A 72,089-nucleotide genomic window follows, 5' to 3' on the forward strand; every position below is an offset into this window, starting at 1 on the left:
TCAGGCCCAGCGCTTCCTGGAATGTATCACATCATATGCCCTGTATCAGGTGGTAACCTCCCTAATGTGGGGTGGAAACTACTAGATGTGGTCATCACCAAAATGGGCAACAGGTGCACCACAGCGGAGGTTAACCGATCACTGGTTAGATCTGACCATTCACTGTTTTCACACCCTAGCATCTCCCCCACCCATGGATACCACAGTGTATACCTTTCCTACAGCTAAATTTACACTACTAGTGACAGGGTTGGGGGGTTTCTCAGCCCCCACACTAAGGGGAAACACTGCTCAAGATACAGACAGATTTATGAATGCAGTCTATAAGCATCTACACGGATGTGTGTATCATGCCATCACTGGTAAACCAAGACTCACTCCTCCTAGACAAGGACCAGTCTGGTGGACCTCTGCAATAAAAAGGCTATAATACAGAAGTAGGTCAGTGTTCCAGACACACAGCAAATCCCACGAAGGGCAGACATCCATGACCACTATTAGTATGATAAGTAGGTCCCTCATGACATCATCCAAGGCTAACATCAGCAGGAGAATAAGCAAGGATTTGAAAGATAACCTCAGAGCCTTCTTTGGCTATGTCAAGGATCTACGTGGTGACACACAGATTTGCACTGTGCCGGTGAAATATAGCACAAAATATGCTGACCCTATTGATATCGCCAACATCTTTGCAGATACATTCGGTGCATACTTCACCCCCTAAAGAGCCCAGAACACTTCCCGAAATGTACAGTATCCCAACCATCAGAGACACACAGGTGGAAATGGCCCTCTCTAACATCAGAACACAGCATCGATGAAGGCAGATGTTGACCCAGACTGCATCTTGCAAACTGTACAAGACAACCTGCCCCCCACCTAATTAAGCATTCCTACCTCAGCCTCTCCATAGGCTACATGCCCATGCAATGGCACCTGGTAACAGTTATTCCACTCCATCAAGGTGGAATCACAACTGACCATGGTAACTACCACCCCATAAGCCTGACTAGCCTGGTCTGCAATGGTATGGTTCGCATCCTCATGGCACTCATTAACAATGACATTGGTAAACTCTGAACACGTGACCCAACCCAGGTCAGCTTGGTTGAGTGCAGTTCATGCCTACTGAACCTGTTTGACATCTTACATACAGTCACCAAGACATTAGATGATGGGGGAGGTGGTTCACACATACTACCTGGACCTCACCAAGGCTTTTGACACCATGCCCCACTCAGGTATTATTGATAATCACACCAGCTTGTACATTCACCCATACATCACAGATTGTGTTGCCAGCGGGCTTACACACAGAACCCATGTGGTACGACTAGCGGTCTCCAGGTCCAACTCTTGAACAGTCACGACTGGTGTCCCACAGGACTCAGTCCTGGGAGCCCTACTGTTTGGCATATACGTCTCAGAGGTACAGGCAAACACAGGTGGACTATAGCAGACCATGTTTGGCAATGACTGCAAACTGGGAGCCATGATTGATAGTCCAGCTGACACAGACATCCCTCAAGGGGCCTCACAGAGAACGTCACAGGGTGTCAACAACATGGCCTCCAGCCAAGTGCCACTAACTGCATGGTCATTCCATTGTGGAATTGGCATCCACATATTAACACATAAGTGGCAGCCACTTTAATACAGATGAGGTAATGGGGTATCTGGGGACTAAGGTAGATAGTGATTTCCCCTTTCACAATCATATCTCCACTGTAGTTAGGACATCCTTTTATGTAGGCCATCTGATTACTAAAGGATTCCCATCTAGGCATACTGGGGTTATAGTGCCCCTTTACTCATCACTCATCAGTCCCATCATAGGGTATAATAACCCATGTGGGATATACCTCGGAGGACACATCCAACAGCTGGAGGGTCCACAAATGTACCTCACCAAGGGGAATACTGGCCTCCAACATATAGCCTATGCAGCCAGATTGAATAAACTCCTGCTTTACTCAGTGGTATCTCTTTTACCCAGAGATGATCTCTGCTGGCCAACACAGCCATGTCAAACTCAGGCTAGATGGATATGCTCCACCTATGGGAATCCATGTCACAGTGAGCCACACACTGTAGTGAGCTGCACCTTGCCACAACAATAACTGGAAGATGCTGGAGGGACAGACTCCTGTCACAGACACTCCCCATACTTTGGAACAACATCCCTAACTACATTATACAGAGCCCCTCACTAACACTCTGCAAGAGAAACCTTGAAAGGTGGATGGGGAACAGTAGATGCACTACAGGAGTCCCGCCATTGGCTCTGCTCCACAGAAGGACAGTTAATGAACCAACGGGGTGGCAAAAGCTGACACATTTTGGCTGGCCTTATGAATGGACTCTGGCAGTTGACCAAGTACCTACCTATGAATATATACATACAGTATCTGCATATGCTGATAGCTTAATTTACTGTTCAGGTGTTGACTTACCTTGTGCCAATGGCTGTTGTGTGTGCAATAGTTCAGTGCTGCCTATGTTGGATGCACACAGTAGACTGCCTATACATGACAATTTATAGGTAGTCTTGTGTGTGTGCCATCCATTTTTACTGTGTGCAGGTAGAGAAAGGTATCAGTCCCTAGGTGCCTACACTCAGTGTGTGTGTGCTAGGCATACTGGGCATGCCTCTGTCTACCTACTGGGGATGGCTCAGGGTGCTCATGGTCTGAGTACATCTGTGCCTGTGGGGCCCTTGGCAATGGTGGTGGGCTGTGAGGGCCTTCACCATTCTGTCCCTGCTGCAGCTGTTTCCACAGGACCATATTGTGTAGTATGGCACACACTATGAAGATGTGGGCACATGTGCCTGGAGAGTACTGCAAGGCTCCACCAGATATGTCCAAGCAACGGAACTGTGATTTCAGCATCCCAAACACACACTCTATGATGATTCTGGTTTGTGCGTGTGCCTCATTATGGCATTCCTGCATGGGTGTGTGTGCATTTCTGATGGGAGTCATCATCCACAGTTCCAGTGCATAGCCAGCATCCCCCACCAGGTGGCCATTTGGGATGTTGCTCCTGGAAAATAATGAATACAGCTGTGAGGCATGCAAGATGTGGGAGTCATGATAGCTTCCAGGGCTGCCAGCACACACATCCATGATAATGCCCTGGGCATTGCACACGACCTGTCAGTTGATGGAGGGATATCCCTTGAGGTTTATGTAGCTCCTACCCTGCTTGCTGGTGACTTGATGTGTATGTGCATGCAGTCTATTGCACCCAGTACCTTTGGGTATTCTGCCACATGGTGGAAGAGATGCATATTGCTTGCCAACTCCTCCTACATTCGGTGGAAGTATATGTGCTCATTGGCATGTGGTAACATGGCATCCAGGAACTGGTGTAGTACCCTGGATGCTGATGCCTGTGCGATCCCCACGATATCCCCAGTTGGTCTTTGAAAGGTACCTGTAGCTAGTATTCTCAGGCTTACACATACCTTTGTATCCACTGGGATGGGTTCCCCTCTGTTTGTTCTGGCTCTGAGGCGTGGCCGGCAAAGCTCCACAAGTTGCTGTAGGGTGTCCCTGTCCACCCTGTAACACTCTACTATCTCCAGGTCATGTAGCCCCTGGTATGTTACTCTGGGTCTGAACACTCTCCTCCTCCTCTGGTGCCTGCGGTGGTAGTGTGCATCATCCTTCACACCACCTTCAGTCTCCAACACATGCTGGTGGATCAAAGCTATGCAGCCCATAACATGTACATAATAAAAGTTCCCCGTCTGTATACACCACTGGTGCAGAGTGTATGGGAATACACAAATGTGTGTGAGGTGCTTTCACACTTTATAGTATTGTGCTATGGATGCTGCTGATGTAACTGGGTGTGTATGAGTTATTCCAGCTGCTGCATGTCTTATTTATGGGTTTTGCAATGAGTACTGCAAGTGTGGGGCCTTTACTGAGGAGATCTACTTGCTTGCCTTGATTAATCTGTTGCCCTTTAATTCACTTTTACACCTGGATCCCCTCCCATTATCAGGCATGCATCCACCTGCCGTCTTTCTTGTTTTGTACTTTCCCTACCCAGTCATGGCAAAATGTGTCTTGTAACTGATATACTGCATATTGGCTTTGTTCTGCTTTGACACTTTGCTGTTTTCTTTGCAGTACAGCCCCTCCCCTTCCCTGTTCTGCAGGTAGCTGCTTGCAGCCTTGTTAGCTGTTGTCAGTGGCCCACTGTAGGCTCCTAGGTGTTAATTAGTCATTTGTACTCCAATTTCACTGCTGCAGCATTTCCTTATTTCTTTCCTATATCCTTCCTGTTTCAGCTGTAGTGAGTGCCGCGCATACCCGTTTACCAGGTTTATGTACATTTTCATCTCCGTTCACATGCATACTCGGTTACCTTGTGTACTCTCAGCTAAGCATAGCTATGGGCAATTCGACACACCCCTATCCTGCAGCTTTGCCTAGCTAGTGGCAGACCAGTTTAGCGATGCTCCAATGTGCTTACAGCAATGGTGACACACCCCTCTCTTGATGTCATCTTTATCTCAAGGGCTCACCTCGGTGTTATAACACTATGCTGTGAGGTGCATCCTTACACCAGCAGGGAATCTGCGATTCACTATTGCTCCTCTCATTTGCATGGCATTGCCTACTAATTCCTAGCTACTGCGCATAACACTGTCACTGCCCATTAGCAACCCTTGCGCCGTGAGTATGGTGTAGCATGCCTGCCATTGACTATTATGGGGAAATCATGATATGTGTTTCATTGCAGTTTTATTCTATATTTTTATATATTCCTTGCGATCCCCTTTGCGCACCGCTGCCCTGCTTGTCTACGTCGCGATAATGCGACTATACATATTAAATGTTAATTTTATATTTTGTACATTTTTTTATGCCAGATTCTATATATTTAGCCATTGGCATATATTAACAATATAATACATGTGTTTGGTTGACTGTCACGGCTCCGATTTTATGTTTGCAAAAATGCAAACCGTTTTCTACAGTTTACAATTTCTGCGTGCTTACACTACACCTGCACCACTGAATCACTACATACCTTCATTTTCATGCTACACTGCTGCACATGGGGTAATTAGCATACAAGGCTCGGGAGTTGTGCGGGCGTAGCATACGCAGGTAGTGCACATGGGAACAGCTCATACCTGAATCCCTCAACAGCCATCTTTGATGTTAGAACGCTGATGCTACGCCTACACCTGGCGCAAGCTTCATGAATCCCGGGGAATGTTTGGCTAAAGCGTTAGTGAAATCCCTTCTTTTAATAGCCAGTTGGTGTTCATAAATCTTCCTATATAGGATTCTAGTTTAGAGTTTGGTGCAAGACCACACTATGCAGAGGTTAGCGGTCCTAAGGGAACATACCCCTGTCACGATTGTAAGCAATGTAGATTTATTAATTCTTCACAAAGTGTTTATTTTAAACACATAAAACTATACATAGTAAAAAGAGATTTAGCTGTAAGAGCACTGGAATAGTTTACTTAGCTTCTTGTACAGATTGTGAAAGTTATTATATAGGGAAAACTACTAGAGCCCTATATAATAGGATTTATGAACACCGGCTGGCTATTAAGAGAAGGTATTTCACTAACACTTTAGCCAAACATGCTCATGATTGTATTAATTTTAGAAAATTTATTTTTTTTGTTTTGCATTTTGTAGACCCAGGGCCCTATGTAGCTGTCTCTAACACTGCCTTTGAGATCAAGGAATAAAAATGGCAAGTGTTTCTCAGTGCAGATTACACCCCAGGATTAAATGGGACTAAAAGTATTAAGTGTTTGCTGAAAAATATGGTTATTTATTGAATTATACATGGTGCTGCGGTAGCGTTGTTGCCTCACAGTAAGACGTTGTCCTGTTCGATTCTCAGCTAAAGCGTCTTCTGTGTGGAGACATGTGTGAATGGGCGTACCTTCTTTGAAGGTTGTGCATCAGAGCTGGCAACTCGGTACTTAAAAATCTACTGCCAATCATTAGCAGACCGGAGTTCCGCTGTGGCGACCCCTAACTGAGAAAAGCCGAAAGATACAACAACAACAACATAGTTTTACACTTGATCAACTGTTTTATTGGAATGTTTTACAGATTCTTCTAGTTTTATGTTCTTATTCAAATACTTAATTGGCTGTGATTGTTCATTGGTCAGTCAGTTAACAGACTTTTTGTATATAAGTGTGGTATTATACTTTATTGTCATCTGTTCTAAGGAAGTTCATGTTAAGAAATGAATGAAAGCGCTAAACATACTTTTGGCTACAGTGGTCTTTGTAGCTATCCAGCACTTTTTTATTTTATGTAGTGAACACTCTAGCTTGGCTGGGTATTTTTTGCAGTATGAACAGAAAAGAGAGAGGATGAGGAAGGACATGGGCAACAGAGTGAAGAGGCCAGGTACTCTGGATGTTTAAGGTATTAGACAGTGAATACTCAAACTTGATTGGATCTTTCTTGCAGTTTAACAGAATGATTTGTCTCTGTGATCTTTTTACCCTTTAGTTTGGATTTTCATTTTCAGAACAACTCCTATACACATCCATGACTGAGTCATGTTCACCAATGTCATGTGTGTGTCCATGGCTTTTCGCAGGATTTCCTTCATCAGAAAAAATATTTCTTTATAAGATGAGATTATTTATGTTTTTATAATTAATAATGATACTTTATCAACAGTTTATTTGCTGCACAATGACATTTTATATCAGTTTTCTAACAGATTACTTAGTTTACAGAATGCAAATTTGGTAATTTCAGGATGAAGAAACTTTGTTGTTTTTATTTGCCAAACACTGGCCCTAAAAAGCCTGCTTTTCTTTAAACAAGACTTTAAAGATTATTCTGATCATGTTAGTTTATTATTATTTTCAAGAAGAAATAGGCTAAGATATGAAAAAAATAACTGAGTTACACAGTGATGTAAGTGCATAAAGGCACACCCAGAGTAGTACACTGTGGCTCAACTGTGGCCACATATGCATTAGAAGGGATGTTGAGTGATGGGTTTTGAAAAAATCAGTTAATTTGCTGGTCAAAACATAGCAGGTTGTGCAGTGACTGGCACTGCACCAAGGCAGGTCTTTTGACTGTCTGGGCAAAGTAGCATGCATTTCGCCTGCTTACAACACCATGTACTCATGTAAAGTGATGCATCTCTGTGATCATAGCTAATTACAGCTAAGAACCCAGGTAAGTACTAAGCAGTGAAGTACCTACTATGATTTTAACATAAATGGGAGAGAAATGCATTTTTAGAACAGGCAGAAAGGGGGAAGAACAGGTAGGGAAACAGAGAAAGGCAAGGGAAAAAAAGACTGATATGGAGGTAGGAGAATATGGACAAACATCTATATATCTGCTGTCTATAGATAGATATATATATCCATCTCCAACCCCTTTTTCCCATTTTTGCACATGGGGTTGGAGTGTCACTTCAACAGTCACAATCATCTAGAGCCAGGGTTTACACCAATGGGTGGTTAGCCCTGCCACAGGAATTCTTCCACACCACACACTTACACTCACATCTATGGCCAGTTAAAGTGCCCAATCTACCTACTGCATGTCTTTGGAATGTGGGATGAAACCCACAAGAATACAGGGAGGACATGCAAACTCCACACTGAAGGCACCCCAGATGAGAACTGAACTAGGAAACCTTCTGCTGTGTGGTGATAATGCTATCCGTTGTGCCACCGTGCTGCACTACACACACACACACACACACACACACACACACACACACACACACACACACACACACACACACACACACATATATATATATATATATATATATATATATATATATATATATATATGTATATATACATATACACAAGTGCCCATTTAGGAAAGATGAAGGTCATATAGATGTCAGCAGGAGCCAAATAAAAACATGCAAATTCTGATAAGAAAGGTGTTGATGCAGAGAGGCAGTACCAGAAAGGAGAGCTGTAGACAGACAGAGGGAGAACAATCTGTGATGAAAAAGACTAGATTATAAAGTGTGAAGGATAAGGAAATACAAGGGCAGGGAGTAACATGACAAGTAATAGGTTGAAGAGGACAGCAACCTGACAGAAAGCAGAATGCAAAATCCAACATGAAGTCAGTCACGTCCATGGCCATCTTCCTGCATTGGTTCAGCCACTGATGACAACTCGCCAGTGTCAGGCATCTATACAACCCTGACATTCAGATAAGGACATGCTCTAGGCTACCATTGTGGGTTCCCAGCCACCAGTCCACCATGACCATTACCAAGCATTGTACCTCCTGCTGGGTGACATACCAGTAGACCCCACTGACACCAACAGATGGGGGCCTATACTCCTCAACAGAGACCTACCATGAGTGGGCATCATGAAACTGTGCAGGTCCCCCCCCACACACACACACACACACAGACATCACCACCACCACCATTAGATAGCTTACATCCCTCTGCAAAAGCGACCTTGGAGATAACTGGTAACCTAGCAGGTGATGGGAAGGCAAGTGCATGCCATGAAGCAACTATATGTCACATCTACTAGTGATGATATTTCAAAAATATGAACATTAATGGTGAAAAGCAAAACAACAAAGGACAATGAAAACAAAAAGAAGCATTAATAAACAAAAAGACAAAACTGAAGTAATTTTCAGTACTGTGTACTACATCAGGAAGCAGAACAGGCCCTGGAAGAGTAAATTACATTTGACCAAGTAATGGTAAACCAAAAACAACACAGTGCCCTGACATAAAGGTACGTGTGCCATGGGGACAAGAATTTATTCCAGTTTACCAGTCTAACATGTGCAGGATGTTAGCTCTATCCATGAGTTACAAACAGTTTGTCTACAACGAGCAGTGAAATTATGCTGAACCAAAGGCCCGAATGTGCAGTGTCCAGCCTGGAGAAGCTAAGCAGCAGATGGCATATATTGCCAACCAGATATTTTCTTGTATGGCACTGAGGAGCAAATCTCTCACCCTCTAAGCACATCAAACCTAGACAAAGCCAAAAATAACACAGGGACGCAGGCCCAGAATCAGGTTCAATTTTTAAATAATGTTTTTATAGACTTAGAACTTTGCTAGAATAACAAATTTTGCATGAATAACAGATTTTGCATTAACATGCATTTTCTGAAAGATATGGAGTCTGAAACTCAAATGGTTGCCATTATTTAATGACTTCAATCAGCAATGATTTGCCAAAAAAACACAAATTTTGTGAGGAACAGCCAAAAATATAAAGTAAACATTTGGACATTCTGCAAAAATCTGGACAGTTGAGAGGTATGCCTTGGAGACAATGCTATATTACCTTGTGACAAAGTTCCAAACAGAACACAAGGTGAGCAACTAAACCCTGTTATAATACCATACTCTGACATATAACAGCCACCATAAAATATCATCTGACTGCCTTTTAATTGCATGTCCATGGTATGACAACAGAAAAGGACATAGGTGGAGGTGGTACAATGACCATTGTTAGAGGAAATGGCAGGTTACTTAGGACATAATGTATTAACAGCAGAGTGGCTGGGAAGGAACATTACAGTGAAAGCAGCCAGTCAGACATATCAACAGCAGACAGTGACACCCAGGGTGATAGTGTCTTGCCTACAGTCAGCCCAGTCTGCATCACCATGACATTCTTGAGAATTGCTGGTGGTAGGAAGGACAGTAGAACACTTCAACTTACAGTTACAAAGTATGTGACACATAAAGCAAATTAAATTTATAAGCAATGATAAATGTGACTATCAGCATTACAAACATGGATAGTGAAGCAGGTGATGAAGGCACATTCACTTATATCATCAGTTCTTTATACTTACCCAAACACATGTACAGACATGCATGCTTCCTCTGGCATATTAGCCTAGTTTCCCCAGTATCTCAAGGTGCTGTAAAACAAAGCAAAAAAGACAGAAAGAGAATGTCTCATGACATCAATAACTACATACAGCTGAATAAATATCTAACTATAAAGGCAATAACACCAGCTACTCGTATTTACTGTAGAGTTCTGGCTTCCTCCCCAACTTCTTCTTTCCATTGGAGTAACTATTTGGGTCATGATAATGATGCTGGTACTGCTCATTAGAGCAGTTCTCACTGCCTTATCAAGGTAGCATGTATCCACCTTGTACTGAGGGCCTTCAAAGCTGCTCACCGACAGAAGCTTGCAATGATACCAGTGAAGGAGGCAGAGAATTTGTTGTGTCTCTTCTACATCATGCAGGTGTCTTTCCAAATTCAGACTATTCAGAAATGTTCTCCATTTCACAGAGTGATGTGAGGAGGGGAATGATGGCAGTTATGCAGTGAGATTATGGAGACACTGCATTAAAGTCATGCAACTTTTTTAATGACAAGGTGTATAAAGTTCTGAAAAATTCTAACAATGGCAATGGATATGCAGAAACCTCAAGGTCTGCACATATTGTGGAGTTCTATAACATAAAATCAAGATGAACGAGTGGAAAGTTTGGTGAAAATGTTACAACAGTCTATTGTAAAGCTATTTTACAGTTTGAGAATGACGTGTGATAACTGCAACTAGGTTTTAAATATCAAACATCAGGAATTGTACGTAGCAGATGAGATGCATAGGACAGAATATAATCCAGATGGTAGAGACCTTTAGTCATGTTATGGATTGGGTAATGTAAAGAAAATAAAGAATATAGCAGTGTGGCAGGAAAGCTGGGTGATATAAGTCACATGAAGAAAATGTAAAAGCATTTTATTGGTGCATTATGCAGTTTAACTGTTCCTGTGAAGAAACTTGGATGGAAAATTTGACTTTGAATACATTTCCTGAAATATGCAGTGCAAGCTATTAGAGAAGCCATCACCATTCCTTAAAACCAAGGAACTACCTTAGTGAAGAGAATAGAAACCTAGTCTACCATGACATTACAGGGCAGTGACCTCTTGATACCACAAACGTAGTCCACTATTACAGGACACTGAACCTGTGCTAATGTAAACTTAATATATCGTTACAGGACACTGAGCTCCTGCTACAATAAATCTAGTAAACTATTACAGGAAACAGAGCTCCTGCTACCAAACTTAGTCCAACATTACAGGACATTGAGCTCCTGCTACCATAAACCTAGTCCACATTACAGGAAACTGAGCTCCTGCTACCATAAACTTAGTCCACATTACAGGACACTAAGCTCCTGTTACCATAATCCTAGTCCAACATTACAGGAAACTGAGCTCCTGCTACCATAAACTTAGTCCATATTACAGGACACTGAGAGCTCCTGCTACCATAAGTCTAGTCTACATTACAGGACACTGGGCTCTTGATACCATAAACCTAATCCAGCATTACAGGATAATGAGCTTCTGTTACTGTAAATCTAGTTAATCATTACAGGATACTGGGCTCCCGTTACCATAAACCATGCAACTATTATCAGCAACATTATTAAAGATCATCGATACACTACATCTTGGAGGGATCCCAGTTTTCTGAAATTATTTAGGAGCGTCTGTGCTTACTTATTGATGACTGTTAAGAAATGGTAGCTGTAACTTGATAACCTTGTCTATCATTCCTGTAACAGTTTTAAATAAATGACAGCATTCATGCTGACCTCTGCCTTGTCTGTTGGCAGATGAATTCACATTTGTGGCAAGTGAATGGTACTTTAGTGTGCAGCAGAGAAACATCTCCTGCACTACTTCCCAACCAGTGGAATACTCAATTAAAAAATGGAATTGTCAATGAGCTGTAGTCAGTGCAATGCATTTCTGCTATACACCAGCCTGATACAATGCATTTCTGCTATGCACCAGCCTGATACAATGCATTTCTGCTATACACCAGCCTGATACAATGCATTTCTGCTATACACCAGCCTGATACAATGCATTTCTGCTATACACCAGCCTGATACAATGCATTTCTGCTATGCACCAGCCTGATACAATGCATTTCTGCTATGCACCAGCCTGACAGTGTTTATTCAGACAGTGTGCAACAGACAAACATAACCTGCACAATTTCCCACAGAGTGGATTAAAATGAATAAAAGAAAACAGGAATTCAAAATCAGCTGCATTTCTTCTATGTACCAACCTGGCAGGAATAATTCACATGTGACAGCAAACTGTGCTTATTAAATGCTATGTTGAGGAATACAATTTCCACTGTGTGAATGAAGCCAAATTCCCTATAAAAGATGTATTTAGCCTGAAGTATAGTATTTGGCACTACAGAGCAAACAAATTAAATTCAGAACACAGTCATACGTAATCTATACTGTATTAAACATAGCTCTCTTCTGCTGTCATTCCTTCAGAGATAGTTTTCTATTCAAACAATTGGTCACTATCACTTGAATAGTTAGAGGCATGTACCTGGATCCAGGATGAGTCACTGTTCTTTATATTTTTTAATTAGTTTAAACAGAACAGAATGACTGGTGGTGCAAACTTCAGTTCAACTGCAGTACAATAAATATGAGGTTGCATTTGTATAATACATTAATCATTCCACGGTTGTATTATTTGTATGCTGAAGTGACGTATTTATGTTCTGCGGAAATATCTGCCTGTGTAAGCAATAATTTTATCAAAGCATGTTAGCTTGTCATATACTGTTGAAAGAGAAAAGTAGAGGTGCAAGACTCATTTGATATTTCTAGATCACATTAAATGTTTTTAATCAATATAAATCTCATGCACCTATCTATTGTGTCTTGAAGCGACAGAACATAATTGTGTAATGTTTCTCAACATATAAAATGGATCCCAGATACAATCCACATAGTTTCTTCATCAGCTCTTAAACAAGAACCTGATATTTGTCACTGAGACATTGTGACTATTGCCAATGGCAACAATGATAAAAATGAAGATAATCAAGATGCAAATTCAACTGGAATGATTGAAAATCTCAGTAGACTTTGCTTTTTAAAGCTGGTTATTTGGTAATTGTGTAGAAATATGACCACTTAGCTGTAATTAAATATGTGATTAAGCAAACATGAAGGCACACTATTTGTCATATCACACATAATAATGTTTATTCAGTGCCAAACAAATTGCATACTGTTGACTGGACCTACATAGAAATACATTTGCTGAAATATAAGGCAAATTATGGATTATAATGCATTGTTTTGATGGTTCATCATATGACATCATCTAAGTCAGTTAAATGGTTCAGATGAAAGACCTTCTCTGTGGAGTATCCTTTCCACCAATCCCCACCTCATATTCATATGGATTTTTGTTGGAGTCTTCCCAGATTTCAAAAACATGATAATAGTAAAATTGCAATACTACTAATTGCCTGTGTGTGTGTGTGTGTGTGTGTGTGTGTATACACATACATGTGTGCGTATGCCTGTGTGTGCCCACATGTGTTTGTATATAGACTAGTATATGGTATGCAAACATAGTTCCCTGGCAGCCTGGCAGCATGTTAAACATATAGTTTGGCAACAGCATACCTCTCAGCTTCTAAGCACAAGAAATCTGGACAAACACAAAACTAATGGGAGGGCAAAGGCCCAGAAACAGTGAACAGTTTTAAATATTGCTCATATAAACTTAGAAAGCTGCTACAATGATAAGTTTTGCATTGACATGCATTCTCTGAAGGATATGAAGTCTGAAACTCAAATGTATGCCATTATTTAATGATTTCAATCGTCAATGATTTTTCAGAAAACTACACATTTTATGGGCAACAGGCTAAAAATATGAGGTAAAAATTTGGACATTCTGCAGATATCTGGACAGCTGAGAGCTATGGTTAAGAGGTAGTTTTACTGTCACAAGATATTGACTGCATAACATTATGAGTGTATGATTTACTAAGCTACATTAGCAGCAGCTTTGTCTCTCTTAATGGTCATTCCCTTGTGGTCAGAGTTGTGCAGCTCAGGAGTCAGTATTATATATATATATATATATATATATATATATATATATATATATGTGTGTGTGTGTGTGTGTGTGTGTGTGTGTGTGTGTGTGTGTATGTATGTATCTATGTGGGTGATTGTTCCCACATAAAGCATGCATGTTTCTTTTTGTATTACGGCTTACAGAAGGATTTCCTTTTGCAATCATATAGTAGATGTTCCAGAATGTTGAGGTGATAGATCATTTACTCTTAATGCGTGTTGGTGTACAAATGTGGTGTGTGTGTGTGGCTGTGAATGCTCATGCGTGGGGGTGAGTGGGTGTGATCGTGTTTTGTAGGCCAGGCATAAAACATCCTTTCAGAGACCGAGTATAAGAATAAGGCTTTGTGGCAGTCTATATTGGATATGTTAACTGCTAAATGTTTCTTTTGTGAGGAATTGCTGCGGATGCCCCACTTATTGCATATGTCTAATCAGGTACATAACGAAGGAGGCATTATAGTCAGTAACTGATCTAAGGACTGAGTACAATGGAACCATACCATGTTTGGTCCTGGATGCCATACCTTTGCTTTTAAGTTGCACAACATAGAATGACTACCTTACTACATTAGACACCTGGTGGTCAAAGGCTAAGGAACTGCTGACATATGCTATGAAATTCCTGACGAGTGGATCTACCCTTAGGGTGTAAGTAAGTGTAGTAATTTGCAGGGGTGGCCATCTTTCTGAAAGAGACAGTTATGTACTTCCTGGTGCTGAGTTTTAGACGGCAATGGCACCAGTTATTAGTCTGTGTCAGGCCTTCTTGAAGTGTATTTGTGTCACTGGGAGATTGTATGACTACCTAGTTTACCTTCATCTATGAACATAGTCAGACTGAAGTCTTTGATGTTAGCCTTGACTTCATTGAAGAAGATGCCAAAAGAGAGTGTTTCAAGGATTAGGACCCAGATGACCCCATTACTTACCAGACATATAGTGTAGTAGACTCCCCTATCTTCACTTCTTGGGTCCTACCTGTGAGCCAGCTGGCTATTCATTGGGTAAAACGGGATTATGCCTTCATATTGTGAGCTTATCTAAATGCCTTAATAGGGTATTGAATCAAATGCCTTGACCAAGTGGAGGTAGGCAGTGGGCATAATTTTGTCTTCATCCATTGCTTTGGTGACTTACTCAAAGAAGTCCCCCAGGTTGAGTAGGCATGACCTTCCCTGAATGAACCCAAACTGATTTGGATCAAGTGTCTGAAGGTTACCGATATCGTCATTTCTCATACCCATGATTATTCTTTCCTTGGCTTTACATATGAGACTAGTCAGGCTTACAGATCTATAGTTTCTTGTGTCCATGTATGGCCTCCCTTGTTCAGAGGGACAGCAGCTGCAGTGTTCCATTTGCTCAGAACAAAGACTATTTGTAGGCTCCAGATGAATAGTAATTTTAGTGGACCTGATGGGTCATATTTCATACTATTAAGGAGGCAAGCTGAGATGTTATCAGGTCCCATGCACACAGGGTTTATGGCACTGGAGAAAACATTTAGGACCTGTTCCCTAGTGAAAATTGGAAGAATTATGGTTTTGGGTATTTCTTGACAGATGTCTGGTGTGGAAATCTGTGTAAACTTATCAGACAGTAGATCATATCCTCTGGCTCCATGTCCAATTAGTTTGGCACAGTGTTGTCCATTGCTTTTGAGGTAGTTGACATACCTTGTATTGGATGCCTTATGATTGTCCTTGGCCTGGGAGGCTACCTTTATCTTGAATTTGGATTTGCTAGGCTTACTTAGTTCCCTGAACATTGCATTTCCTATTGCTTTGTCACCAGTGTGGCTTGTTGTTTGAGCTTGTCCTGTGCTTATTTCGGGTAGATACCACTGCCTCTATGCAGCTGTATACATGGTCGCACAGTGACTTTGTAAATGATTAAACATAGGCAGTGGTATTTCCTGGGGGGGGGGGGTTGGGGGAGTGGCTTGAAATTTAGCCAGGGTGTCAAATAAAAGTAGGATGTTTACCGTGGAATAATTCTTAAAAGCTCCAGGAATAGGTAGTGTCTCAAGCTTTATTTTTATTCCAAAAGAGACAGCTTTGTGGTCAAAAGGCATAAGGGTTGCCCTTCTAGAGAGCAAGGAAATTACAGACCCACAAGTCTGACCAGTCTCATGCACAATGGAAAGAATTATCATGGAATTAATCAATCAGGACATAGGGAACCTCCAAACAGTGGGCCCATCTCAGCTGGGATTCATCAAGGGCAGGTCATGCTTACTCAACCTAGTAGATTTTTTTGAAAAGGTCACCAAAGCCATGGATAAGACAAAATGGTACACAGCACATACCTTGACCTGGCAAAGCTTTTGACACAATTCCACATTCAGGCATAGGAGAAAAGCCAAATAAACTAGGAATAAACACTTATATCACCTATTGGATTGCCAACTGGCTGAAAGAGAGGTTGCAGATAATCAAAATTCGGGAATTTATCTCCACAAAAAGAAGTAGCCAGTGAAGCCCCCCAGCATTCTGTGTTGAGACCTCTCTTATTTGGCATCTACTTTTCTGAAGTAAAGGCCGGTATCAGAAGACAGGAAGCTAGTAGCAGTCACTGAATCCCCAAATGACATACCCATCCTTTAGGAAGGCTTATCTCAAATAAATAATGGGTGTCAAAATCCTGGTCTGAAACGTAATGCCAAAAATGCATTATTGTATCCTTTGGGAAGTCATGTGCCCCAGGGAAAGAGCACACTGATAATACACTCCTGAGAGTTGACCCAGTTGTTTGGGAATGAGGAACTTATGTGGAGAGTGACCTAACTTTTGACCAACATATGTCTGTTGTTTTTAGAAAGATCTTCTATACAGCACAGCTTATAAACAAAGAAACTGTGTCTAGATCTAGGGATGTCATTGTCCTCCTTTACTCAGCCTTCATTAGGCCAGTCATTGTATATAATGCCCCCTCTGGCATGTATCTATCCAGACACATCCAATGCCCACAGAGATACCTTACTAAAAGTATACAAGACTTAAACATCATGCCCTACATGGACTGACTCAAAGCTCTGTCACTATACTTCATATCCTACAGACTGCTAAGAGGTGGCCTGGGTCTGGCATACAAGGCATCCTCCGACCCATTGCTAATGCACTTACTGCACATTAACAAGTCAAACTACATCTGAAATACTCGATCTAGAGATCTAATGCTCTTCTGAAACATCAACAGAATGGTTTGGAGGGACAGATATATCCCACAGAGGATAGCGCTGCTATGGAACAGACTTCCCAACCAGTTATTCTTATTAGGAGTAATATATAACTGTCAACAATGGAATAGGTAAGGCCAGTCTATAACCAAACAGGATAAGTTGTTTCAAGCACAACAAGTAAATTGGCTAGGCTTACAATGGCACACAAGGGCAGCTAGCGAGACAGTCCTGTATTTCCTCAATTTTATAGGGACCCTACTTTACAGCCACCATATACATTCTTGTATTCCTTATTCCCATATTTTCCAAGAAGGCTCAGTCAACAGTCTTCAGATACTCCTTCCCCTCCAGGACCTCCTTCAATAGCACCCACAAATGTTGCTGCACTCTATCACTTCCCCCAGAGATCCCACTCTTCAGTCTTTGTAAGTCTTTCTGTATCCCATCAGTCCTTAATGGCTTCCAGTTTGCCAATTACCTGGATGTTGTAGCTGAACACTGACCACTCCATGTATTAGAGGAACTGCTCAAGGTAACAGACTTCAGGATTAAAATCTATAGAACAGGATTTTATCATTTAACTATCCACCTGCTTGGATATAGATTTCACTGATGCTGAGCACACAGAAGCATATATGTTAATGTAGGGCATGCAGAAAGCAGCTGCTGCTATTAATGTAGCACATGCTGAAAGCAGCTGCTGCTGTTAATGTAGCACATGCAGAAAGTAGCTGCTGCTGTTAATGTAGCACCATGCTGAAAGCAGCTGCTGGACACCAAGTTGACCATACATCTCTAGTACTGGTAGATTCAAACCAGCCATCTCTTCTTGACCACAGCAAAGTGGTTGGAATTCCCTGCATACTATGTCTGACCACAATTGTCCTTCTAGAAAGAAACAATAATCAACTAGTCTGATCCTTACATCTGGGTATTCCATTCTCCAATCCACATATGGAACCTAGGTAGCTGTTACTGCATGACTTGGGTCAATGGATTCATTTCTGAAATAGAAAGTTATAAAAAAACAGTTTTTGCAATGTCAGCACTAGCAGCAGAACATATCCTGTATCCTGATACCTTCTGCCCACCTCCACTGTCCATTTACCCTCTATTTAGATTTACACTTCAGTCGGATCTAAAACTAGCTACTTTTCCTCATTTTGAGTAGAAGAACATCATTCCAACTTCTGGGCTTTAGGTCACTCCACATAAGAAAAAGACAACTGAAGGCAATACAACTTACCATGCTCATGTTTCAAAGTTCCTTTATACACCCTGCATATCTGTTCCACCGGATCATCCTCATCAACTCCCTTTTCCTATATTTTCTACAGTGGGTTGGGGTGTGGTACCAGCTGTTGCTATCTCTCTCTCAATTCAGTGTTGCTCTCCTAACTTCTTTGACAGTCACACCTGACTGTCACAGGTGTTCTCTCACACAATCCATCCATCCATTTAATGGATGCCCTTGTTTCCTCTTGTATTCTTCCTGTTTGTTCCAAATATTCTTCACCAGATTGCCTTCTGCTTTTCTACACATGTGCCTGAACCACAGTAATCTGTTCTCTTTGACCTTCACAACAGTTAGAACTACTTTGGCTTTTTTTCTGATGTCTTGATTTTTGTCTCCTGTCCTTCAGAGTACATCCTACCCCCCATCTCAGGCACTTCATCACTATCACCTTTAGCTTCCTCGACTACTCTACCTTTACTGCTCAGGTTTCTGTACCATGCAGTAGTACTGGATGTACCACTGTTTTGTACACCTTGCTTTTCAGCTTCTTTGACATTTTTCTGTCATACATTATCCCTGATATTCTGTGCCAACTGGCTGCAGCCCCTCTGATTCTAGCTTTAATCTCTTCATTCAGACCTTTCTTCTCCTCAACCAATGTTTCTGTGGCTTTGAACAACTGCAGGACTGCCCAAATCAGCTTTCATGGGACCTCGTTGAATGCTTCCTCCAAGTCTAGAAATGCCTTATTGGACTCTTTTTTTAATGACCTGTCTCACTACAAACATTAGATCCATTGTGCAGCATCCTGATCTAAATCCAAACTGTTCATCTCCAGTCTTACTTTTTACTACTTTGCATATTCATTTGTACCCTCTTCAGAACTTTTCATGAAGTGTGACAGGAGTTTAATACCTCTATGCTGTCCACAGTTGTGTAAAAACGTATTTATTAAAATTCAAACGCACTTGTAAAGGCACTAAAAACAAGAAATGAGCGGTTTTGGCTTTTTACCTTCTTCAGATCTGCATTTACAAATCTAATGGTCAATTAAATACTAAAATTATCCAATAAAATTCAAAATGCATCATCACTAACATCATTTCCTATGGAAGTTACATAATCACTGACATAATTTCCTGTGCAGATTTCACTTCTGTTAATCACATAGGCAAAAAGAGAGGCGTGCCCAATCAGTGTCATCATCTAAACCAACACCTTCTCAGAATAGGTTTCATAGGTCACACTTCATTAAGTCTTGGTGCTTCATCTGCCCTCAAGTCAGCAATCCATTTAGTTTCTTCAAGTTCAGTTAGACCTTTAAGATTCCCTCTTCTCATACTGGGATCTATTACTTGTAGAGCCAAGAGCCATAAAGCGGAAAATATGATCTGTATTCACACTGATATGTTTGTACAAAGCATTAGTGAGAACTTTATGTTTAATATCCCATATATGTGCCTGTATCCTAACCCTAAAAGGGCAGTTCGTTTTGCCAACATAAAAACATGTACATTTCATACACTTGGCGACATATATAATGTTCTTTGAAGTGCAATTCACAAAAGCGGGGGTTTTGTATAGCTTCCCTGTAACTGGATGCTGGAAATTCTGACCTGTTAACAAATACTAGCATGCCTTGCACTGTCCGCATTTAAAGGTGCCTTGTCTCTGTGAATGTGTATGATTCATTATCACCTTATCTCCGCATAATAATTGTTTCAAGTTCTTTCTGTTTTTATAACAGAACTGTATCTCCTACTATATGTTGTATGGATTCATCGGATGTCAATATTTGCCAATTTCTCCTGATCACATCACATATTTGCTTGGCTTCTTTACTATAGGTCAACGTGCATCAAATGGTATGCGGTTCTGTTTTTGATCATATTTGCTGTGACCTAATCTGAGCCTGCTGCTTTCGCTGACTTCATTTTCCTTAGTGCTATTCTTACTTCTTCTAGGGTAGGCTCCTCTTTTTTATCATAGGCTGTATTTGGGACAGTACAGCTTCTGTTTGTTTTTTTTTTTTTATTCAAAAGCTGCTGTAAGTACTCCTTGCATCTGCCTTTGATTTCCTATGGACTTGTGAAAAGGTTGTTGCAGGCATCCCTTATGTGGATTGTCTGACTATCTTATTTATCTTGCCATCTTTGCCTTACAAAGTGATGTAGTTTCTTTGTGCCATCTGCTGAATTTCTCTCTGGAAGATGATAAAGTGTCGCTGATGCCTTATTCTTTGTTATTGCAACTCAACACCCAGACTACTTGTTATCCAACTGGTATTTTCTCTTAGCCTAGCCTAGCTTTTAAATCACTCACATTTCCTTACACATCTTTGCTCTTTTGATGACTTTCAAACTTTTGCATTCCGCCACCAGCTTTCCTTATGTATCTTGATTCCATGCCTGGCTTGGCCACATATCTGTTCTATAGCTCTTACACGTTTTGAGATGCGGCCATTCTTGTTCAACTCCAGCTATTTCATTTTTCTCCTGAGGTGCTACAGCCTTGACTAATTCCTTGAAATCTTGTGCTTTTTCTCCAGTCAACGTTCAGGTCTTCAGTCTACTCTCTATTGAACTTAGGGCTTTCTATGACTATGGCAATCAGTGGCTTATGTTGTGGCCCAAGGGTTTCACTAGAGATGACTTTGCTATCTTTGATACTGTCCCAATTACCTTTCCTTAATAGGAGACAGTCTTCCTACATTGCAGGCTGGGTATTCTTGTATGTGATCTTGCAAATGTCTTTTTTGCTAAACCATGTGTTGGCAACCATCATGCCATTTGCCAGAGAGAAGACTAGAATTCCTTTTCCTTTCTTGTTTCTGTTGTCCCATCCATGTGGACCCAGGCAACCCTTATATCCTGTTCTGTCTGTCTTGATATGTGCATTTAAGCCATCCATTATAAACACTAATTCATGCTGTCCTGCTTTATCTAGTAGGTCGCACAACTGCTGTCTGGATGCATTCTTTTTCACACTATCAAAACCCTGCTGTGGGGCACAGGCTAGAATTATGAATGGTGCCCTATCCTTACATTACAGGCCAACTGGCATGAGTCTGTCACTAATTCTGATAACATCTCTTATTGTATTCTGAAGCCTCTCCCTCACCACGATTCTGAAACAATTTCTAGTCTATCCTCCCCATGAGTAGTAGACTCTGGATCCCAAGCAAAGTGGATTTTCTGCACTGCCCTTCCATCTTGCCTCCTGGATACATAGGATATCAAGCCTTCTCCTTACCATCATGTCAGCCAGTTCAAATCTGCATCACACCAGTGAATCCACAATGAGTGTAGCGATCCTTCATTCATGTTTAGCATGTTGATTGGTTTTATGTCCATCTTTCTCTCAACAGAGCTCTCTTGAATAACCCAAGCTGAGCAACTGGATTCTAGTCAGCCAGTAGCTTATTAAACCAGGGCTGTTGAACATTCTGGCATGCATACAGTGGCCAAAAGAGGAATGAACACCAATCCTACTATAAACAGGGATCTCTGGTGTAGTTCAAAGCAGGCCAGGTCTTTAATTCACTTATAACTGGCAAATAACCATACCCATTTTTTGGAAACATTACTCAACATGACCAAATTAACTACAGCCAGTTTATACACCATAGAGAGGCTAGCCCTGATAAGCCATGCAATCTGTGATCCATGTTGTCCTATCTAGAAGATACTGCACACTTCATTTGAAGTGCCCAAAGCAGTTAGTTTTGTACCACTTTTCCCTCTACAAAGCAACATCTAGAGTCAGTGCTACTGCCCACAACTCCATTCCTGGGTGAATTCAAGGTGGAATTACTCAGCATTTTTTGGGGGAGGGGTTCCCCACTGAGATACAGGGAGATCATACAAACTCCATAAGGCATTGGTTGAAGGTCAGGATTGAAGCTTGTACATTGTGTATGGGAGGTGTAGGCTTTAACCATTATGCCAACTGTTCCACAGGATGCAGCTAGGTACTGGCTTCAGTATACATTGACTAACCTTCCATGTATGCAGTGCCGAACATCTAAATGCATCCATTCTGTGTGTGGCCTGCTAATTCTCAACCTGGTTTCCACCAGGGAATTATATGGCAGTGGTCAGTCCCCACCTGTCCTGCAATATAAGTGATCTAGCCTCTGACCACTCATGTTTATCCCATCATGCGATCTTCGTTAAATGGATTGTAGATAATACTTTGTCACAGTTACTGCTTACAAACTGTTTTTCCTTCCTTTTAACACTTTACTTATTGTTTCAATCCACAGATTTAATTAAAACTCAAATACTCGTAGAGTGAGAGAATGGCTCACATTATCCTGGTTCTACCTACCAGACAGAGAGTGTCTATATCTTATATTTCCAGTATAGAAGTTCTATTGAATAAGCTGGGTTTCTTTTATGCATTTCAATGGACAGCCATAGTTAAGTCTTTATTTGTAGCCACCTTCCTGTAGTGATTCTTTCATTGATGTAGCCAAATACACACACCCATTACTTGGCTCCTCAGACGTGGGTCCTCATTTATGGGTGAAGCAAACCCTTTTGTGCAGGAGACTATTATCACCAACTGGACATGAGTGAGGAGACAGATGGCTAGAGAGATCCATTATAGTTTAGGGTCTCTTTTTATGCTGCTATCCTCTAGAATTGGGCATGGTAGTTACTGTGATCAGAGTTACCATGTGTGCATTTCAATGGTTGACTATTCCATTGATTTAATGCAAGTTCCTCTTTTTAGTAGTAGGGTTGACTAAGATTTCATGAGCTATCATTAGAGGTCTCTACAGCAGTCAATTACCATATACGTATATCTCCAAGGCAGCAAGTATATCCCCAACTACAAAATCAACTTCTCTCCAAGATGAACTGCAGGAGGTTATGTTGCTGGTTGAACACAGAACCCTGACATTTTAAACAAATACCTTGTAATTTGCCTGTAGAGTGTTTCAGACAATAATTCTTGTGCCAAATGCTGCAGCTAAAATGCTTGTGCATGAGATGACCATTATTGAAATAAGTTGTTTCCAAACACTCAGAGGTATCATTTTTGCTAGTTATAATTATTATTGTTATTGTTAGTATTGTTGTTATTAGCTTTCTTAATTTGGAAATGTCACATGCACATGCATACAGTGTCTTTCTCTTTCCTTATTCCTGCATTTGATTTCCTTAACAAATGGATATTAGTATCCAAGTTAAAACTGTGATGTAAGAAATGATCTGTTCACCAAGAATACGAAGAAAAAATGAAGAGCATTTGCTTCACATGCAAATGTGGACAGTTCTGAAGACATTTCAATATAATCAATAGCTTATATAATAAACCACTAGACCTTTTCCTTATCTGTTTCGCTGTAAGGAACAATATACTGTAAGAATATAGAAGAAAATGTGAAATACTCCAGTGTGCTTTAGCATAGAATACCAAGTAATAATCCTTACTACCTAGTCACATTCAAGGAGGCAGATTGTGACAGTTGAAAACAGAGCAGTTCAATCTGTAAAATTTTATTTGGTATCGTTATGGCCGACATTAGAACTGTGCAGTAATAATCAATGACATTAAGAGATAAATTTAGATGTGATTTGTTATTCAGCATTATACAATTATGGATGTGTGGTTTGCTAGAAAGCAAAGGGTACTATAGTGTTTGAGGGACTAATTTTATTGTAAACTGTACTGATTATTACACAAAAGATCACATTAACAGAGCCCCTTGGATATCCTGCAAATAACTAACAATTGTTACAACCTGCTTTGGATTTCTTTATCTTTTCTTTCCTGATGTATACGGTTAAGTAAGCATTTTTATGTGTAACTATATGAGAGGGTGTGTGCATGTGTCTGTGAATGGAGAGTGCAGGCTACTAAAGGAAGTGCTACAGTGAATGCATTCATGTCATCTTTATTACATGTGACATATTTTTTAAAATATAAATATTATAATGACTTCTGTTTTATTAAAATTCATAAGTAGGTGGTTGGAATTTAAGTAGAATATGTAAAAAATATACAATTAGTAAGGCTAAGAGAATGCTGAAAAAAATGCGGGAAGGAATGCAACTTGTAAGATGATACACATGCACTGATTAACATCCAATTTAACTAAGTGGAATGGCAAATAACATGATAACCTGTCAGGGGTTAGTGGGTAAGCATTATATGTATGGACCCCCATAGGAAAGAATTTATTTACAGAATTAGACTGCAGTAGGAAATCTGCTGTCTCAGTTGTTTGGAAACAGCTCCCTCTGATGATTTAAATGCCTCATTTAGACGGTTCATTAATGCAAGGAATTAATTAGATCAGCAATGAAAAATGAATCTCATCACTTCTGTGGAATAGAAAAAAAATACAAATTCTTTACAGGTTGAAAATGTCTCTTCAGTAGGGAAACTACATAACTGAAGGAATGTGGAGAATAAACACATTACTGTGAGCATTCCAACTAAAGTAAAAGACTTGAGGCAACAGCAGTAAGAGAATGGATTTGACCATTTGGACACCTAGGCCCTTTGTATAGGAGTGCAATAAGCATGCAAGTTGAAATGAAATGTAAAGACCACAGCACTGGGACTGTTTTGTATAACATTTTTTTTAAGAAATGGTTATCATTTGAAACCAGATGCAAAATGCTAAATAAAGTTCACTTTTAAAATGCAGTATTCTACCATTAATTTGAAACATAAATGGAAAAGGCCAAACTACTCATTTTTTAAATGTTTGTATTTCATGGGCACAGTTTGAGGACTGTCAAAAGATATGGCATTTTTGCTTTAAAATGTGGACGAAATGTTCTAATAATTGTAGTATACTAAAGGCATAGATAAACTTTGTTGCACTTTTTGGGTAACCTACTCACACCGATTATACAGTAGGAATACCTGTATGTCTTGTATTACTGCAGACAAATTATGTAGTCATTATGTATCTAAAGACATACCCTAATTACAGCATGTTTTAAATGCAGTAAAACTAGCCACCTAGCCTAACATATACAATAAATAACATACAAAGTCATATACAGCCAAAGCTATTTAATAAGAAAGCATTTATATAGGTTAAACTAAGCTACTGGTTGAACTACTGATGCATTTACATTCTGGCCATGATTTTAGAAGCATTGTAGAACACTGAATGATGGTAAACATGTAGCGGTCAAATGGATTATTTCCTGCCTTGGATATGACCGCCATCCAGCTTCTCAAAGTTTTAGGGTACCTTCCATGTGCCTTAACCACAGAGAGGCTTGAGGAGCGATTAGGGTGACAAAAGCTTCTGAACTTTCTTGCTGCTGAAAGTATGTTTGTTCTACAGATTTTGTGGAAGTGATGGCCAGACAACATTCTTTCAAGCTGAGCAGGTAAGTACCCTTTGTGGTTTATACATTCCACTTTTTTTCTGTGAAAGAAACTGCAACTTTGTTTTAGGAATTATTGTGTTTTCATCTGCGACTGATAAGGGCCCTTTGTTTTGGTCAGTGTTATGTAGTACTAGATTTGGAAACTTTGATCCAGTTTAAAAGTGTGCTTCTAGTATAAAATTTGCTGTTTAGTGTAATTTTTATTATTTTTTTTTCCTTAGAAGGGTTACTAATGCTTTTTGCTTCCACTTACTGGTGCTGGTGGTTTCTGGAACAATTAGGACAGACAAAAGCACATAAACATCAAAAAGATGATGGCAGTAATCCATGCTCTGAAAGCCTTAAACTATCTCTGGACTCCAGGACCTCTTCAAATGATCACAGACAGCACTACACAATGTGGTGCATGAACGGACAGGGGACACTAAGTCCTACCACCATTGAAGGCTTGCTATGAGACCCTGGGACACAGCTACCAAAATCACTTTTGAGTCTTCTGCCTTTGTACATCCCACCAGAATCAAACATAGTTGCAGACAAGCTCAGCAGGATAAAGACATATCCTCACGAAATGAAAATTCACTTGGGGGCTTTCCAAGAACTGATCTATTTCTGGGGAATCACCTAAAATAAATCTGTTCGTTCCTGACAAAACAGAAAGTTGAATAAATTCTGTTCCGGAACACCTGTAAGCAGACCTGGAAGACATAACTTTTCATTCTCCTACATTGGGAATGTACCTGTATGTTTTTCCACACTTTCCACTAATGCTTAGAGTTTTTGAAAGATCCAGAAGGTCTTACCAAAGATTATTGTGGTAACTCAATTTTGACCCAAGTAGCACTAGTAGTGGTTTCTCTTCTTTTTAATCTGCAAGAACAATTACCACAGACTCCCAGTCTAAGTAGATCTGCTCTTACAATAGAGCAGTTGTTTGATACATCCCAGTTGGGAAACTCTACGACTGACTGCTTGGATGATCAAGTTTTAATTCACTTCAGGCTCCTGTTTTCTGAAGATGTGCAGCAGGTGCCAAAGGGGACTAGAACGCTTGTTACTATAAAGTTATATATGAGTAAATTGAAGAGATTTTCTAACAACCAGGGTCCTTTTATGGGAAAGTTGCCTCTGGTGTTAGAGCATTTGTGTAAGTTACTGTCCTCTGGCATGACATACTCTTCCAATAAGATTCATTTGTCAGCCATTTCTACTTGTCTGCCATTAGATCTCCCTCTTTCTTCATGTTGTCAGGTTAAACAGTTTTTGAAAGAAAGTCTTATATATTCTTCCTCCTAGAAAACAGCTGACTCCTCCTTAGAATCTCAGTTTTGCTCTTGAAAAGCTTACCTTTGCTCATTTTGAACCCGTTCATGAAATAGAATTATGGTTCATGACATAAAAGACTATCCTCTTATCTGTTACAAGACCTTTCGGTAAGGCAAGCCTACTTTATCTTTTTCAAAGACATGGTTTTCTTAAGACCTGATCTGATAGTACTGCCTAAAGGTTTAGCAGAGTTTATTTTGAGTTAACCCATAAATATCCATGTGTTTTATCCGGTATCCATGGATGAGAGCGAAAGGATTTTACACACCCTGGGTGTCTCATTCTACCAAAGATATGGCTTTTTCCTTTTTTGGATATACATATGTAGATTACCTACCAGTTTTCATTTATAAATAGTTTCCAGCTAATAGTTATGCCTTGTAGCTATTACTAGGATATATGTTTCAGAACTTAAGCCTCCATAGCTCTAATATTATGTCAGTATTTCAGTGTCCGTGGACACTGAAATGAAATTGGAAAGAGGAAAGCAATACAGGGGGTGTGTCACAGCACACACATACCTTCAGCCGTACAGATTCTCACAGAATGCCAGATTTTAGCCCCATATATTTGGTCCACTCTCCATAAAAGAATGGTTTTCTGGCAAATTAGTGTAAAATCATCAAAGCCCAAAGCTGGAAAATAATGAGAGACATTTGATTCTCAGACATTATACCCTTCAGAAAAGTCATGCCAATGCAAAGCCTGTTATTCTATCAACTTTCTAAGGTGGCAAGAGCAATTTATAAAATATGTCCCTATTTGTCCCCCCATCATGTCATGCTTTGTCCAGATGTCCTGCCCTAAGAGGCAGAAAGCAATGTGCATACCCAAAGGGAAATAAAAACAGAACACCATTTCAACTTTTTTTTCTGTTCCAAATAAAGTTTAAGCATAGCTGAGCTGGTGTGTGCACTGCACAGCTATGCATAGCAGAGTGTAAACATCTAAAGGTGCTAAATAGAAATATACAGCTAAATTAGTCAAAGTGGAATAGTGTAGTGGTTAGCGCTTTTGCTTAACATGCAGGCATTTATGGTTTGAGCTCCAATATAGTCCATTAATTTTCATACATGAAACAGGACTAAAGTATATTTTTTATAAATAGGTAGTGAATAATATATATTTGTTTAACAGGGTAGTGTAGCAGGTCCAAATGTGAAGTGTCAGTATTGTACAGATGTGAAACCCACATATAAACACAAGTGTCCCATACAGTATAGCCACAAAAGAATGTAATGTAATGAAAGCACATAGGGGGATGTCATGGAAGGGAAATATACATATCATAAGATGGCATTAAGAAGGAATTGGTCCCATAATCCTGATAGTCCATAAAATGAAAGCTGAACATTGCTTAATTATGTTCAGCTATGCTTACCCAGAGTAAACAGTGCTTAAACTGTTATGTTTACCAATAATTTGTGTAGCTAAGTGGATTTGTGCACTGGTAAACAGTGCTTATTATCTACCTATGTAAGCAATGCTTATCTCAGGTAAGTGGATTTTCCTGTTGCTTAGCTCAGCTCAGCATATTCAAAATAGACCAATCACGGCAAAGGGAGGGACTCCAGCTCTACTTAAACCTCACAGGCGGGAATACAACCATAACCAGTAGTAGCTGATCACTGCAGGCACTATGACTGGTGTTGAAGAAGGTGTGCACTTTCGGGCACAACATTGGGGCATACAGGAGTCCAGGGTCCTGGTTGGACTCCTTGTAAAAAAACATGAAGGGCAACTGCTGCAGGACCAGTACCAGGGCTCCCAATACAAAGTGAAGGGCTGGGATAGTCTCGCTCCTGACCTCACCAGAGCAACTGGCATCCCTTGAACTAGTGAGCAGGTCTGGCATCACTATGCTGACTTGAAGTGAAGGGAAAGGGACCTCTTGGAGTAGTGGGTCCAAAATGCTTGGGCACGGAATGTCCCAAAAGTGTATAAGTACCACTATAATTTCTCATGTATCAAAGTCCAGCCTAAGTATGACATGGAAAGGTATGCATAAATGTTTCTCTATCTTCTGTACAGCTGCAAAAGAGAGGGGTGCAACTTGAAAGCCCATGCCAGCAGGCTGCTAAGGCTGCATCGCAAGGCTGGTGAGTACAAATCTAACTAGCAGTAGTCAGGGCAAATAAATATGATGTAACAGAATGTCACCTGCCAGTAGTTAGTAATGGATACTGTTTGTTCTGAATAAACAAGACATTTGCAGAGAAATACTGATGTACAGGATATATATATCAGTAAAAGTGTCAATAAAACATTAAACACCAGACTGTTGTGTGCACTTTGGTATATGGTAGTTTGAATGTAGATGTAATGTTGACATTAACAGATTAGCTATAAGAAATGTTCCATGCACCAGGATCTGGTCCCCGAATAGTAATGCTGTGTTAACCATTGTTTTCCATACTGCAATATGTCAAGGTCTGACTACAGATTATACAGCATCTGCCATGCATGAATATCAAAATTACAAGGGAGATTGTCCAAACAACACACTATTATACTGAAAACAGGCAGAAAGGAAATAGTAGTTCCTCTGAAGCTCATTGTGCTGAAACACAAGTGTGCTTTCTATTTTTGCACAAACCAGCACGGTTCAAATCCCGGGAGTGCTATTAAGTTGTATGCATAATCTCATCCAAGAATATGTGTAAAAACAGTCAGGTAGTGTTAACAGACATTTCCTCCACAGGTCTGCCAGATACAAAAAGTTACAAATGAGCTGTAAGAAGTCTGTATTTATACATTGTGTACAACACCCACTGTCCAACCCCAAGGCTGCAAATGACAGCAAGAGAAGTACGTACACCAAGTAGTCCCCTCCAAGAAATGTCCCTCAAGGGTCACGCTGTCACAGCTAGTGGTCACTGCAGCCAAAATCCAGAGTGACCAATAGAAATCAAGGTGGATTATGGCACTAGCACACACATATACAGTAATGACTGCACATATGTAACCTTAACTATGTGAATATGAGGAGAAACAGTCAAGTAATGTTAACAGATATTTCCTCCACAGGTCTGCCAGGTAAGAAAAGGTATAAATGAGCTGTAAGAAGCCTGTAATTATACACTATGTACAAACATGCCATTGCTCAACCCAAGGCCATAGGTCAATGTAAAGTGAGGTAATTCGTGTAGAGTAATGATTGGAGCAATGATCATTAAAGTTGTGAGCACTTCAACAATACACAGTTATTAATTGACATCTCTCTCTCTCTCCCCCCACATTATCTGCACCAATAATCTGAATACATAAATCAATGGGTATGTTTTTTACCAAACCATTTGTTGGGACATGTGTCCTATTGTTCTACAAATATTGAAATATTTTTCTATTAATGTTCCCTGTTCAAATACTATCATTGGAGGCCTGTTGTTATCAATGTAACCTGCATGCTGTTATAATGCCCACTGTGGTTCCATATATGCATGTGTTCTGTTTGCTATGCAACTGTTCCAAATCTGTTTTTTAGGTTAATGGGAATACTCATGTATGCTGTTATAACTAATCCTGAAATGTGTTTTTCATGACTAACCAACATAAGTTCTACAACTGCAACACCATAGAACATCTGGGAAGGCCGATCCCAGTAAATCCGCCTCTCCCACCTCATCTGGCCATGGGACTGGGCCCCAGCACATCTGGGACCAAACCCAGGACCACCTCATCTGCTGGTCCTGCACCATCTTTGGGTGGAACCACCTCAGGGGATGGGGCTCATCTCCCCGGGCACGGGTGTGGACAGGATCCTGTCACCCAAATCCAGGTGCTGGGTCTGGTGCATAGCGAGCTCCACAAGGAATTTGGAGATCGGCTATGCCAGCATGAGGGATGTGTGGTGCATCTAGAGGGTCAGCCTCCCCCTGCTGTTCAGCCCTCAGCACAGCCACCTGCAGGGTTGTGAAGGTGCAGTCATGAGTGCCCATGGGTGGGGACCTCAGTCCCACTGTATCCATTTGGGGGCTCATGGGTGTCCAATTACAAACCAACCCACCCCGGCCAAGGTGTTTTCCCCCAAGTGTCATATACCTCCCCTGTCTGCTGTCTTGTCTGTCTTATGTGTCTGCCTACCCAACCTACCTCCCCAAATATACCTACTATCCTTCCCCACATCCCACTCTCACCTTAGAAAAAAAAAGGCAATCTGTTCCCACAAAAAATGTCGCCCCATACATAGCTATCCATTTCGCACACATGTCCACTGGACACATGTAATCTGGTCTAATTGTCTTCACAACACATTATTGTTGTCCTCACACCTGTCTCAGGGGTTTGAGTGTCCAAATTCTGCATATATTCACAGCTGTTGCTGTAGAAGAAATGGACAGCTATGGACCTTCCCTACACCAATCCTGCACATCCCTAGCTATCTTTCATATTGTTTTCCTTCTTCATGTCCCCTTTTTCACCATCTTCCTGTCACCCCTTTTTTTCTTTTCTTTTAAAGAAATTAGCACGGGGGTAAGTGGGAGTAAGTGTAGTCTGCCCTGTGCTAAGCTAAGCTAACTCAGATTAAGCACTTTTAGGGCTAACTGTGTGCAAGCATAGTTAATCATAAGTTAGCATTGCTTACCACCACTCAAACCCATGCAAACCCCTTACAACTTCTTAAAAGTGCCTTAATCACTCTGTATCCAACAACCCTTGTTCTGCCCAGCAACAAAATAACCAACCCTTGCAAGTCTTGAACCCAGTACCCTGCACACCATAGCCACAGCAATCTACCACTAAGCAATCAGAGCTGTAACTATGTGTGATGTTTCTTCAAACATATCATTCAGTAGCGTCATTCAACAGTAGGGAAAAGATTCTGTAGAATTAGTCAAGTTTTGTATATATATATATATATATATATATATATATATATATATATATACACACACACACACACACACACACATATATATATATATTTTATATATATATATATATATATATATATATATATATATATATATATATATATATATATATATATATATATATATATATATATATACATACACACACACACACACACACACACACACACACACACACACACAAATGTATATGTGTATGGAGATGCATATACATATGGACAAATATATACATAATATATGTAGAGATAGACATATAAAATATATGCATTTAGAAATACATGTATAGATAGAAAAGTAAATCAATATATATATATATATATATATATATATATATATATATATATATACATATATATATAAATATATGCATATATTCATATATATAGGTATATGCACACACAAATATAACAGCAAAATCCACTTCCAGCAGCTCATAGCAGAGTTTCCAAATGTTCAAAATCTACAGTCTTTCTTAAAAATGTTTATTAGGTAAGTGTTTTCACAAACAGTAAGTTTGCTTCCTCAGACATTAATGAAATGCAGCCATGAAACTCATACTTATAACCTCCCATAGATTTAAAACAGCCTATCACTAGTCATTTCTAATTAGCAACAAGTAACCCAATTAATTGCCAAGTTACATACAGAAAATACAGACATTAAAAATACAGGCAATAAAATACATTAATAATAAAAATACAAAGACATAGGATTCCACCCTATTTCACCTTATTTCCTTAATCTTTTATTTTTCATCTTTGATGTGATAGTTAGATGTTTGCTGTTATTTACTTGGTTTGTTACTATACAGCAGCATTCTTCTGTGTGGAATTTTGACACACATACATACACTTGCAACAGAAGCATTACCATTTTCTTCACTGTAGCGCAATCTTGGAGTTGGTATATGTAAGTAGGGGGGAGTGTGGGGGGTGCAGGGGGGGCTTGCCCCCCCATGCAAACACATTATTTTAGCTGTGGCTTTTTTTTTTGGTCACTTTTAAATTTCAATATACTGAAATCTCGATGTTTTGAGTTCGGTATCTCAAAACTCAAGATTTTGGTATTTCAGGATTTAAAAGTGGACCCTATGTCTCACATGTTCTAACAGCCTAGTTTCAAAACACTTGTCACTCTCCCCCACATAAAATGTTATAAGGGCATCTAAGAGCATTCTGCATACACCAACCTTTTGAATGTACAGAGTCCCACATGTTCTCCATCTTTTCCTCTCAGCAGGAATGACAGAACAAAATAATAGTTGGCCCTACCTATCAACCTCCTACTGTATGGCATCTGTACAAAGCCTGACATAATTTGGGACAGAGGCCCAAAAACATGGCCATACTTGAAATATTGTAGTTATACACTGAGAAAATTGCTGGTGTTACAGGGCTTGTTGTAGCATATCTTTTCTGAGGGATATAAAGTCTGAAACACAAATAGATGTTAGCATTTACTGATTGCAGTCACCACACTATGCTACTGATTTGCCAAGGACAACAGCTGTCTGGGGAACAGACCAAACATAACAGGCAAACATCTGGCCATTATGTGGCTAACTCTACAGTTGAGAGCTATGCAGACACAGAACTTTGTCAGACTGAAACCCATTCAGAAGTAGCATGTTCAGACAAACCCTGTTAAACAAGCAGTATTCAAAACATATAACAGCAATACAGTCTGTCTCTAAGTCTTGAATCTTTTCCACCATTTGGCTTCTCTCCACAGGTCTTGTTCTAAGAGGTATTAGCTCACACACCACCAGGATGTCTTCTTCACAGGTAAGGGAAAGGGCCAGCACCCATATGGAGTACTCAATTATAGGAATGTTTTGCTATAACAGTGGCTATTACAATAACTACATAGCTGCTCTGTATGCAATCAGCAACTGGGAAACACCAATTGGTGCTCAGGCCATCACATGGTCATGAGCATTACCTACAAAAGACAAGCTGCCATCTATTCAAACCACCTCTGTCATAGACAGTCCATCAGTGCAAAGCTGAAGTAGTGTGAGAAAAAAAAAGAAAAGTATATATCTAAGAAAAATCCAGAAAAAAGGTATGTGAAACAAGTACACATGTAATTGAATGCAGTAGGTGGTCTGTAATAATGGAAAATAGGGGTTTGAAAGCACATGTCTCAAAAAGACTTGTACTGATTTACTGCTGTTCAGCACTGATGGTCACAGCATGTGGCTCTGTTTGTAGTGACTAGGCCAGCTACTGGGATGTTGTACATATCCATATGTTACCTGTGCATATAACTATGATACACAGTTGGTCTTGTAAATGTAAGACAACTATACAGAGCATGTGCAGAGTAAAGTACTGTTGCAGATGTGTATGTTGAAATGCTTGTGATATAGAGAGTTCATACCATTCAACTGTACAGTCTTATAAGCACATGTGTGCCTGATATCTGTAGTCACTTACACATAGACTTATGCTTTATTGGGCAAGCTATTGTCAAAGTCTGTTAACAATGCCACCATAACATAATAGCCTAGATATGAATGTGGGACATCCTCCAGGTTAGCACTGTGATAGCAATGCCTATTGTGCAATCAACTTACTTATCTATGTACGTAAATAAGTTGTGCATATTCTACTTGTGTGTAATATCAGTTTCAGTGCATACAACAGACATAAATGTTTATAGGTACTGGTTGTTGCATTGCCATGACAATGATATGGGTAGTAGAATAGGCATGATTATCAGGTTGTAATCGGAGAAGTGTGCAACTGTGTTATGACACTTTGTCCATGCCTACCACAAACAGCTATCTGAACACCTACATACAGTGGATATCAAGAGTGTATGCACCTCTGTTGAAATGCCAGGTTTGTGTACTATACAAAAGTGAGACCACAGAAAATCTTGTTAAAATGTTTCCCACCTTGAATGTTACCCATTACCTGTACAATTCTATCGACAAACAAACAAATCTGTTAGGGGAGAAAATGTAAACATAAGAAATGTACTATAAACTTGTTGCATACATGTGCACACACATAAACCACTACTTGGTTGACGGACCTCTTGCAGTAATCACAGAATTCTCTTTTTGGTTACACATATGCCATCAATTAACAAGACTCTAATTAACCCCAAATAATGTTCAACTGTCCTAGTAGGATATATTTGACATTTACCCAGTTGCCTGCTACAGCAAAAGACATGTTTGGCAGAGAGCCTACAAAGCATTGAAGGAAACTCATTGCGGAACGGTATCAGTTAGGAGAAGAGTAGATAGTGTCCCCAACATTGGCTATACCATGGAATACAGTGCAGACAGTCACCAGACAGTGGAGAAGATATGGGACAACAGTGAGACTGTAAACACCTGGATGTCCATCCAAAATGGATGACATGACAAGATGACAACTGGCCATGGAGGCTAACAGGGGACTGACAGCAACAGTGAATGAGCTGCAGGAATACCTGCCAAGTACTGGGTGTGCACCACATGTGACAATCTTCTGTATTCCTCATACGCCTGTCCTATGGGGTAGGGTTGCTAGACAGGAGCCTTTTCTTACACAGAAAAACATCCAGGGTTGGACAAACGTTGCCAAAAAAATACATCAAGTTTCCAAAAAGCATGTTGGACAATGTGTCATGGTCTGATGACACCAAGGTTGAACCCTTAGCCCACAATTCCAAGAAGTATGTTTGGCCTGACACAACACTTCACATCACCAAAAAAAACATCATCCTCCTGGTGAAGCATGGTTGAAACAGTATTTTGCTGTGGTGTTGCTTGTCAAAAGGTGTAACTGGGCCTCCACTCAAGATAGAATGGATTATGAACAGTTGCATATACCAACCGGTTTTGTCCCCAAACCTTCAGTCATCTGCTAGAAAGGAGAAGATGAAGAGGGATTCTGTCTGTCAACATGAGTATGACCCCAAGCATGCATCCAAATCAGCAAAAGAATGACTTCACCAGATGGAAATTACAGTTTGGAAATGTGCCAGCCAGACCTATATCCAATAGACAATCTGTGGGTTGCCCTGAATTGGGCTATGCAGAAGACATGCCCTCAGTAATTGACATATTTGTAGTGCTCTTGGAAGAAAGACTGGGCAGCTATTACCAAGTAAAGATGTGCCATGATGATAGACTCTGACCTAAGATGACTGAATGCTATCATTATCTCAACAGGTGCTTCCGCAAAGTATCTATGTAAGGGTGTGCACTCTAATGCAAACAGCTTATTGTACTGATTTCAATTTGCATGTTTTCCCACAACAGATGTTATGTTTTCAATGGAATTGTACAGGCTATAGGTCACATTAAAGGTGGGAATTGTTTTGAAATGAGTTATTGTGGTATCAAGTTACAACAGCACAAAGACTAGGCATTGTAACAGGGGTGTGTGCACTTATATATCCACGGTAACTGCATGGACTCAGCAATACTTGACCTGTAAAAGCTGCCTCCACCAAGTTAGAGTAATCCCCTTTGGTCGACAACCGCATTACACAAACGACATAATACGTTCCTATATTGTTGTACAGGACCACATAGGTGCAGACAACAACTTAGAAGCATGTCCACCTCTATCTGAACAAGCATGTAAGGTCATAGGTGACCCCAAGTAAGGCTAACTATGAGTACAAATCACACATATCCACACTGCCAAAGCCAGTCACTAGGTTGTCTCCACATATGTTGTCAGTCCCAGAGGCAACAACACAATTCACCATGTACTCATGTTAAATCACACCTCATACACACATGCCATGGATATAGGCAACCTGCATCAGCCAGGTTAGGTGTGAAAATCACCCCCCTATCCCCGCCATCCCTATAGGGGAATATGAACATCAACCACACCCCTCCCCTCATCAATGGTGAGCAGTACATATTGCCTACTGAAAGGCAACAACATCAAATCTCCATGGGGCCTGATAACATCCCTGTCTGTATCCTACATGAACTCAGGCAAGTGATCACAGTGCCATCACACACCCTATTCAAACACAGCCTCTGCAACATCCACACACCAGCCACATGGAAGATGGCCACTGTTATCCCTCTGCACAGAAATGAATGGGGAATAGAGGTTTATGCAATTAACTGTCCATCATTGGGGGGGGGGGGATATGATACATCAGGGCCAGGAGTGAAATGCAAGGTAATATTGTGCTGATAGATTACAGGGGTATGGTGTAGTTAAGTGTTAGCAAGAAATATCCACTGTTGATGTGCAATTTCTGTCCATACTGTTGACAACTGTATAAGGTGCTATGATGTGTTTCACTATTTGTCTTCCAGGCAGAATGCATCATATCTGGAATCCCCCATACAGAGCAGCAGAAACCACTGAAATTGTAGAATTCCTAATACAGCACTACAGCATGATGTTTGGATGCAGTCAGGAACATCCGCAGAAGTGGGCCACCCTGTGGAATGACCTAGTCCACAGGTTAAATGATGTCGGCATGCACACAAGAATGTATGAGCAGGACCAGTATTATGCAAATGACTTCCTACATAATACCTGGTGAAGGGCTGCTGCCATAGCTAAGGAAGCAACAGCCACAGGTGGGGGCCTTCTCGTGCAGCCCCTACTTACAGCAGTAGAACAGCTCCTCGCCAACCTTTGGGCACCTCTCCAAGAGCAGAACATCTCCATGAAGCCAGCATCGTGGATATGGGTGCCCCCAAAACAATGGATGAGGGAGCATGCAGGTGAGGCCCTAGTGAACATTACTAGAGTACTTTAGCATACATAACCTGTATCTATAGGGTATCTACATGCATATGTCTTAAGATAGTAGTTGTAGAAGGGGTTTGGTAATGCACATAAGTGCACATCTATGGTGACGGGCAGCATATTTTGTACCATTGGGAGTTATATTGTTGTTGTGTTGCATATTTCGGCTTAACAGGTTAGGGGTCACCACAGCGGAACTCTGGTCTGTTGATGTTTGGTAGTGGATTTTTATGTGCCGAGTTACCAGCCCTGATGCACAACCTTCAATGAAGGCATGCCCATTCACGCTTGCCTCCACACAGAAGATGCTCTTGCTGAGAATCAAATGCGACAACATCTTGCTGTGAGGAGACAACGCTACCACAGCACCACTATGTGCAGAAATGCTGCTACCTCCTGTACCAAGGCCACATGTTGACAGTATCTCTCTCCCATATGTATTTATCTTCCTCTGTTCTACTGGGGCAGCATCCTGTACCTGGTGAGTATGTAATTGTTTTTCGTGCTTTGCCAATACACACCTAACGATATTGCTTGATGTCCATGTTCACTTGTGGTGGTGTTAAATGCAGTGGATCACAAAGGTCACCATGGGGGCCTATCTGAGGGGTAATGGAACATTCCTGCAGCATAGCTCACAGCCTGTCAGTGCAAGACATGTGGACACATACCAACAAACTGGAGGGATAAATGGGCTACCGTAGGGACATGTCTGATATATTAATCCTATACAGTGAATACGACAGTGTACACACCCCTGTCACGATGCCAAGTGTTTCTGATATATATAATGAGAGATGACAATATTACATTCCACATCTTTTCCAACCTGTAATGTGACCATAACATGAACAATTAACTTGTAAAACCAAACAATATGTTCACGATTGGATTGCACAGGTCATATGTCACATTTAAAGTGGGTAATGTTTTTGAATGCAGTATTGTGGTCTCATTTTATATGATACAAGAGCCTGCCATGTTAACAGAGGTGAGTCAACTTATTATATCCACGTTAATCTTAGAAGGTTGTTGGTGGAACAGGATTTATTTGAACATACATTCACTGCTGGTGATGATGTGTGCAAATCAAATGTGTGTCATTAATTAGTGACATCAATCCTCATATGATCCCAATTATGTGCCAGACAAACACATAGGGGTTGTGTGGGACAGAGCAAACATATGTGCCAGACATCTACACATTCTTCAATGATTTGTACAGTTTGTGAGGTATGGTCTACAGTAGTTGCCACTGTGTTATACAGGTGAACAGCAATTATGTGTACATGGGTGCAGTGTGTGCTAGGTGAATGGATGTCACATACTAACAGTACTCATGCATCCCATGCATGTATATTGTTAGTAACAAGAATTGAGAATGGTTGCAATGCATGATGATGAGGGCTCTGTCTGTCATGCATGTCACATTTTGGGTAATGTGAGGTCTGTGTAATAGCTTTGTGCCAACTCACCTGTAAGTGTCTGTGTGTGTGTGTGTGTGTGTGTGTGTGTGTGTGTGTGTGTGTGTGTGTGTGTGTGTGTGTGTGTGTGTGTGTGTGTCTGGCAGCCAATCATAATGTACAGGTATTAATTTACATTTATTGTCTTCACCCCACAGGTGGAAATGGGGGTCAGGCTCCCTCCCACTTGGGAACTGATGTCAGTGTCTCTGTAGACTCTGACACAATGATGATAGCTATAGTGTGGCACAGGCTTTGTTGTTAGGGGCTGAATCTGTACCATTGGTTGGCATCCCACTCTTGTCCACCTCATCCCCACACACAGACACAATTCCCACACATAGCCAATCACCAGTGGCCATAGATGATGGACATTTAGTGGGTAATGGCATGGGACAGGCAAGTGTGGTGACTATGGCAAGTGTGTCTGTAGACACCAGCCACAGCCAGAAAACAGGCAAGGTCCCACATAAGGGATGGATATCATTTTGATAATTGAACCTATGCTGACGGACTAAAAAAACTCAGAGGCGATCTCTGCTTATCATACAAGGCCATGTCAAACACAGAGCTGTTGGACATGCTACACTTAAAGAAATCCCAATCCATCAGAGCCACACACTCCAGGGACCTAAACCTTGTCATCACAATGAACAAAACATGCTGGAGGGATAGGTTCCTGACCCAGAGACTCCCCATACTCTGGAATTGACTGCCCATACATGTCAAGCAGAGCACCTCCTTGACCCTCTTCAAAAGGAACCTTGATGGCTGGATGTGAGATAGGAAATTTACCCCAAGGTTCATGTCAATTGCCCTGCTAGAAAGGGGTCCAGGGAAGTAAATATTGTGGGAAGAAATAGCCAGGGAATTGTTATGGCTAGGCTTGTACAGGCCCTAGGGCCGATAGCCTAGTACCAACCTATGAACCTATGGGCAGGGGTGCTCAAAGGGGGCCTGCTGCTCAACATGCCCCTGTCACAAGTGCCACACCAAGTGTCACCAGATGTATGTTTCGGACCGTCATGGAGGCTAAGGCACGTAGTGAATGTAACACAAGACAGCTTCTCAGGGCTGTGAATGCTACTCTTCCTGCTATGAATGACAACATCCATGATCTTGCTGATGCCCACAGTTATTATGCTGATGTCATGGATAGGTGGTTGGGTGAGATGATGGGAATACTCGATCATGTCAATCCTTGAACGTGGAATGTCTGTGATCGAGCATGTGGTGGGAGTTGTGTGGGACAGCACCACAAACAGCTGAGGGTCCATGTGGCTGTGCAACATCTCGCACCAACAGTGGCAGTACCAGCATCACAACTGCAGGGGGGGTTACTGTCCACACCATGATGCAGCAGGCCATGGGCATGTGGTCTTGGTCGGTCCCAACAAGGATGCGGATCCAGCAGACACCAGTCACCATCAGGGAGTAGTAGTGCATCTGACCTTGGCCTGGTGGTGCCCATGGGTCCCCTGGCAGGTAGAGTTCCCATGTCTGTGGCTGGAGATGGTGACCTGTACACCTTGCCATGTATGGTCAACAGCTGTCCAACATATCCCTGTGTTGAGCAGCTACATGGCATGACTGTGTGTATCCATACACACACACATCACCATCACAGCAAGGTAACCTCCAGACTTACACACACCACCTCTGCATGGCCAATCTCACATACAACCCCCCCAAACACACACACATGATGTCAACCAAATGGCCCAGCCTAGGCCTTTGGCAAACCCACACCACACCCTGTGCATATGATGATACCTGTGCTACATCCCTGTCATCCATACCATCGATGCAGGGACATGCTAATATGGTTCTGATGCACAGGGTGAACTTAGAACTTTGTATAGTTTATGAATGTAAAGCTGTGTAGTGTTGACAGACAGCATGTTTAATGGTTACACATCAGAGTGTGTAGCTGTCAGCCATGATGTATTATTGTTAATAATGATGACTGCCTGTGGTCTCCATAATGTATTCTATTTGTCTTCTAGGTGTCTGTGTATCAGCAGGAAGCAGGATGTGTCCATGCAGACTATAAGGGTATGGCAGCGTGGTAACACACTTAGTGTGTCATATCCAGGGTACAGACGTACACAATTAACAGGTCTGTATAACAGCTTTTGCATATGCTATGTAGCTTATAGGGCTGAGGGGTGTATACAGGTATGTGTATGGTGGCTGACATCAACACCTCTTGTACAGTGGACTATGGTAAGTGTAGTGGGTGGAACACACCTCAGATTTTTAATTTCCATACACACAGAGGGTATTGATTTCATCCAACATGCATAGTTTATTTTATTTTTATTTTTATTTTATTTTACATTTGTTTACCAGGAGAAATCTAACTGGAAAAGCTCCACAAATACATGTCCACACATTAAAAAAAAAAAAAAAAAAAAAAAAAAAAATATATATATATATATATATATATATATATATATATATATATATATATATATACATAACATACTTGTTTAAACAGACTTACAAAATTATTAACAATATTATCAAAATTATGAAAGGACAAGACATAGCAGAGTGTGGTGTATTTTCAAGATGAAGCATCAATAGAGAGAAAAAGGCAATATGATTAATATCTGTAGAGACAAAGTTAAAAAGGAAATAGTACACATTACTAGAAATGAAAATAAGTTGGCAGTACAGTGGTGAAAAAGGAGAATACTGTTCACCGACACAGGCACACACAATCACAATTGCCAGTGTTGGGTTTGATATCCCTACTCAGCTAGATAGTGGTAGTACAGTATTATGCAGACATCACAGGAGGCACAGAGCTCATAGTGTGAGTTTCTAAAGTGCATGTATAGTAAGTAACATGACATGCTGTCTGTGGTGCTGTTGTTCACACACTTCCATGAAGTCCCCCTCACAGGCAAGGTAAAGGGGCTACACCCACATGAAGTACCTAATTATAACAGTGTGTTGTCATGTCATTGTCTATAGGAATAATGACACAGCTGTTCTGCATGCAATTAGCATGTGGGGGACAATAATTGGTGCACAGGCCATTAGCTGCTCATGAGCATTACCTACAAAAGGCAAGCTGCTGTCTATGCAAAACAGATGTACATCCTACATGTGTGGGAGAGGGAGAGGGAGAAACTGAGGAAAACAAAACAAATAACAGCATATAACACCTACACTTGGAAAAATACAAAGACAGGTATGTCGAACAAGTAAATATGGAATGGACTGCAGTAGAGGGTATGTAAGAATGGAAAAGAGGAGGTTTAACATATATGCCTCAATAAAGCTTGCTGTACTAATATATTTCTGATCAGAACCTATGGCCATAGCATATGGGTCTGTCTGCAGTGACATAGATCATAGGTAAGTCCCCAGGAAAGGATGGTTCATATATGACTAAGACTGGAGTTTGTGTTGAGAACAATACTGATTTTGACAATGCTAGGCCAGCTACTGTGATGTTGTACATATCCATATCTTACTTGTGAATACAACTAGGATATACTTGTTTGTGTTGGAAATGTGAGACAACTAGACATGGCATTTGCATAGTAAAGTACTGCTGCAGATGTGTGTGTTGAACTACATGCTATATATTGAACTCATACCATTCAACTGTCCAGTGTTCTGCACACTGACCATGTGTGTGCTTCATATTTGTAGTCATTTACCCATAGAGTTGTGTTATGTCTGTCAAATCATTGCCAAATCTGTGAAGACTGACACTATAACATCCCCCTTCATTGTCCCCTGGTTTTTCCCATTTGGGATTGCCACAGTGGATCATCTGTTGCCATTTCTGCCTGTCCTCTGAATCTTGCTCTCTCACACCAATCACCTGCATGTTCTCTCTCACCAGATCCAGAAACCTCATCTGAAGCCTTCCTCTCTGCTTCTTACCTGGCAGCTACATCCTTTCCATCCTTTTCTCAATATACTCAGCACCCCTCCTCAGCACATGTCCAAACTGATGTAATGCTGCCTCTCCAACTTTGTCTCATATCCATCCAACATGGCCTTAGCCTGTCATATACACATTGCCAAACCTGTGGACCCATGTCACACCCAGTGCAAATCATAACATCTGTAACTCTGCCATATGCAACTCTGACTCCTGCCTTTTTGTCAATGCCACTGTCTCTAACCCATATAACATAGGTTGTCTTACTACCCTTTTGTAGACCTTACATATCACGTTTACTGGTACTCTTCTGTCACAAATCACTCCTGACACTCTTCCCCACCCTCTCCATCCTGCCTGTACTTTCTTCTTCACCTGTCCTACATAGTCCACATTGCTCTGAAATGTTGATCCTAATCATTTGAACACATCCACCGTTGCCAACTGTACTCCATGCATCCTCAACATTCCGTTATCCTCCCTCTCATTCACACACAGATATTCTGTCCTAGTGCTGCTGACCTTCATTCTTCTCTCTAGAGCATATGTCCACCTCTCCAGGGTCTCCAAAAGCAGTTCCCTACTCTCAATGCAGATCACAATGTCATATGCAAATGACATAGTCAACGGGGACTCCCGTATGATCTTGTCTGTCAACCTGTCCACCACCATTGCAAATCAGAAAGGGCTCACAGCTGATCCCTGATGTCATCCCACCTCCAACTTAAACACATCCATCAATCCCGATGCAGACCTCAATGCTGTCACACCACCCTTGTACATATCCTTTACCACTCTTACCTATATATTTTACACTCATGACTTCATCATACAATACCACAACTCCTGTCTAGGCACCCTGTCATATGCTTTCTGTAAGTCCAGAGAGACACAGAGCAACTACTCACCTTCTCTGTATTCCACCAGTAACAGTCACAGAGCAAACATTATATCGGTAGTGCCCTTTCCACACATGAAACCGTATTGCTGACCAGTACTCCTCACCTCCCTGTGTAACCTAACTTCCACCACTCTTACCCATAACTTCATGCTGCGACTGGTCAATGTTACCCCTCTGTAGTTATCACAGCTCTGTACATCAACCTCATTCTTAACACTGTACCCAAGCACTTTCTCTCCACTCCTCATGCAACCTCATACTTCCCAAGATATCAGTAAACAGTCTGGCTAACACACCACTGCCATTTCTCCTAAACAGCCCCATGCTTCCACAGGTGTGTAATGTGGACCAACAGGCTTGCCAGTATTCATCCTCTTTATAGCTATCCTCACATCCTCCTTTTTAAGTCATTGCACTTCCTGATTCACCATACCCACATCATCCAACCTTCTGTATCTCATTCTCTTCATTCATCAGCCTCTCAAAGTACACTGTCCATGTGCTCCACACTCTCCTTGCTTGTGAGTACATATACCTCATCATCCTTTATCACCCTTATCTGCTGCACATCTTTCCTAGCTCAGTGCATCTGTCTAGCCAACTGGTACAATTCCTTTCATCCCTCCTTAGTGTCCAACTTGTCATAGAACTCTTCATATGACCATCCACAGCCTTTGCCACCTTTCTCTCTGCCAATTCACATCAGCTCCTCTGCCTACTTTCTTCATCTCTCTGACAGTCCCACTCCTTCTTACCCAACCTATGTCTCTGTATACTGTCTAGTACTTCTTCAGTCCACCAACAGGTGTCCTTGTACTGCTTTCTCCATCCACGTCACCCTAAGCACCATTCTAGCTGTCTCCCTTACCAGCTCTGCTGTACTTAACCAGATATTTGTTATATTGTCACTGCCACCCAGTGCCTGTCTCAACTCTTCCCTGAACTCCACCTCACAATCACCCTTTACCAATTCACACCATTTTATCCTTGGTGCTGCCTCCACACTCCTCCTCTTTTCGATCATCAACATCATCTTACATACCAACATTCTCTGCTGCCTAAATACACTTTCCCATGTCACCACTTTACAGTCTCCAATCTTCTTCAAACTGGCCCTCCTACACTTGAAATATTCCACCTGTGTGTTTCTTACTCCACTCTTGTATGTCACCCTATGCTCCTCCCTTGTGTTATAGTGCATATCACCACAGCCATGTCCATCCTTTTTGCAGAATCCACTACCATCTCATGGTCTCCATTCCTTTTAACACCATACATACCCATCAATTCCCCATCCCCTCTGTTCCCTTCAATAACATCCCCATTGACATCTGCTGCAATGACCAGTCTGTCATCCTTGGGTACAGTCATCACCACGTCATCCAACTGACATCACATTTCTCTTTCTTATCCATCACACAACCAACTTGCATAGCATATGCACTAACAACAGTCATCATTACACCACCAGCTTCCAACTTCATAAACATCACTCTATCAGACACTTATGTCATCCTCCAAACTCTCCTGGCATACTGTTCTTTCAGCAGAATCCCTGCCCCCTTCCTCCTCCAGTCCACACCATGATAGCACAATTGTGACCTGCCTACCATACACCCAGCCATAATCCCCTTCCATTTGGTCTCTTGCACAAACACAATATATCAACCATCCCCTGGCCATCACATCAGCTAGCCTGGTCCTTATACCAGTCATACTGCCAACATTAACTATTCTTACCCTCAATACCACCCTCCTAGCCCTTTTCCTGTCTTCCTGCCATATGACTGTTGGGCATCCTCCAGGGGATGCCTGTCAGTGCAAAGGCTACTGTGCTATTGAATGACTCAAGTATGTTACAGCAATACTGAGGCACTGTCACTGATTTTGTCCCATTGCACCCATGTATGCATGGCATCCTACAGATGTCCTGCTGTAACAGATTGAAAGGGATGACTGTGGAGCAAGAGTGGGAATACAGTGTGCCATACTGACATAGAACAGACATGTATGTGAGGTATTACCTATGCACATGCCAGTATGAGTAGGTGTATATGTCCACCTTATGAAAACAGACATGGGGTGCAAAATGTCAGTTACAAAGCTGTACATGTTGTACACATGTGTAATCTTAGTTACTGTGCACCCAAAAGAGTGACATTTCTACAACTACTGGTTGTTGCATTGCCCTGATACAGCCATGGTTAGTACAATAAACATGATTAGTGTTACTGAATTAAAGAGGTGTCCAACTATGTTATGACTTTGTGGCCATGCCCACTACAAACAACTGATTGAACACATACATGGCTGTATGGACTCAGCAACACCTTGCTTGTCATACCTGCCTCCACTAAAGTAGAGTAATCCCATTTGCTGCACAGCAGCATTACAAAAAACGCAGACTTGGTCCCTATAGTGGCTGTACAAGGCAAAGTAGGGGCAGGAACTGACCTGGCATCAAGTCCACCATTGTCTAAACAAGCATATAAGGTCACATGGGGATTACTATAAGGCCAACTATGAGTACAAATTGGAGACATCCACCAAGGACAATCACAAGGCCACCTTTCCATATATCTGGAATCTCAGAGGCAACAATCCAACCCAAATTGTAATGGTGGCCAATCGGATCACATACACACACAACATAGCTGCAGGCAACCTCTTTCAGATAGGGTTAGGGCAAACATCACCCCCTGGCTCAGCATCACTATAGGTGGATATGTACTGCATCCACACCCCTTGCCTCATCACCAGTGAGCAGGTACATATTGCCTATTGAAAAGCAACAAATGTAAGTATCCATGGGATGTCATATCATTCCTGTCTGCATCCTACATGAGCTCAGGCATCTGCCCCCAGCTGCATTACACACTGTAGTCACACCAAGCCACAACACCATCCACACACCATCAACATGGAAGTTGGCTAATGTCATCCATTTACACAGATCTGAATGAGGAATGATGGATTATGCAATCAACTTGCCCTCACTGCAGGCAATATGACTCATCAAGACCAGGAGTGCAATGCAAGCTAATACTGTGCTGATTGATTACAGGGGTATGGTGTGGTTGTGAGTGGTGGTTAATGGTATGGCTGTGAGTGTTGGCTACTAGTATTCAAGGTGCATGTGCAGGTACTGGACATACTGTTGCCAAATGTATGGGGTCCTGGGATGTGTGTCTACCAGGTGCAATGTCACATCACCGGCGGGAAACCTTTTCACCAGCAGAATGCAACCTGATAATGGAAGCCATAATACAGAACCACACAGTACTGTTGGGCCAAAGCCAGCAACATCTGCAGGAGAGAACCACTCTGTGGGATGACCCTGCCCACAGAGTAAATGAGGTGGGCCAGCACGCACATACATATGAGCAAGTGCGGCATCATGCCACCAACCACATACGCCATACCTGGCAAAGGGCTGCTGCCATGGCCACGGACCCCACAACCACAGGTGGGGGCCCAGCCATGCAGCCCCCACTAATACCAAATGAGGAGCACCTTGCCAAGCTTGGGACACCCATCACAGTACAACACCAGGGTACAAAGCCCCACTTTCTGAAGGGGGTGGCACTCACACAATGGGCAAGGAGCATGCAGGTAATGCCCCAGTGGGGATTAGTAGACTACTGTACAAGACATACTTGTATCTGTTCAGCATCTACATGCATGTTCCAGGTCAGATTGCAGTTGGGGGTAGGGATTTCTAATGCACAGAAGTGCAATACATTGGTAAATGACAGCAAATTGTGTAGTATTGGGTGTTGTAGTGTAAATGTGCAGACATGCTGCATCCATCCTTTACCAAGGCCACATGTGAGTCTGCTGACAATACCTCTCTCCCACAACTACATAGGTCACTCTGTTCTGCATATGGGACAGCAGCCTGAAGCTGGTGACTATGGAATTGTTCAGTTGTGCTTTGGCAATACACCAGGCATGTGGAGGGCATGCAAGTTACCTTGCACAAAACTATGACTAATAGCCATAATGCTTTATGTGCATGTTCACTTGTGGTGAGGTTAATTGTATTGCATCACAGTGGTCACCACAAGGGCCTATCTGAAGATAATGTAATATTCCTGTAACATACCTCACAATCTGTCAGTGCAAGACATCTGGACAGACACCAGCAAAATGTGTTGGACAAACTGACTAAGGTAGGGACATTTGTGAAACATTACTGCTATACAGTGGATATAAAATGTAAGATTCCATTTGCTTCTAATAAATACTGATGTAGACCACAATATGTCACACCTGTCCCAACCTTTAATGTGACCCATGACATGAACAATACACCTGTAAAATCAAGCATCTGGACTCCTGTATTGCACCCACAAGCCTGGACAAATCTGAGGGTAGCAGACATTGTATCAGCATGCTGTTTCAGTCAAGTATGATACCTGATGCGGCCATATGTGTCAGTACACTCACCGTAGCCTATTTGGCAACATTATCACATACATGGGCATTGTTAAGGCAGACAGAGCACTAATAGGTCACAAATAACTGGCTGTTCCAGACACATCTGTACAGAGGACTGGTATGGCCTGTACAATGGTTTCACATGCAGCATGTTTGGTAGATGCCATTACCACACTATTTAAAGTAATGGCATCAGGAGGTAGTCACCTGCCATGTATGGTACACACATCAAAATGGTATCAGCCCTACAAGATATGATCCACACACAAACAGCAGTACTGAGATTAGAACTCATACCTATCTATTTATGTCCATTACAGTGTTACCCAGTTATCAGATGCACCACAGAGCTTACACAATTGCACCTTCTCCAAAGGTACTTGTAAGGTGAATGATATCAACAGGACTAATAAATTAGGATGACTGTGGTGGTACACAACTCAAAATGGTATAATCTTCACAGTACATTATTCTCACACAAACACACACACACACACACACACACACACACACACACACACACACACACACACACTCACTCACACATACACACACACACACACACACACACACACACACACACACACACACACACACACACACTTGCCAGAAATGAGACTAGAACGCCTGCCTATCTAGTTATTTGCATTATGGTATTATGCCGTTAGCGGATGCGCCACAAAGCTTACACAATTTCACCTTGTCCAAAGATACTTTTAAGGTGAATGACAAAACAACAGCACTAGAAAATTAGGGTGGGGGAAGTGTAAAGGGTGGTATACAAATCAAAATGGTGTAAGCCACACAGTATCTGCTTCACTCACACAGACACTTGCTAGTATTGAGATGAGAACTCCTGCCTATCTAGTTATTTGTATTATGGTATTATGCAGTTAGCAGATGCACCATGAAGCGTACACAATTTCAACTTGTCCAAAGGTACTCCTAAGGTGAATGATAACAGCAGCTGTAGTGAAGTATGGAGGGGGAAGTGTAAAGGGTGGTACACAAGTCAAAAATGGTATAACCCACACACTACATGATTCTCCCACACATACACAGTTGCCAGTATTGAGATTAGAACTCCTGGCTATCTAGTTATTTCTACTATAGTGTTACACAGTTATCAGATGCACCACGGAGATTATACAGTTCCACCTACTCCAAAGGTACTTCTAAGGTGAATGACATTGACAGGACCACTAAATTGGAGTGAGGGGAAATGTAAAAGGTGGTACACAAGTCACAAATAGTATAGCACACACACTACATGATTAACACACACACACACACACACACACACACACACACACACACACACACACACACACACACACACACACACACACACACACACACACACACACACACACACACACACACACACACACAGCCTTGCCAGTATTTAGATTAGAACCCCTGGGTATCCAGTTATTTGTACTATAGTGCTATGCAGTTACTGTGCACACTACAGAGTTTACTGGACTTACAACTGGCCAGAGGTTCTGATAACTGCACAGCTGAGGTAAAGTATTACAGGTGGCAGGAAGTCTGCCTTCGGTTTGTCCCTTACATCTTGCTAGTTCTTTCTGTCTTGTACTTCAAATAACATTATAGCTTTGCACTTCAACAGGTTATTGTATCAATAAGTGTATTACAATTGGGAGCCATCAGCAGTACCGATTCATCATGGAATTAGCCCCAGTACTTACTAGTTATGACCACCCCTCCTGGCATGATTGAAGTGTGGTTTTCTGTGCTTTCACCCATTAACTTGATGCAGTTGTCCATTCTGAGGCACTGTTGCAACTGCCTCATGTACACAGACAACCCTCTCCTCTAAACTCCAAACACTCAGACCAGTGAGAGTTACCCTATATCACCAAATGTGGAAATATGCACTCTCCAGCAAAGACTGGACTAGCTGGTCAAGAGGATAAGATCAACACCTGCACCACATCATGGGGAATACATAGCTCTCAACAACACCCACTATGACAACCCTGACATACACTGAAAAGCCACACACCCACCTTCACAGAAGCACTCAATGGGCATTTAAACAAACAGCACAGGCCAGCAAGACAGACACCACAACATAGCACATGCCAAAGGACACATATGTCACCTACACAGTCTGCCCCTCAACCTAAGCTCCTAAGGCTAACCACCTTGCACAATACGGTGATCATGGGTGACTCAGTACTGTGGCACACAGATGTCCCACTCATTAAGTTGATTATGGAGGAGGTAACAGCCAATTGTCTGTCACATGCCAGCATCCAGCACATGACACACCCAGTCATGCCACTCCACAACAACTACAAATATCACTCTGCATCATCCATGAGGGTGTGAATGACCTGTGGCACACTTCCCTGGACTTCATGACAAGAGACATGGTTGAACTCTCAGATTATGTGGTCCAGGCAGGTGTGACAGTAGCCCTGAGCAGTATACTGCTGTCACACAGAATGATGCTGCAGTACTATCAACAGATAATTAACTGCAACATTGGTGTACATGTTGTGTGTCATTCTCAGGGGATCCAGTATCTCTCTGCTTGGGATAACATGATTAACAGACCTCAATGCCTTGCCAGAGATGTCCTAAATATGTCAGCCCTGGGTTTTCAGGTACAGTGTAAGTGTCTTGACACCCTTATAGTGCCTTATTAGGTAGTGTTCCAAATCAAATTACCACTATAACAGCTAGACATGTATGCAATCTGAGGGTCATACTGCTCAACAGTAGACATCTGTCAAAATGCAGTCACTCAAAGCACTCCTCAGTGTGGAGGACATTGGCATTTTTGCTGTAACAGAGAGGTGGTTCACAGCAGCAGGCTATGATGCATTCCACAGCTGTAAGCCCCCAAACATGGACCACACCTCCACAGGTGGTGTTGTGTCCATATTCATAATGGATATGCACACCTCCAGACTAGTATCCCAGAATAATGCATTGGAGGTACTTTCTGGTACAACTGACTTTGGGTAATAGTGCAATCCACATCATAGCCTGCTATCAGTCCCCATCTATGTCCCTAGACTGTCAATGCACATTCCTCAACACCCTGGTATCTATGAAGGTCCAAACCAACAATGACATAGTAGGAGACTTCAACTACACCTCCATCACCTGGGAAAGTAGTCAAACACTAGTACACTGGCACAATGCTTCCTGGAATTCGTCAGTTCCAATGCCCTGGTCTGGCTCATACTGAACCCCAGTAGAGGATGCAACAACCTTGACTTGTATTGATTACTTACATATGGGACTGTTGCTCAACCACAGCTGTCAGTCCCTACCCAGTCAGACCCAAATATGATGTAATCAACATGGAGCTCAATATCTCATCCACACTCCCCACAAAGGTAACCACCTTGAAAAACCTCTCCAAAGCTGACTTTGCAGTCATAAAAACAGGAGTGGATGACTTCACTGCACTCATGCCAATGGGAAATAGCTGCATGACTGTCGAATCATACACATATGCACTGCACAAACATGTACATGGATGCATGGTACTAGCCATAGCCAACAGAACCCAGACACTGTCCTCCAAACAATGGAAGCCAACGTGATGGTCCCCTGCCATTACTAAAGTGTACAACAGAAGGAGGACACTGTTTCAGAAAAAGGTGATGTCCTAAGACTCGTGTACCCCATTAGCCTCAAACACAACTTGGGATCCCTCATGGGATCACCTACAGGCAGCTCTGGTGTACCCCAGCCATAAACAAACTCTACAACAAAAGGAGGAAGCTACTACAAGATAGAGCAAAATCCTTAAAAGGTAAGACACCCTTGATCACTATAAGTAAAAAACTAAGAGCTCTCATAAAATCATCCAAAGCAAATTTTGAGAGAAAAATAGCTAAAGACTCAAAAGACAATCATAAGGCCTTCTTTAGCTATGTTAGAAACCTGGGAGGAAACTCCCATATATGCTCAGAACTAGTTCAAAATGATGTGAAGATTACTGATCCTACAGACATTGCCAACATACTGGCTGACAGGTTCAGTGCAAACTTCTCCCCTCCCCAAAAGGAGAGATATCTATACCAAGGGGTTGCAGCCCCCAAACATCTCCAACGCCCAAGTGAGAACTGCTCTCTTCAAAGCAAAAAACACAGCATCCATGGGACCTGATGGTGTCCCCGGCTGTGTGCTCCACGAACTCAACGAGGAATTAAACCCACAGCTAGGACAGCTGTTTAATCATAGTCTTACCTCTGGATACGTACCCAGGAGTGGCACTGCAACTGTGGTCCCACTTCACAAAGGCGGTGCCTCCACCAACCCTGGAAATTACCGGCCCATTAGCTTGACAAGCCTTATCTGCAAAGCCATGGAGAGGATCATAATGGACCTCATAAATAAAGACATAGGGAATTTGCAGACTTTGGATCCATCCCAGTTTGGCTTTGTCAAAGGCAGATCATGCCTTCTAAACTTGGTTGACTTTTTGAAACAGTCACCAAAGCCATTGATGAGGAAAGGCAGTCCATACAGCCTACCTCGATCTGGCGAAGGCCTTTGATACAATACCCACTCGGGTATCATTGAAAAACTCATCAGCTTAAATGTTAACCCATACATCACAAGATGGGTTGCAAACTGGCTGAGTGACAGAACCCACAGGGTCAGAGTTGCTGGCGCCATGTCAGACTCAAAGCCTGTCACAAGTGGTATACCACAGGGCTCAGTCCTGGGCCCACTCTTGTTTGGCATCTACTTTTCCGAAGTACAAGCAAACACAGGAGGGTTATGGCTGACAAAGTTTGCAGATGACTGCAAACTGAAGCCATAGTAGAAACACATCTGACACAGATATCCTTCAGAAGGGTCTCACAGAAATGGATAACTGGTGCCAGAGCCATGGCCTAAAGTTAAATGCCAAGAAATGCATAGTCATACCCTTCGGGAGAAACAAGGTTACCCTAGCTACCAAATAGGTGGCAATCCACTGAGCACAGAAGACGTTATCAGGGACCTGGGGACCCAGGTTGATAGTAGTCTGTCATTCGACACCCATGTAGCTAAAGTAGTTAGGAAGACCTTCTACATTGCCCACCTTATCATGAAGGGATTCTCATCTAGATCAAGGGAGGTCATAGTCTCCCTATACTCATCACTTATCAGACCAATGATTGAGTACAATGCCCCATTCGGAATGTATCTGACCCGACACTTGCAGCAGCTGGAGAGGCCACAAAGTTCCTCACCAAAAGGATAAAGGGTCTCAAACATCTGTCCTATACTGCCCGACTGAAAGAACTCCAGCTCTATTCAGTCGCACCGCTTGCTCAGAGGTGACCTTTGCCTAACATACAAGGCCATGTCAAACCCAGATTTGATGAATATGCTTCACCTCAAAAAATCTAGATCCATCAGAGCCACAAGGGCGGGAGACTTAAACCTCGACACGGCTATTAATAGGACGTGCTGGAGGGATAGATTCATCACCCAAAGACTCCCTATGCTGTGGAATAAAATCCCGGTATATGTGAGGCAGAGCACCTCGCTGGCCTTGTTCAAGAGAAATCTTGACCAATGGATGGGAGATCGCAGATATACCCCAGGGATTACCTCAGTGTCACTGCTCAACAGAGGCAGAGCAAAATAATGGGTATAGTTCCCCATACTAAAGGGGTGGCGTAAGCCACAAAACTATGGGCTAGGCTTGTAAATGCCCTCGGGCAGATAGCCTAGTATGAACCTATGAACCTATGAACCTATGAACCTATGAAGGCAGACTTGCAGCAGACACTGACGACAATCACAAAATCCTTTGATAGTTATATCAATAACCTCCACAGCAATAACCACAAGTGCTGTGAGTTACTGCGCAGTGTTACTTCCTATCCTGAGACAACAGATATTGGCCACAGCCTTGCCAACACATTCAGTGCCAGCTTTAACCCCCCAGAGGACAATCACAATGGCAGATGAATCCAGACACCCAGCATTACTGCAGGCCAGGTTAGATCTGCATTGCCCACAGGCAAGAATACAGCTTCCATGAGAACCCCAATATATCTGTGGCTGTGTTCTACATGACATACAAAGAGACCTTGCACCACATCTGTGTGCTCTGGTCAGTCACAGCTCCACCTCAAGCTTTATCCCTCCAAAATGGCACACTGCTACAGTCATCCCTCTCCATAAAGGGGTAGCGTCTACAGACCCTGGGGATTATTGGGCCCTTAGCCTGACAAGTCTACTATGTACGGGTATGGACCACATCATTAGGGAACTGATTGATCAGAATACGGGTGATCTCCTAACTCTGGACCCCACACAGTTTCGCTTTGTGAATGGCAGATCTTGCCTGCTCAACCTGGTTTATGTCTTTGAGTGAGTCACCAGGGCTGTGTGTAACAGTAAGGCACTGCATACAGCCTACCTTAATCTAGACAAGGCTTCTGATACCATTCCTCAGTGAGGAATTATTGATAAACCCAACAAACAAGGCATCAATCCCTATATCAGTGGGTGGTTTGCAAATTGGTTCACAGGACACACAGTGTGACAGTGGCAAACTCCAAGTCAGACTGACAAGTATTCACAAGTGGAGTCCTACAGGGATCAGCACTGGATAGTGTTCTGTCCAGCATCTACTTCTCAGGAGTCTAACCCAACATGGAGAAACTCTGGCTGACCCAGTTCACAGAGGACTGCAAGCTGGGAGCTATCATGAACTCCACAAGTGATGCAGATATCCTACAGAAAGGCCTCACTGACACCAATGAGTGGTGTGGAAAATATGACCTGAAGCTTAACACCACAAAATGCATCATCATTCCCTTTGGTAAAACACTCAGTTCCCATTAAGTACCACATCAGCTGGAGCCCAATGAACACTGTAGGCATCATAAGAGATCTGGGGACATAGGTTGACAGCAACTTCTCCTTCAAGCACCACATAACCACTGTGGTCAGGAAGTCCTTTTATATGGCACATTGCATTATCAAGGGTTTTGCATCCAGAAAGACAGAGGAAATGATCTCTGTCTACTATTCCCTCATTAGACCCCTCCTCAAGTATTATGGCCCATTTGCCATGTACCTCACTAGGCACTTGCTACAGCTGGAGGAGCCAAAGAAGCACCTCACAAAGGGGGATATAGGCATTAAATACACATCCTACACATACAGACTCAGAAGACCCAAGCCATTTTCTGTGTCATATCACATAATTAGCAGCTATCTGTGCTTGACTTACAAAGCCATGTCTGACCCAGCTGTTTTAGAAATGCTACATATAAATCCATTCACACCACACACTACAGAGACCTCTACCTCAGTACCACAATCACCACAATATGCTGGTGGGACAGGTCCCTCAACAAGAGACTGCACATGCCCTGGAATACACTTCCCATACATGCCATGCAGAGCACCTAGCTGACCCTGCTCCAGAGAAATCTTGATGAGTGGATGGATAATAGACAGTTCATCCCAAGGAGCACTGCAGTGGCTATACTTGATAGAAGTACTGGGAAGTACCATTGGGTGGCAGAATGGCAGGGCCCTTCTATGTGTTAGGCTTGTAAAGACTCCTAGGCCATTAGCCTATTACACACTTGTGAACCTATAAAGGGAATTACATCAGCGGGACTGATAAAGTACGGCAGTGGGTGTTAAACTTATCAAAATACCTTGTCCTACAAACAGACAATGCATACACACACTTGCTAGAGGTGGGAGTAGAATCCCTACCTAACTAGTTATTTGTACTATAGTGTTACATGGTTACCACACACACTACAGAGATTACTGACCAAGACTTGGCCAAAGGTGCTGATATGGGAAATGCCATCAGCAGGACTGATAAAGTTGGGCAGTGGGTGTTAAACCTATCAAGATACTTTGTCCTACAAACAGACACACTTATCCAATGTGAGAGTAGAATGCCTACCTAAGTAGTTAGTTGCACCATAGCATTATGCAGTTATCACACACACTGCATAGCTTACTGGGCTGAGATGTGGTCAAAGGTCCTGACAAGGGAAATGGCATCAGCAGGACTGATAAAGTAGGGCAGTGGGTGGGAAACATATCAAAATACTTCTGCTTACAAACATACATACACACACACACACACACACACACACACACACACACACACACACACACACACACACACACACACACACAAACACACACACACTTGCCAGATACAAAAGTAAAACCCCTGCCAGACTAGTCATTCTTACTATAGTGTTAAGCATTTATCACATGTACTGCTGAGCTTACAGGGCTGATAGCTGGCCAAAGTTGCTGATAAGGGACTGACATAATCTGGACTGATAAGGTGAGGCAGTCTGAAGTATTGTGGGTGGGAATGGCATAAAACTGTTTCACCTATAAACAAACAAACAAACAAACAAACAAACACACAACTCCCTCAGTCTTGCACACGCACACTCTTTTACATTTGCCAGAACTGCGAATAGAGCTCCTACCTAACTAGTTACTTGTACTATAATGTTATACAGTTTCCTACAAGCCACAGAACTTATGGGACTAAGGCCTGACAGAAAGTACTTCTAAGATGACTTATATGTGCCGGACTGCTAAAGTAAGGAAAGGGGAAATGTACTGGTTTTGAATGGACACAAAATATTTTAGTAGTAAACACACACTTTTATATTTGACAGGACCAATATTAGAACTCCTACCTAACTAGCTGTTTGTACTATAGTGTTTTGCAGTTACCACATGTGCCACATAGCTTATTAGGCTGGGTCTAACAAAAGTGACTTCTATGGTGACAGACATCTTCGGGACTGCTAAGGTGGGGCAATGGGAAGTGCACTGGGTGGGTAAGGCCTGTTCATGCCTATATCCTATATGAGCATGCCCAGTGTGTCCTTCTATAGTACACACGGGACTCCATTCCAGGGATTGTTGCACTCCAGTCCAGTTTGTTTTGTGCTACAGCCATACCTCTCAACTTGGAGCAGGATATCTGGAGATATCCTAACAAAATGTTGGGACAATGGGCCATACAGTGATTCTGACAATTTCTCTCAGTAATTTATGGGATGCTAGGTTTACAGGGCTTGTTTTAGCAGACATCTGTCATATATGCCCTTTGACACTGTCATGTATTGTTTCAGTACCTCATGACATACTTCCTCAGATCATCACAGTGATTTACTAGAGGAATACAGGATGGGTGATGCACACACCAGGTTTATGGGCCAAATACTATGCATTCTTGCAGAATCCAGCCTGTTGAGTGGTGTGCCTACAAGCGATTGACTACTGGTGCTGTATAAATGGTCCAGCACCTTGGTGATATATTACAATGGTGGAATCTCTGTGCATTTATGTTCTGGCCTGGTCTGATTTCCAGTCCACATTTGGGTAATATAATTCAGACAGGATCAGGGTGACAGGTAGACTCCAGATAGATTTGTAGGGGATAGGATATGTGGGTGGGGGGTGTCCTGTGCAGATATGTTTGCCTATAGCTACCAGTACTTTGCATTGTGTTCTCCTCAATGGTTGACTGAACCTGGAGGGTCTTCTGTGTGTCAGACAGTTTGACCAGCCTGGAGGTGTGTATTTGTCACACATATATGCATGGCCTACCTCATTTTGCTTGAATGGCCACATGATGGGGTCAGGGTGTTGCATAGGATGAGTTATAAGGGAGGGGCGTGTTACTACCCATGGCTGTGGCCTAGGGTTCTGTGGGTGCAGACATGTCACCATCTTATATGGTTAGGCCTTCCTGCAGTGAGTGCATTCCCATGTTTACACTCCTAGCCCTGCCTGTCAACTGTACAGGGTATCACAGAATGCCCACATCCATGACTCATATATCTTGGTGGTTACCCAAACAAGTGTTGTTTTCCAGAAAAAGTGTATTGCAAGTCACTCAGGGTTGAAGTCAGATATTACTGACAGTTGACATTGCAGTTTCAGACTTCGTACTCATCAGACATTCCATGCTAATACAAATCATTCCATCAAATTTATAACATTATTAGAGCAGTATTTTACAGGTGTCCTTCTCTTTGGACCTTCATCACCCTATTATTCATGGCTTTGTCCAGATTTCTGCCTCCCTGAGGCTACCAGGTTTGCTCCTAGCAGTTATCAACATGGCCTTTCTTTGCATTTTGTGGACTGTGTTATGTTGGTGTTATGGACCCCATGACACTCCCTATAGGGCACTTTGGGTGAGGCATAGGCACTGTATGCCAGGTGTGACAGATGCATGCCATCTGTAGCAGGGCAGTGCATTCTGATGATCATATGTTCTCAGGCTGCCAGTAAGAGACACCCCTGGAATGGCACCAGTAAGTTGACTGTGGGTGTTACTGACAATTGTTTTCTGTTACTATTGCACCATCACTCTCTGTGACAGCTGGATGCTGCTTAAGGCTAGGAACACGTTAATGAATTTCTATGGGACTATGTGGGGGTGACACAACTGTATACAGCGCAGACTGTGCTGATAGTTGCTTAACATTCTGGTCCCATTTAGCATAGGGGTGTGCCATATCTTTCAGATTACAGGCATAACAGTATCAACCACAGGTCAGATTGTTCTGGCATAGACATTTGTAGTTTCAGACTTCTTACCTTCCAAAGCCATACTGCCACTGCCAAACCTGATGTGATATCACTGCGTAAAAGTCTGTGGGTGGGGATTTCAGGGATGTCACCATGTGGGAGTCTTTGCCAGGCATTTTTGTATGGTTTTCTACAGCTGTCTGCTGTATGGGGTTGGTGGTGGGTATGGGACCCTCACTTTGACATCCATGCATGTGAACTATGACCACCCCCAGTTATTTTGCTCACCACATATACTCTAGTGGTATTTGTCAACTAGGGTGGTACTGCATGGTGTGGGTAGGGCAGTACTGGGTATACACTTTCTGCTGTCACACAGAGCTGTCAGTTGTCTGCTGCTATCTCAGTTAGCCACCCCATTCTCTTACATGCTTGATCAATACCATAGATATGCTATCAGAAAATTCCACTCAATTAGTTTATTTTGTTACAGAGAATGGCTTACCTTGTGCCTGCAGATGTTGTGAGGGTGGTGCTTGATGGCTGACTACGTCAGATGCACTCAATACACTTCCTATACATGGTCAGGTATAGGTGGTGTGATGTTTGGCATCCATTTTACTGTGTGTGTGAGTCAGAGAGAGAGAGAGAGAGAGAAAAGACCCTGGGGCCCTACAGTGTATGTGCTATGGGTTGCCTCTTTGCCAAGGCCAGGGCATACTGGGCACACCTCTGTCTGCCTACAGGGTCAGGCTCAGGATGTTTCTCCACCGAGTCACTCTGTGCCTGTGGAGGCCTTGGCAGTGGAGGGGGGCTGTGTGGCCCTTTCTCATTTTGTTCCTGCTGCAGCTGTTTCCACAGGATCATATTGTGTAGCATGGCACATACTATGAACATGTGTGCACATATGGCTGGAGAGTACTGCAAGGGTTTACCAGATATGTCAAGGCAGCAGAACTATGACTTGAGCATCTCAAACACATGCTCTATAATGATCCTGGTATGTGCATGTGCCTCATTATAGTGTTCTTGTGTGGGTGTGTGTGCATTTCTGATGAGTGTCATCAGCCATGGGTCCAGTGCATAGCCGGCATCCCCCACCAGCAGGCCATATGGGATGTCCCCACTGGCAAACGTCTAGTACAGCTGTAACGAATGCCAGATGTGGGAGGCATGATAGCTTCCAGGGCTGCCAGCACCCACATTCATGATAATGTCCTGTGCATCACAACACTACAACCTGTGAGAGATGCACTTATCTAGCCAAATTGGAGGTAAAGCTTTCTCCAACCAAGACTGAACTTGACAATCAAGAGGAGAAGGTAAACACTTGCACCACACCACACTTATCACAGTTTCACTAAAGCTACCCCACCAAAATCCACACATAGAAACACAAAAACATACTCTGAGGCTCTCAATAATAATCTGCCCATGCAACAGAGACCTCCAAAGCAAAAACACAAGCAACTTCCACCCCCCCCAACACAACCCAAATGACACATAGCCCACAGACTCAGTGTGCCACTCAACCACAGCCAATAAGGCAAAACAACGTATCCAACACACTAGTTATAGGTGACTCTATAGTCAGGCAGACTGATGTCCCACTCACCAGGCTAAGCAAGGAGAAGGTTACTGTCAGCTGCCTGTTGGGTGCCAGGATCCGCCACATAACCCACACACTCAGGTCCCTCCACAGCAAGTACAAATATGACTCTGTCATTGTCCATGTTGGTGTGAATGACATGAGATGTACCTCCCTAAACTACAGGAAAAGAGACATGGAAGAGCTCTCCAATCTTGTAGCCCAGGCAAGTATGACCCTAGCCATGAGTAGCATTCTGTCATCACCCAGAATGATACCGCAGTACAAGGACAAAATGATTGACTTCAACAATTGGCTAAGCTTCTGGTGTCATTCTAAGGGGATCCAGTATCTGTCTGCTTGGGATGACATGGTCGACAGATCACGATGCTTTGCCAGAGATGGCCTGCATCTGTCACCCCTGGGATTACAGATATTGGCTAAGGCTCTTGCCACCCCTATAGTGCCTTTTTTAGGCAGGGTTCAAATAAAAAATTCACCACTGTAACAGGAACAGGCAAGCAAAAACTCAGGATAATGCTATTCAATGCTAGAAGTCTAAATCTCAAAATGCACTCACTTGAGGCACTCCTTAAAATGGAGAACATCAATATCTGTGCAGTGACTGAGACCTGGTTCAAGGTTCCAGAGAGCACCCCTGCACTACCAGGCTATAACTTATACCACACTTTTTGGCCATGTAACCTGGACCGGAACACCAAAGGCGGAGGTGTGTCCATATTCATTAAGGATATCCACACCTCCAGACTAGTTGCTCAGCATAATGCATCCGAGGTTATCCAAGTGCAACTAACTCTGGGCAAAACTGCAATCCAAATTGTAGCTTGCTACAGATTCCCCACTATGCCCCAGGATTCCCACTCCTCTTTTCTTGATGTGCTGGAAAATATTAGGGTTCAACCAAACACCCTAATAATGGGCAATTTCAACTACCCCACCATTAACTGGGAAAACTACTCATGTACCAACTCCTTCACACAACGCTTTCTGGAATTCATAAACTCCAATGCCCTGGATCAACTTATCCACTCCCCCACCAGGGTCAAGAATATCCTAGACCTAGTCATTACTAACATGACTGACTGGTATTCCAAATCTGAAGTCAACTCCTTGTTGGTCTGATCTGACCATAAGCTAATCATCCTTGATATCCACATCCCGCCCCCACCCCCCATTAAGGAAACCACGGTAAAAAAATTCTCCAAAGCCAACTTCATGCTTCTTAAGACAGAAGTGGTGAACTTTATGACACCCACGCAGATGGACAATACAGTTACAACTGCTGGATCCTACACAAATGTACTCTATAAGCACTTACATGAGTGCATGGATCGTGCTATCCCAAACAGAACCAAGATGCTATCCTCCAAAAAAAGGAAGCCAATCTGGTGGTCCCCTGCCATAAACAAACTGTACAACAGAAGGAAGAAATTGTTGCAAAAGAGAGTAAAATCCCATGAGTGGAGGAGCTCCCTGGTCAGCCTTAGTAAGAAGCTGATATCCCTTATAAGATCCTCCAAAGCTAGCTACAAAAGCAAAATCACCACTGATTCTAAGGACAACCACAAAGCATTATATAGTATGTCAAGAATCTCAATGGTAACACCCAGATCTGCTCTGAGTTACAGCACAACGACATGAAAATTACAGAACCAACTGATATTGCCAACATCCTGGCAGAAACATTCAGTGCTAACTTTACACCCCCCCCCCCCACCCACTAAAGGGCCCATATCTATACAGGAAGAATGCAGAGTCCCTGTAATCACAACTATGCAGGTAAAAGTTGCACTCTCTATAGCCAAAAACACAGCATCAATGGGAACGGACAACATCCCAGGCTGTATTTTACACAAAATTCAGAACGAAATGGCTCCCCACCTAAGCTCCATGTTCAATCATAGCCTTACATCAGGCTTTGTGCCCACTGAATGGCATACAGCAACAGTTATCCCACTCCACAAAGGGGGAGCCACCAATGATCCAGGGAAGTATTGCCTTATTAGCCTGATGAGCCTGGTCTGCAAGGATATGGAAGTATCATCATGGAACTCATAAACAAAGACATTGGTAACCTCCAAACTCTGGATTCCACCCAGTTCTGGTTTGTGAAAGGCAGATCATGCCTCCTGAACCTGATCAACTTCTTTGAGGCAGTCACCAAAGTTGTAGATGAGGGTAAGGTGGTTCACACAGCCTATCTTGACCTCCCCAAGGCTTTTGACACCATCCCCCATTCTGGAATTATAGCTAAACTCACGAAACTAGGTATAAAACCCTACATCACAAGATGGGTTGCCAACTGGCTCACTGACAGAACCCACACTGTAAAAGATGCACTCTCCAAATCTGACCTCAAACCAGTGACAAGTAGAGTACCACATGGTTCAGTCCTGGGACCTCTCCTGTTTGGTATCCACTTCTCTGAAGTACAGGCTAACACAAAAGACCTCTGGCTAATGAAGTTCACAGATGACTGCAAACTAGGAACCATAGACAAGTCCCCAAATGATGTGGAAATCCTACAGAAGGGCCTTGCTAAGACAGATGCCTTGTGTCAGAGCCATGGACTCAAGCTCAATGCCAAAAAGTGCACTGTCATCCCCTTTGGTAAAAACTCTGTCCCTGTGAACTACTACCTAGACAGCAGTCTACTTAACACCAAATGTGTGATAAGAGACCTTGGGACCCCGGGGGACAGTGGTCTGTCCTTTGATGGTCACATCGCCACAGTAGTCAGGAAGTCCTTCTACGTGGCACACCTCATCATAAAAGGGTTCTTATCCAGGAAAAAAGAGGTCATTGTTTCCCTCTACTCGGCACTCATTAAACCCATTATAGAGTACAATGCCCCTTTTGAAAAGTACCTCACAAGACATCTACAGCAGCTGGAAAGGCCACAGAAGTACCTCACAAAGAGGATTACTGGCCTCAAACAGAAGCCCTACACTGACCGTCTCAAAAACCTCCAGCTTTACTCCATAGCATATTGCCTACTCCGAGGTGATCTCTGCCTAACCTATAAAGCTATGTCAAACCCAGAGCTGTTGGACATGCTACACCTAAAGAAATCCCAATCCCTCCAAGCTATACACTCTAGGGACCTAAACCTTGTCACCATAATAAACAGGACATGCTGGATGGATAGATTCCTGTCCTAAAGACTTCCCATACTCTGAAACAGGCTACCCATCTATGTCAAGCAAAGTTCTTCATTAGCACTCTTCAAGAAAAATCTTGATGAGTGGATGGGAAATAGAAAATACACCCTGGGGATCACTTCTGTGTCTCTGCTCGACAGTGGCTCAGGAAAATAACTTTCTTGGGTGGCGTAAGCCAGGGAACCTTGTTGGCTATGCTTACATAGGCCCTCGGGCCAATAGCCTTGTACCTACCTATGAACCTATGAACCTGGCAGTTGATGGAGGGGAAACCCTTGTGGTTTATGTAGACCCTACCCCATTCACCAGGTGGTGCTTTGATGTGGATGTGCATGCAGTCTATGGCACCCAGTACCTCTGGGTAGCCTGCTACATTGTGGAAGAGACGCATATTGCTTGTTCTCTCCTCATGGGTGCTGGGGAAGGGAATGTGCTCAGTGGCATGTTTTCGCATGGCATCCAAGAACTGGTGGAGTATCCTCAATGCAGATGCCTGTGAGACCCCATGATATCCCCAGTTAGTATTTGGAAAGTACCTGTAGCTAGTATTCTTAAGGCTTCACATACCATAGTATCCACTGGGATGAGCTCCCCTCTGTTGGTTCTGGCTCTGAGGTGAGGCCATCGCAGCTCAACAAGTTGCTGAAGTATCTCCCTGTCCACCCTGTATCACTCTACTATCTCCAGATCATGTATCCCCTGGTAGGTTACCCTGGGTCTGAACACTCTTCTCCTCCTCTTTAGACTGAGTTGGTTGTCAGTGTTTTCCTCCTCACTACCCTCAGTCTCTAGCACATAATGATATATCAGTGCAACAGCAGCCCCTAACATGTTTTTTTTAGATTTATCAGTTTAAAATTCTCCCAAATGTGTGCATCAGTGGTGTAGAGTTTGTGGGAAAAAATAGACTGAAAAGTGTTTGCATAGTTTATAGTAGTGTGCTGGGCTGTTACCTGAGTAATTAGCTAATTCTGATACATTCCACCTGCCAGCTATGCTTGTTCTCCTTGTTTTTTTATTTTTTGGTATTTTAGGCCTGGTGCACTCTGTGCGCACCCATTCAACTGAAGTAAATAGTTTTCAGCAGAACTGGCCCTTCCTAGATGCGAACACGCTCTGCATTTCATGGAATTGGGAAATACAGCCTCAGACACACCCCCTGCCTTAGCTGTGCTTAGCTAAGGGCAAACATGGGCCACTGAGCTCCAATGTGCTTACAGCAATCATGACACCCCCCTTTTCATGTTAGCTGCTCCTCCTGTCTACATCATGGTGTTGGAGCACCTACACGGTTAAGTGCAGTCTGACACTTAGAAGAAATTTGTGATTCAGTATAAATCCCCTCATTTGCATACTCTACTGCCTTACTCCTGAGTTACCACACTTACACTGGGCCTTTCCCCTTAGCAATCACTATTCCCTGGTATTGTTTTCATTCTGCATGCCATTGACTATTTTGGCAAAATGCAGATTTCTCTCAAACTTGATTTTTTTCCCTTTTTTTTTTTTTATTTTCGGCACAATCCCATTTGCACACTACTGCCCTATGCTTAAATGTCCGAGCTTGACCAAAAAAAAAAAAAAACCTTTTATTTTACAAAAAATAAATTTCTGCACCCTACACTGTTGCTGCATGGAGACCTGCCTACTTCCTGAATTGCTAATTCAGCTCATTTGCATGGTTTACACCAGCAAATGAGCTGATTAGCATACTGCAGGGCTTTCCGTACAGGAACAGTATAGACAGGATAGTGGACGTCAAAACGGCACGTTCCTGGATCGCTTGGTGGCCATATTCTGTGCAGGAAAACCTACACTGTTCCTGCATGGAGATTTCAGCTTCGTGAATCCAGCAGAATGTTTTTTTTTTCTCTGAATTTTCCAAAGAAAGGTAGAACATTGTGTTTTTCTGTTTCTAAGAGGTTGCTGGAACATTGTATGAATACTGAAATAGATTTTTAAATAGTCCTTTATCTTTTCATTTGATTAGCTGTCAAAAATGTGAAAATGATAAGATCAAAACAGGTGTGGTTGGGGGCGTGGCCAGGGATGAACACAGGATAGCAGCAGATTTCTTCAGCTCCACCAACTTAACTGCACTGACAGGAAATAATTACTTTAAAATTCAACTAATGAAATAATTTTCTTTCTAAATACGTTTGGAATATCTGTTTCTTGAATAATATCTAAAAAAGAAAGAAAATTTAAATAATTTTCCTGTCAGAAATCACCTTGGAAATTTCTCTTTCATCAACTCTGTTCAAAATGAGTACCAGTAAGGCAAACAGTCAGGATTCCAGCATCAAGAAAGAGCTTCAGTCTTTGATATCAACTATTCAACAATTAACAACCAAAATTGACAAACTGGATACTAAAATTGATAACTTCATAGAAAAAACTACAAAACAAATGGATTTGTTACATCAAGACTTGCAACATCAGAAGGCTCAGATTTCAGGTATAGAAGAGACTGTTAATGATATGGAGAACAGAATCCAGGAAGAAGAAATTAACATTGAGTTTTTGCTGAAGCAGAACACACACCTACAATCTAAACTTGATGACCTGGAAAACAGATCTAGATGCAATAATATTAGGATTTTTGGACTGCCAGAAAATATAGAAGGTAACAACATTACTTCCTTTTTAAATACTTGGCTTCCCAAAACTTTAGACTTGTCAGAAGCATTTTCTTTTGGTATTGAAAGAGCCCATAGGTCCTTATCTAATTTTAACTCTAACAAAAAGTATCCTAGATCAGTTATAGTAACATTTTTATCATCTTATGACAAGGAGATGGTATTAAAATCTGCATGGGCTAAAGCACCTATAAAAATTAATGAGGCAACTGTGCGTTTTGACAATGACTATTCTTCCTTGGTAATAACTAAAAGAAAAGTTTTTTTTGCCATTAATAAGAGAGCTTAAGAAAGCATAGTTCAAAACTTACCTTTTGTTTCCTGCCAAACTAAAAATCTTTTTGCCTGATGGCCCTAGAATTTTTGAAGACTTGGACTCTGCTTTGCTGTATATTAAAAAAATAAGATATTAGATAAAATAGAAGAAATGGAATGGGCAAGTCCTTCGTTAAAGAGGATGGCAACAGGAACTTCTTCGAAGACTTCAGAGAAGCAAAAAAGACTAAAAAACAAATGGCATGTTCTATATATTTTTTTCTTCTTCTCTCTTAAACTCTTCAAATACAGTTACTGCATCTCCAGAAAGCCACAAATATTTTAAAGATTTATTCAAAGTTATTTTTCTGTGTGCAAAGAACTGTTTTTGTTTCATAAATAGTCAAATTCTCTGAGGAACAAATAACATGCTATGAATCAACTTGTTTCTCTTTGTGATAAAGAGACCTAAGGTTAGTAATTTGATACATTTTCTTTCTCTTCTTGTTTTAAATAATGGCATTCTTTCTAAACTATGCATTTAGTGAGGGGTGGGGGAGGGCAAGGAGAGAAGTATGATGAAAAATATGAAAAAAGTGAAATAATAACTTATTAGTTCTTTAAAATTATATATGCTGTTTAAACACTGTTGCTAAATATTATACCATGACTTAATTGCTTATACATGATTTCAAATAATTTGTCATGATATAATTGCAAATAATTAGAACTAAAATAGCTGTAAGTAATATGTCTCATGTTTAACATTATTAATATAAACAGCAAGTAATATATCTTTGTAGATACTTTTTGTAGCTTCCTTTTTTTCTTTCTTCTCTCTTTCTCTCTTTTTTTTTTTTTCTTTCTCCTTCTCTCTTCCTTTTCTTTTTTTTCTCTCTCTCTCTCTCTTTCTTTCTTATATGTACAGTTATATGTTTCTGATAATACTGATATATGTATATAATAAGATTTGTATGAGAAAATTAAATGGGGCATATAAAAATTAGTTGTATAATATGTTAAATAACTGTAGGCTTGGTTTCACTGTCATAGAGACTGTAATGACCTGTAAAATACTTTGCGAAAGTTTTGCACTGTTTAGATTCATTTGTAATACTAAATGATTGTCAGTCACTTGCTTTTACTAAATTTCCCACCAGAATGTTAAGGGAGACAATTTGTGATGTGGGTTACCTCGTGAATAGTGTCCTTGAGTTGTTTTAAAAGCTTCAACACTCAGAATACATGCAGAGAAGCTGAATGCAGTCATTTTGAACTTTGACCCCTGATTTCACACTGACACATCGCAGATTCAGGAAGAACAATGTTTCAGGAAGTAGAACTGCAGTAAATGCGACTTTGTGATGAAAAACGAACTTTATGACATCTAAATGTGAGTTATTCTTTATAACAACTTACTTATTTAAGATGTAATTTATAAAATATGAAAGTTATAATGATTTTAAATGATTCAGTATGCCATAGTAAGCAAGTGAGATATTTTAGAAGGCATAGAAGGTAAAACATATATACTCATGTTTTTGAAAGCTTACATGACTGCAACATATTAATGTATAGAAATACTTATGATTTAAACATATATAATATTATAAATCATTTGACTTAACTAATTGACAAGCACAAGTATCATTATGATTATATCTTAGAAGAAACTGTCATGTGACATATTTTAAAGCTGCAGTTCAGATATATAAAATACAGATGGCTTTCATCACAATGATTTATGTATAACTAGGAATTAACATTGCTGTGCAGTATGATTTGTAAACATATGTATGAGTATAAATATTTTATTTAATTGGCAATAATAACTATGAAAAGAAAGCTTTGGTGCAAGTAATTAAAAGTTTTTAAAACTGTTAACTGCATTTCTATGGCAGAAAGTAGGAATGCCCTAATATATGTAATGTCTGAACCATAATAGCCTAAGTTATTGAATCCGAATGAACATAAGAACTGATTCTAACAATCTTTTAATAAACTAATATATAGATATGCCCCCTTTTTTTCCCTCTCTCTCTCTTCTCTGTTCCCATTATCAAGTTTGTTAGAATGCTATTTTGATTATGAGTGTATTATACAAAATAGATGTACATAGTAATATGAGCTGTTTCTATATGTTTTTATTTGTCTATATGAAGCTGATTTATAAATTGTTTAGCTTTGTCTTACTAGATAATCTAATTAAATGAGGTTAACTTTAGTTAATAATAGTTAGTATTGAATTGATTTGGTGGCAGCTGAGGTACTGCTGCTTAGGATAGGGGGATAACTTGAGTGGTATGTGCTACTCAAAGTTGGAGTTCTTAACTCCAGGCTGGGTGCAATGTTTAATCCTAATATTATTTTCACCTGTTTATTGTTGTTTGCATATAGTTCTGACATCCACATCACATTTTATAAACTCATTGTCACTACAAATAAAAGTGAAACTTATACAAAATCCCATAAGATTTTCAATAAATACAGCTATAATTAATGGTACACCTAAAGGAGGAGACATAATATCACTTATTTTGTTAATTGTTATTCTGATTATATGTTTTATATGTTTATAAAAGCTAAATGATTTCTCTAAAAGGAATTCCTTTAAACATTAATGGATTGAATAACCCATGTAAAAGGGCAAGTTTAATGAGATACATTAATTTGCATAGGGCCAACTTAGTATTCCTTCAAGAAACACATCTCCTGAAAAAGGATATTGATAAATTAGCCACTAATAAATATACAGTCTTGGTTAGTTCAGAACACACACAGAAAAAAAGAGGAGTGGCTATTTTATGGAATAAAAGTATGCCCATACCTAAAACTATTAAGTCTTATAAAGATGATAAAGAAATGTTTTGTATGGTTACAATTCAGATTAATGGAAAGATATATACATTAATCAATGTATATTGGATACCAGGAATTGGCATTAATACAGTGAAACACCATCTCAATAAGATCATATCATTTTCTATAGGAGATATTATTTTATCAGGTGACTTTAATTGTATCCTACATGAAAAAGATACTACTACTATAGGAAAAAGGAAAATTACATCTAATGCAAAACATTTAAAGGATTTTGTTAATTTATATCATTTGAATGATATTAATAATCAGATAGATTCAAAATCATTACCATGCACTTTTTTTTTCTAACAGATATAAAACTTATTCAAAAATAGATAGAGTCTTTATTTCTAACCAGATGGTAACAGACTTAATTAATTCTAAAATCATTTTGTGTCCTATATCAGATCATAATTCAATTGTCTTTGAGTTTATGATAAAAAGTACTTACAATGTTCATATCAAAAGAATACCAGCATACTTAACTCAACTAAAAGACTATAAAGATTATATACTTTCAGAAGTGCAACATTTCTTAGATTTCAACAATACACCTGAAGTCTCCATTGTTTGTGTTTGGGATGCTTTAAAATCATATTTATATGGACAAAGTATCAGATGGTATAATAATAAAAGGAAATCTTGGGACAAGGAATTACTAGATAATCAAAGCAAATTAGACTCATACAAACATAATAATAAAGATAATATTAAGGACAAAAAAGTAATTGAAGAAATAAATAAATTAAATGAGAAGTACAAAGAAATCTTAACTCATAAAGTTAAAATAACATTAGAGAAATATAAGTTTTTGTCTTACTCAATAAGTCCCAAATACTTACATAGACTTAAAAATAAAACAAAAAGGTTGATTAAACAAAATCATGTCAAAGAAATTTTCTCTCCAAGGAAAAAGAAGAATGTTTCTAGTTTACCAGAAATATTAGATGAATTTAGAAATCACTTTCACAAAATTAATCATAATAACATTAACATGGAGCCTAAGGATAAAATAAAGAAAATTATAATTACAAACATGAACAAAAAACTTAATAAACAGCAGACTAAACTAATGGATAAAAATATTTCATATACAGAGGTTATTACACAAATAAACAAGCTTAAATCAAACAAAGCACCAGGTAATGATGGTATTATACCAGAGATCTATAAAATTCTTCCCAAAAGTACTTATTCATTAATACATAAGATTTTTATTTTAGCCCAAAATGAGTTAACAACTCCCCCATCTTGGCAATACACATTTATTTCACCAATTTTAAAACCCAATAAAGACCCAACCAGATGCACTTCATATAGACCTATTTCATTACTTAATGTTGACTATAAAATGTTTATGAGTATTTTTGCTGATAGATTAAAGACAATCATCCCAGGCATTATAGATATAGATCAAACAGGCTTTATTGTAAATAGAAATACTTTTGATAATATAAGGAGAACTTTAACGTTAATTGATTTTGCAAATAGGAAAAAGAAATATTTAACACTTATTAGTCTCGATATAAGTTCAGCATTTGATTCAGTAAGTTGGGACTATTTGTTTATCTTACTGAAGTGCACAAATTTATCTGATGCATTTGTAAATCTAATTGAACATCTATATAAAGGAGCACTGGCTTACATTAAGATAGGAACATATGTCTCACAAAAAATACCCATTTTTAAAGGTACAAAACAAGGGTGTCCACTCTCTCCACTATTATTTACTTTAATAATGGAGCCTTGGGCTAATTTGATCAGAAACAGTACTGATATAGAAGGATTTGATATAGATGAAAATACAATATCTAAAACTCAACTTTTTGCAGATGATGTTCTAATTACATCAGCAGGTTCTAACTCTTCTATGCAGTCCTTATTTGATAAAATGATGGATTTTAAAAATATCTCTGGTTTAATATTCAATGAAGAAAAAACTAAAATATTACCAATATACGCATGACAAAATGTCCTCATTAATGATTTTAACAAATATATACCCAGCTCAGGTCAGATAACTTACTTAGGTATAATATTAACTAAAGATATCAAATCTATTATACATAATAATTATAGTAACTGTCTTCTTAATATACAAAATCTTTTCAATAGCTGGAACAATATGTTTTTTACCATGGAAGAGAGACTCACAATTATTAAAATGATAGTATTCCCTAAGATATTATACTTAATACAATCAATAATACTCCCACCTACAAAAATAATTATTAAGAAATTGAATTCACTAATGTTAAATTTCTTATGGGCACCTAATAGACCTAGGATTGCATTAAAGAAACATACTAATAGCTGGTCTCAAGGGGGCATTTCATTTCCAGACTTTAATTTATACACTATCTCTTCTATTATAAAAGTTATTACTTTGTTAATAGATCAGTCATATGTTGCAAGATGGAAAGATTACTGGGAACTAATTAGCATTCACTTCATGAAAATCTCTTTAATACATAAAAATATTAATGTAAATAACCCCATGTTATGGTTATTAAAAGAATTTTGTCTTCATCTATTACACCAAAATATATAGTTAGTTACCCATTAAACATTATTATCAGTTATCGTAAGTTTATATTCATGCATCCTAAGTATAAGGAATGGAATTTTATTCTATTCCCTATAATGTATACAC

Source organism: Protopterus annectens, chromosome 4.part0, assembly GCF_019279795.1.
Source record: "Protopterus annectens isolate FY-2018-M chromosome 4.part0, PAN1.0, whole genome shotgun sequence".
Lineage (NCBI taxonomy): Eukaryota > Metazoa > Chordata > Ceratodontiformes > Protopteridae > Protopterus > Protopterus annectens.